The sequence below is a fragment of the Cherax quadricarinatus genome, chromosome 1 (assembly GCF_038502225.1).
Source record: "Cherax quadricarinatus isolate ZL_2023a chromosome 1, ASM3850222v1, whole genome shotgun sequence".
Taxonomy (NCBI): domain Eukaryota; kingdom Metazoa; phylum Arthropoda; class Malacostraca; order Decapoda; family Parastacidae; genus Cherax; species Cherax quadricarinatus.
The window spans coordinates 92776432-92848520 of NC_091292.1; the positions used below are offsets into that span (position 1 = coordinate 92776432).

Consider the following 72089-nt stretch of genomic DNA (forward strand, 5'->3'; position numbering starts at 1 on the left):
CTTGAACTGGTTCATGCTATGACTGGCTTTGACATGTGCGGGCAGTCTGTTCCATTCCTTTATTGCTGTACAATAAAAGGTGTTTGAAGCCTGTCCAATGACTGTGGGTACTACAAAGTTGTGCTCTCTCCCCCTAGTACTATGATTGCTTTGGTTCCCAACCTTGACAAAATTGACAGCAAGATATTCTGGACATTGTTTGTGAGCAATTTTATAAACATGATTTAGCTTCAGTTGTTTTACTCTGTCTTCAACATTCAACATATCCAGCTGCTGTAATTCATCCTGGCCTACATGTTCTCTTTGTCCCAGCCCCAGGATGAATCTTACGATTTTGTTCTGGGTGATTTGCAGTCTATCTTTCAGTTTTTTTGTCAAGGCAGAGTACCAAGAAGAGCAAGCGTAATCCATATGGCATTGTATAAGGGCTAGACATAGGGTCCTGCGAGCCTCAGTAGGTAGACACTGTGCTTGTCTATACAGGAACTTCAGTCTGGCATTCGCTTTCTTTACTACACTATTCCCTATCAATTCTCCTGACATGCATGGGTCAAAGGGGATTCCCAAATATTTTACTGATGAAACCAAAGTGATGGGCTCCCCATTACATTGAACATTAAAATTATTTACCCTTCTCAGTTTATGTTTCGTGCCAAAGAGAATGGCTTCAGTTTTCCCTAGGTGTAATGATAGTTTGTTGTCTACTAACCATTTGCTGCAGGACTCCAGTTCCAGTGTTAAAACATTAGCAATATCTTGTGGGTCTTTACCTGACACTAACAGAGCACTGTCATCTGCATACAGTAGGAGTTTGCACTTGACACTGATAGGCATATCATTGACATAACATAAGAATAATAAGGGACCCAGAATACTACCTTGGGGAACTCCACATGTTATCGGCAGGGGTTCTGATTCTGTTTTGTTGATTTTGACTATTTGTCTCCTGTTGCTAAGGTAGGACTTAAACCAGTCTACAGAACCTATACCGATAGCTTGAAGTTTCTTACATAATATATTGTGGTTGACAGTATCGAAGGCCTTTTGCAGGTCTAAGGTTACCATACCTATGAGGTTCCCCTTTGACATTTCAGTTCTCAGGTAATCCATCAGATTAATAAGGGAGGTGTCGGTTGAGTAGGATCTTCTAAAGCCCGATTGATAGCTATGGAGAATGTTGTTGTCATTAAGGTACTTAACTACTTGAGAATACACCGCCCTCTCTAGAATTTTAGATATTATACTGAGTATACTAACAGGCCTATAGTTGCTTACATTAGACCTACTATTTTTCTTGAAGATAGGAGTAACTGGCCTCCTTGAACCCCTCCGGTACGGTATTAGTGGTGATTGATAGATTTATTATGTGAGCAATAGGGATTGACAGTTCAGAAGCACCATCTTTTAGGAACTTAGACGGGATGTTATCGGGGCCTGTGCTCTTAGTTGGGTTTAACCTGCTTAGTTCCTTTTGAATAAAGTCATGAGATACACTTACTAGTTGACAACTGTTTGGGGTTACCCCTTTATTGGTATAGTATGTTTGAAACTTATCAGAGTCTGTGTTAAAGGTATTTGATGCAGCTGGTAGTTTACTTACTAGTGTTGATGCAACAGATGTGTAGGAGGAATTAAAGCAATTTGCCACCTTTGATGTTTCGTGGCATACCTCATTATCGATAGTGAGTACTATGTTAGACCTATCTACTGGCTTATGGCTATACCCCAACTGTTTTAGTTGTTGCCAGAGCTTTCTGGGGTTATGCTTATACTCTTCAATTTTTGAGCAGTAGTGCTTTGCCTTTGCTCCTTTTATAAGTCTCTGTACTCTGTTCCTCACCCTTTGGAATTCATTTAGTGCTGCAATATCCTGTCTGTTTGCTTTAAATTTTTTTAGCAGCTGGTCTCTGAATTTCATATTATCTAATATCTCAGTATTCATCCAGGGTTCAGTTCTTCGTTTAATCCTAACCTCTTTAACTGGTGCAATATTATTAAGAATGGTAGTGAACATTGTTTTGAATTTTTCCCAGGCATCGTTTACGTCCGTGCAACTTGTTATCTCTGTCCAGTCACAATTGTATAGCCTATTTACCAGTGTTTCTTTACTGTAGTTTCTAGTTGACCTCATTTTTATTGTCCTGTGTAGGCCTATCCTATCCCTAGTGATTTTCCTGGTGCAGTAAATGATGAAATGATCACTAAGACCTGTGGCAATGACGCCTGACTGACTAATGTTCTCAGCGCGGTTACAAAGTATGTGGTCAATTAGGGTGGCTGAGAACTGTGTGATCCGGGTTGGAGTATTAATTAGTTGAGTGTAACTATTTAATCCTAGAATTTGCTTATACCTTTTGCATAGCCCGTTATTTTGCTGCTGAAAACAGATATTGAAGTCGCCCAGTATTATTGTCTCGCAATTGTTTTCAACTCCGGACAAGACTCTGGAAAAGTCTTCTAAGAACTGGTCCTGGGTAGGAGGGCGGTAACTAGTTCCTACTAAGATGGGTTTGGTCTTAGGAAGCATCACTTCAAACCATAGAATCTCCAGTTTATTGCTATTTAAATCAGGTCTTGGGTTGTAAGCTAAGTCATTTCTAATGTAGGCACATACTCCACCACCCTTTCTGTTCCTATCTAAGCGTTTTATATTGTAACCATCTATTTTGACCTCGTGGCCTGGTGGCTGGGGCCCGGTGGCCTGGTGGCTGGGGCCCGGTGGCCTGGTGGCTAAAGCTCCCGCTTCACACACGGAGGGCCCGGGTTCGATTCCCGGCGGGTGGAAACATTTCGACACGTTTCCTTACACCTGTTGTCCTGTTCACCTAGCAGCAAATAGGTACCTGGGTGTTAGTCGACTGGTGTGGGTCGCATCCTGGGGGACAAGATTAAGGACCCCAATGGAAATAAGTTAGTCCTCGATGACGCACTGACTTTCTTGGGTTATCCTGGGTGGCTAACCCTCCGGGGTTAAAAATCCGAACGAAATCTTATCTTATCTTATCTGTCGTCAGTCACCGTATCATCCAACCAAGATTCAGAGATGGTTATAACTGCCGCCCAATGCGTGGTCCACTACACGCAGCTGTCCAGAGCTCTCGCTCTGGACAGCACCCCCATTCCCCATATGGCATAGACCACGTGTTACGACCTGATGCCAAGGTCTGACGCCATCAAGAACAACAGACCTCAGACTTAAGCCGAAAGGCGTGTCTGACATCCATTTGCTAAGGCAAGGTGTGACCATATAATTGGTTAAATTAGGTCTCCCTTAGCGGCCTACCAAGCATAGTTGAACTATATCACATCCCCCTTTCTCCCCCAGTTTAAAATATCTGAGAACTAGGACAATTTGTCCTAAGTTATTAGACTATTTTAATCCTAACCCCTTAATTCTATTACTATACAATAGTAAATAATATGAAATCACACAGATCAGTAGAGTTAATAAATTCTAGTACGGCAGCGGCAGCGGCAGCAGCGACTTCCAAGCTCCGTATTTTTCTCCAACTACCAGAGCTACAAATGCTCCTATGATGACCTAGTTACAAGCAAAACTGCACTACCCAACGTAGCACCCAGAATGACAAAAGATTACCAACAGTGAAACCTACAAATCGAAAAAAAGAGAGATCAAAGGAAGACTGCACACAAACCGAAAGCAACACCCCGCTGCCAGCCGAACAACGTAACCCTAAGCTTTGTATACTACAACTTCTTCTTAACAACAACAATTCCTGTAGTATTATGAGGCGCAATCTAAGAGGAAACAACACCAAGGCCAGCAAGAAAACACCGAAAAATCAACTATTCAACAAGTGTAGCCAGGAGGACGCCGGCCCAGCAACCACCCCACTCACCACCACTCAAGGCGACACCACAACAATAACAACAAACATGGCTGCCACCAGCCCATCCTCCCCTCTCTTCCCCGGATTCAACCTACCTAGTAGTCTCTCAGGTATGACCAACGATCCAGATACCCTAAAGTCATGCATCTCCAACTTAGTTATTGAAAATATGAATCTTCGAGAGACGCTAACAAAACAAGACACCAGGATGACACAACTCGAGAACAAAATCCTCAGTCTTGAACAAAAGTTATCAACACCTGGAATGACTAACTGTGACAAGACCATCCAAACAGTCATAGATAGCCATACCCAACAAATAATATCTCTTAATACAAAGGTTGAAGAAGCAGTAAAACAATGGAAGAACAACTTAGATAACCAGTTCAGTGACTACTTTGCTCTCCAAGAAGATAAAACTGAGCAAGAAAAACTATCGGACGCAGTAATAGTTAACAGTCCACTTTTTCCCAGTGATATGAACCAAACAAACAGTAAAGAAATTACTCTGCAGATCATAAAGGACCAAACAAGTGTTATTGTACCAGAGTCTGAAATAAAAGAAGCCAGATTACTAGGATCCCATGGTAGAAAAAGTGTTATGCTTAGATTCAACTCACATGATAGGAAAAAAGACTTAATTATTGCATCTATTAAAGTAAAGAAAGAGGTATACATAAACGAGTGTCTTACCAAAAAACGTCAGAACCTCCTGTATAGAGTCAGAAAACTTAAGCGGGAGAATAATGACACAATACACCAATGCTTCACACGGGATGGGAAAATTCTAGTTAGGAAAACAAATGTAGGTCAACTGTACACAATCACGAACGAGAATGATCTATCACGATTTCTCAGGGATACTAATCTTACAGAGAATAACTAAACAATGTCCAACTTAAAAGTCTACGTAGTGTAGTGTATGTTTTGCTCCATTATTGTTCAAATTTCATTGTACAATCTCTTAGTATTTAAATAATCAACTACCTCATTTTGTGATTTTACTAGTAAGCATAAATCACCTTATGTGATTTTCTTATTTACTATTGTTCGCTTGAACATTAGCTGAATTGATACTTTCTCTGTCCATATTACTACCTCATATTTTTTTAAATACTATCAATTGATATTACTTACTAAAATTAATAAATATCATTTTTACTAAAATTTCAATTTACTCTTAACATTTTTGACATTTAATAACCATTACTTGACTAATTACCTTTACCTGTTTTAATACCACATTTACTATCCTAGATTACTCTTAATTACCTTGTACTGCCATATAACCTCAAGTATAACTACCAGTGCAATATTGAATGAAATAAACATTACTATTTCACTTTTTTGTAATCATTATTACTTACTAAAATTTTATTAAACACCATATTTACTACCAGTCAATTTTACTTTTGTACATTAAACATTATTTTATACTTCCCATAACATTTTGTTGCCAAATTTTCAAGTTTTTATATTCAACCCCAACCTTGTATTATCCTTTGTACCTGTGTACCTGGGTACCTGTCTACCATCTTACTATCATATTATAACCAAGACATTACCATTGTGATTTTTTACTATTATTCTTTTGTACTTTAATTGTGAATTTTATTTTGTCAATTTAAATCTATAGTTATAACCTTGATCTTGTCAACAACCCATACCAGACTCTAGTGCAATTGCAAGTACCATTTCAAATTGTATTTTTATATTATAAGTTTATATTATAATTCCTACCATCTGTCCATTTAACTTTGCTTACCATTACTTAATTTTAGTCCCTTTTATATTTTCTCCTTTATTTTAGCTTTATATAACTATCCTAGTTTATATATCCACAACTGTTAAAATAATCAAGGTGCTATTCTCAGGTGCTAAAGTAGAATAAGCTCACAATCTTGCCATTATATTCCAAAGCTCATTTATTCACAACCTATATTAGTCCCTTTTTATTATAATTTTAAACTATAATTATAACTTTAAAAAATTACCTTTATAGTACTACCTACTATCATATTCCCAAGCACTATTATATGATCATCACTTTATTTGTATTAGTCCCTTAGCTCATTATTTTACATTTGTTAAATAATTCAGGTGCTATTTTTTAGCTTAAGACTATTTACTTTGTTTTATACTTAATTCTAACTATAGATTCACTACAAATCTTATGATTACAAGCATTGATCCTGATACCAACCTCTTATTTAATGACTTAAATGAATCAAACAGTTACTGTAATTACTACACTGCAGAACAATCAAAGGCACTTCTCAGTGCCAACAACAACATAACTATCTTTAACTACAATATCAGATCTTTAAGCAAGCATTACGATGACCTCATAGCATTACTAAATTCCTTACATGCCAATATGTCCATCATTACACTAACTGAAACCTGGCTAAAGCCTGATAGTACAGATGTCTATGCCATTCCTGGTTACACAGCCATACACAACTGTAGGCCAGACCAACAAGGGGGTGGCACAGCCATATACTACTCAGACCAACTAGAATGTATCACTAATACTTGCACAAGGGATGAACATGGGGAATATATAATAGCTAAATTCAAATCCAAATACCTACAAAAACCTCTCACATTGATAAACATCTACAGAGTTCCACAGTCAAACATTAGCCAATTTAGTCAAAATCTAGGAAGTATGATAACTGATGCACGCATGAACAAAGATCACTTACTACTCTCAGGTGACTTCAATATAAATCTCCTGCAAGACCAGGACCCACACGTTACTGAATTCACAAACACAATGAGTAACTGTATGTTACTACCAACAGTAACAAAACCTACAAGAGTTACAGAGACTAGTGTTTCCCTACTTGACCACATCTGGACCAACACCATATCCCCTTTAAAATCAGGCATAATTACAGATAATACCACAGACCACTACCCTACTTTCCTCATAACAACTCTTGGTAAACTACCCCAAGACACTACTAAAGTCACCTTCAGACTTCACAATGAGGCAGCCATTAATAACTTCGCAACAGCATTAGCAAACATTGATTGGCACACTGAGCTAGAAATCTATACAGATATTGACGAATGTATTAATAATTTTCTAAAAAAGACCCAATACCTCTATAACAAGCACTGCCCTAAAAAAACTAAACAGATGACAGCAAAGAGACTGAACAGTCCCTGGCTAACACCCAGCATTCTCAAATCCATAAATACAAAACACCAATATGAAAAACAGTACAGAATGGGTCACATAACCAGAGACCAAACAAAACGTTACTCGTCAATCCTAACCAGCCTGATAAGAAGGGCAAAAAAATTGTATTATGAGAACAGATTATCCAACTTACGAGGTGATATAAAAAAGACCTGGAAAACACTATCTGAAATTCTGGGAACAAAAAAGATATCACGAAATAGCGAAATAAAATTAGCAAAATCAGATGAACCCCAACTCCCACCAACAGAAACAGCAAACAGACTCAATGATTTCTTCTCCACTATAGGACAAAACCTTGCCCATAAAATCCCAAGCTCAGATACCCCACCAAATAACTACCTCACCGGCAACTACCCGAACACACTGTTCCTAGCTCCGACTAACCCATACGAAGTCTCCCTTATTATCAATGCACTAAAAAACAAGGCAGGAGATTTAAGTACCTTACCACCCTTTATATATAAAAAAGTGTCACAAGTGCTATCTCCAATCATTGCAACACTCTTTAACAAATCCATTGAATCCTCCACCTTCCCTACAGTACTCAAAATAGCAAGGGTCACCCCGATCCACAAAGGAGGAGACCAAACAGAGTTGAATAACTATAGGCCAATATCCAACTTACACCCTCTCTCAAAAATCTTTGAAAAACTAATTCATAAACGAATCTACTCCTACCTTATCTCCCAAAACATACTCAACCCCTGCCAATTTGGATTCAGGCCTAATAAAAATACTAATGATGCTATTATACACATGCTAGAACATATATACACTGCAATAGAGAAAAAAGAAGTCCCACTGGGGATCTTCATTGACTTACGTAAAGCTTTTGATACAGTTGACCATGACTTGCTCCACGTAAAATTGTCACACTATGGTATAAGAGGGCACTCCCTCAATTACCTCAAGTCATACCTCAGCAACAGAAGCCAATATGTGTACGCAAATGGGGCAAACTCTTCTGCGCAACCAATTACAGTTGGTGTCCCACAGGGAAGTGTCCTTGGCCCTCTTCTCTTTCTCCTATACATAAATGACCTTCCAAATGCTTCGCAATTACTCAAACCCACACTATTTGCAGATGACACTACATACGTCTTCTCTCACCCGAGCCCAGTCACACTAGCCAATACTGTAAATACCGAATTACAGAAAATATCTACCTGGATGAGGACTAACAAACTTACACTAAACATTGACAAAACCTACTTCATTCAGTTTGGTAACAGAGCTACAGATGTCCCTCTTAACATAATGATAAACGGATCACCTATCACAAAGCTAACAGAGGGAAAATTCTTAGGAATCCACCTTGATAATAGACTCAAATTTCATACACATATACAACAAATTTCTAAGAAAATTTCCAAGACTGTAGGCATACTATCGAAGATACGGTACTATGTTCCACAGTCAGCCCTCCTGGCCCTATATCACTCTCTTATTTACCCCTATCTCACCTATGGAATTTGTGCATGGGGCTCAACAACAGTTAACCATCTCAGACCACTAATTACCCAACAAAAGGCTGCAGTTAGAATGATAACAAATTCTCACTACAGGCAGCACACTCCACCAATATTCAATACACTAAACCTACTCACCATACAAAACATCCATACTTATTACTGCACCTATTACATACATAGAACACTTAACTCTGATATTAACCCTCCCCTCAAACATCTCCTTGCCAACCTCAACAGAACACATGACCATAACACAAGGCACAGATCACTCTTTGATGTTCCTCGTGTTCATCTCACACTATGCAAAAACTCAATGCACATAAAAGGCCCTAAAATCTGGAATTCATTACCTGTAAATATAAAAGAAACACTACCTGTTTATAAATTCAAGTCTCTACTCAAAGATCACTTACTCACCCAAAACCAAATAAATACTGAATAACTGAACCTTATAAATTGTATATCTTAAATGTTTCTCACAATTATATCACATAAATGTTAAACCTAAAACCCAATCTAACTTTATTATTTTTTAAATACACTACCTAACAGAATCCTTCATATGACCTGTCTTTGTAATACTCACTTGTGCTTTATAGTAATCTGTTTACATTAATGTTTTATCACTGACTTCATCATTGCTTAATTAATCTTAAGTTAATTTTAAGCCAGCCCGTAATGCTATGCATAGTATAAGTGGCTTTGGCATACTGCTCTTATCTGTATTTTTTTGTACCTCTGTATGTGTGCACAAATTTATAATAAATAAATAAATAAATAAATAAGAAATGCTCCACCTGAAAAGGAAATACATCCTATCTCTAGGTGATCCCTCCCGGCAAGGAGCTAGCTCACATAATAAACAACACATATATGTTCCAACAGTTGACATAACATAGATCATCAGCTAGCAGTAGAGATAAATACCATACTAATACCACTCTAAACATCATTTCCCAAGCTTCTACTTTAATATTTCTTTCAATGGGATGGTTTAGCGCTTCCTTTTGATAATAATAATAATTTCAATGGGATTCCTGGGAAAATTTTCCAAGTATGGCCCCCCTCAAGGAAGGCGCCTTGATGCTGGTGAGGGGCTCTTGATCTAGGGAACTGGATTTGTGCTCCAGTTCCCTGAATACCTTCCATCCCCCCCCCCACAGGCGCTGTATAATCCTACGGGTTTAGCGCTTCCCCCTTGATTATAATAATAATAATAATAATCCACGTATGGCCTATCGACACTTACTGTCCCACACAGAGGTTCCAACACTACTCTGGAGCTGATGCCCCAGATAAAATCTGTTGCTGAGTCATAGGGTTCCTTGGGACGCTGAGTGGCTGGGTTAGGGAAGGGTTGACCTGGGAAGGCTGGAGGCCTAGAAGTTGGGGTCGAGTCGGGAGTCCCGGTATATTAGGTAAGGACCCATTCGGGGAAATATTGAATGCTTCCCCAGCGGTAGTTACACGTGTGGTTGTTTGGTTAGTATTTACAAGAACAGCATTGGACAGGTCAACACCTGACAGAGCAGGGGAAGCTATGGTTACTGAGGGGTTAGGTATACTAGTAATTGTAGAACCAGACGCAGACGTGGGACACCCGAATCTGCATGACTGTCTTCCATTGCAGACACTGCAAGGCTCCAGGCGGACATCAACCAAATCTTTCAGTGGGCTGCAGAAAACAATATGAAGTTCAATGATGAGAAATTTCAATTACTCAGATATGGTAAACACGAGGAAATTAAATCTTCATCAGAGTACAAAACAAATTCTGGCCACAAAATAGAGCGAAACACCAACGTCAAAGACCTGGGAGTGATCATGTCGGAGGATCTCACCTTGAAGGACCATAACATTGTATCAATCGCATCTGCTAGAAAAATGACAGGATGGATAATGAGAACCTTCAAAACTAGGGAGGCCAAGCCCATGATGACACTCTTCAGGTCACTTGTTCTATCTAGGCTGGAATATTGCTGCACACTAACAGCACCTTTCAAGGCAGGTGAAATTGCTGACCTAGAAAATGTACAGAGAACCTTCACGGCGTGCATAACAGAGATAAAACACCTCAATTACTGGGAGCGCTTGAGGTTCCTAAACCTGTATTCCCTGGAACGCAGGCGGGAGAGATACATGATTATATACACCTGGAAAATCCTAGAGGGACTAGTACCGAACTTGCACACGAAAATCACTCACTACGAAAGCAAAAGACTTGGCAGACGATGCAACATCCCCCAATGAAAAGCAGGGGTGTCACTAGCACGTTAAGAGACCATACAATAAGTGTCAGGGGCCCGAGACTGTTCAACTGCCTCCCAGCATACATAAGGGGGATTACCAACAGACCCCTGGCAGTCTTCAAGCTGGCACTGGACAAGCACCTAAAGTCGGTTCCTGACCAGCCGGGCTGTGGCTCGTACGTTGGTTTGCGTTCAGCCAGCAGCAACAGCCTGGTTGATCAGGCTCTGATCCACCAGGAGGCCTGGTCACAGACCGGGCCGCGGGGGCGTTGACCCCCGGAACTCTCTCCAGGTAAACTCCAGGTAATAGAGGAAGCTACCCCAGGGACTTAGGGAGCAGGTACAACAATAGGAGATTGACGGTTACTCATAACTTGAGCAATAACACTATGAAGCACAGAATTAAGATAAGGATACATACTATAGTCAGTATTAACTGGGTTATTAAAATACGAAAGTATGGGGTTAGCAACATCCCGGGTTGGTAAAGTTGATACTCCCGGGCTAACAGCAGTGGTAGATGTATTAGATACCACTGGGGCCATAGTATTCGTGGTACTTCTGGGGGTCACCGTGGATCCTATATTTATTCCTGAGCCTTGGGCTTGGGGATGATTTGTCCCTGACATTTGTACTCCTGAGGTATTATTTATCCCTGAAATCTCTATTTCTGAGTCTGACCTATCTTTCCCTGAATTTTCTTTTTTTTGATTATGTATACCCAAGGCTTCTCTCTCACTAACATTAATCTCTGAATCCTGCTCTGGAACCATATTGCTAGACCCTTCACTTGATCCTGGTGCGAGACCACTAACATTGAAGTTAGCCTCTGTCATCCTGTTCACTAGGAACTTCACCTGTATCCTTAGCGATATAGGTGAGTACAAATAGGAAGCGCGTCTGTCAGGCACTCAGTAGATGGAGGATCAAGCCTTCACCACGTCTTGCGCTGAATGACCCACATGGGTTAAGCGCTTAAAATGAATTAACCATTCACCTGTATCCTACTTGATCGTCTGATTGCACTTGCTACAAAAGTTGCATTTTGTCATCACCTGCTGAGTAAAGCATCACTCAACCTGACAAACATAAGGGTAGGGTTGTCCTGGTCTATTCTCAAGGTTACGATCACAGTTTAACGGTAAAACAAATGATTAGGGCGACACCAAGAAATTAATATTTGGTAGTTTGGTTTTGATAGCCACGACCGACCAGTCGTAAAGCACGTGAGCCACGTTTAATGATAAACGCTAAATCGCTGCCCCCATGTGAGACCTTTACCCACTCTGCCGGAGGTATCCCAGCAAGTGAGCACGTCTCCTGTGTTATCCCAGTGCTTAACAAAATGTTCTCTACACATATGCTTCTATGTATGATAATTCTATGTAACTGTCCCCTCAAGGGAGGTTCCTTGATGCTGGTGAGGGGCTCTTGATCTAGGGAATTGGATCTGTGCTCCAGTTCCCTGAATTGAGCCTGAATACCTTCCATTCCCCCACATGCGCTGTATAATCCTATGGATTTAGCGCTCCTGTCATTATAATAATAATAATCTATGTAACTGTATTTATGTATACTTAAATAAACTTACTTACTTACTTATAACAGAATAGGGAACAGCATATGAAGGTACAAATAAAAATGGGAACTACGGCTATAGTTTACTTAATAACATAAAAGGGCTAGAATACGACATATCCTGATAGAAATTTACGTAAGATAACAATTGACCTATGAGACTTATTACCAGAGGGAAAGGTAGATGTTATCAGTAACATGGACTAGTACTCACTCTTAATTCACCAACCAGCTGACCCGAGATTCCCAATGCGTGGTCCATTACACACGGCTGTCCAGAGTTTCTCTCAATTTGGACCTGTCTCCAGCAAACTCTTTGCTGAGCTGTTCCCTGGCTTATATGGTCCTCTAAGCACCCCATTCCCCATAAGGCGTAGACCACGTGTTACGACCTGATGCCGAGGTCTGACGCCGTCAAGAACAAAAAACCTCAGACTTAAGCCGAAAGGCGTGTCTGACATCCATTTGTTAAGGCAAGGTGTGACCATATAATTGGTTAAATTAGGTCTCCCTTAGCGACCTACCAAGCATAGTTAAACTACATCACACTGTATCATCCTCTGGATTCACTGTGTCATCCTCTGGACTCACCGTGTCATCCTCTGGACTCACCGTGTCATCCTCTGGACTCACCATGTCATCCTCTGGACTCACTGTGTCATCCTCTGGATTCACTGTCATCCTCTGGATGCACTGTCATCCTCTGGACTCACCGTGTCATCCTCTGGACTCGCCGTGTCATCCTCTGGACTCACTGTGTTATCCTCTGGACTCACCGTGTCATCCTCTGGACTCACCGTGTCATCCTCTGGACTCACTGTGTTATCCTCTGGATTCACTGTCGTCCTCTGGACTCAGTGTGTCATCCTCTGGATTAACTGTGTCATCCTCTGGACTCACTGTCGTCCTCTGGACTCACTGTGTTATCCTCTGGATTAACTGTGTCATCCTCTGGACTCACTGTGTCATCCTCTGGACTCGTTATCAGCTGTTATGCCTGTAAAGACTTTTTACCTAAGGTTGCGCATCACGTGTACACATGAAGGTCAGCTGGTGTACACATACTCTATACACGCAGTAAACACTGTCCTCATGAAAGTGTACGTATAAACATAGTGTACACACAAGTGTATACAGTGTACACAAAAGCTATGTACACAGTGCAATCATAAGCACAATAGTACTAAGTTTCATCACCATCTGCATCACCATTTACCTCACCGTCTATATCACATCTACACCATCATCATGTAGGATACAGCAGACTTCTCGCCTGAGGCACACATCACTGTACATGGCGTACATCGGACCTGTACTTGAGTACTCTGCGCCACAATGCAACCTTCACCTCATCAAGCATGAAAGAATCAAGAAACTTCAGAGGTTTGATAAAAAGGTTGGTCCCAGAGCTTCGAGGCTGGGACACAGAGTGAAGAAGAAAAAGAGGGAGCTAGATCTACATAACTAGATGAACGGAGGAGACATAATCACAACTTTAGAGATACTCAGATAAAGTTGACAATGACACATTATTTGAGCTTGGAGGAAGAACGAGGGAAGCAACTGGTGGTAAGAGGTTCAAATGTGATAAAGGGGCATAAAGAATTCCTTCAGTGTGAGAGCAGCTAACAAATAGAATTTATTAAGAAGCATTTAGTGGAGACGAACCAAATAAAAAAAATAAGACAGTGACAGAGAGGATCAAGTGAGCCTCACCAGTCAGTCCAAGTGCAAAGGCAGGACCAAAACTTACATATTAACTCCCGCAGAAAAATTACAAAGAAATGAACGCGGGCGCGCGCGCGCACACACACACACACACACACACACACACACACACACACACACACACACACACACACACACACACACACACACACACACACTATGCGTGCCACTAACCATAATCTTCAATACATCCCTTGAAACTGGGCAACTACCTGAGGTATGGAAGACGGCAAATGTAGTCCCCATTTTTAAGGAGACAGAAACGAGGCACTAAACTACAGACCTGTGTCTCTGACGTGTATAGTATTCAAAGTCATGGAGAAGATTATCAGGAGGAGAGTGGTGGAGCACCTGGAATGAAACAAGATTACAAACAACAACCAGCACAGATTCATGGAAGGCAAATCCTGTGTCACGAACGTTCTGGAGTTTTATGACAAGGTAACAGAAGTAAGACACGAGAGAGAGGGGTGGGTAGATCGCATTTTCTTGGACTGCAGGAAGGCCTTCGACACAGTTCCTCACGAGAGATTAGTGCAAAAGCTGGAGGATCAGGCTCTTGATCTAGGGAATTGGATCTGTGCTCCAGTTCCCTCAATTGAGCCTGAATGCCTCCCATCCTCCCTACATGTACTGTTTAATCCTACGAGTTTAGCGCTCCCTCGTGTTAATAATAATAATGGAGGATCAGGCGCATATAACAGAAAGGGCACTGCAATGGATCAGAGAATACCTGACAGGGAGGCAACAACGAGTCATGGTACGTGATGAGGTATCACAGTGGGCACCTGTGACGAGCAGGGTCCCACAGGGGTCGGTCCTAGGACCAGTGCTATTTTTTATATATGTGAATGACATGAGGGAAGGGATAGACTCTGAAGTGTCCCTGTTCACAGATGATGTGAAGCTAAGGAAACGTGTCGGAATTTCGATTCCCGGCGGGTGGAAATTCCGACACGTTTCCTTACACCTATTGTCCTGTTCACCTAGCAGCAAATAGGTACCTGGGTGTTAGTCGACTGGTGTGGGTCGCATCCTGGGGGACAAGATTAAGGACCCCAATGGAAATAAGTTAGACAGTCCTCGATGACGCACTGACTTTCTTGGGTTATCCTGGGTGGCTAACCCTCCGGGGTTAAAAATCCGAACGAAATCTTATCTTATCTTAATGAGAAGGATTAAATCGGATGAGGATCAAGCAGGGCTACAAAGTGACCTGGACAGGCTATAAGCCTGGCCCAGCAACTGGCTCCTTGAATTCAACCCTGCCAAATGCAAAGTCATGAAGATTGGGGAAGGGCAAAGATGATCGCAGAGTATAGGCTAGGTGGACAAAGGCTGCAAACCTCGCTCAAGGAGAAAGATCTTGGGGTGACCATAACACCGAGCACGTCTCCGGAGGCACACATCAATCAGATAACTGCTGCAGCATATGGGCGCCTGGCAAACCTGAGAATAGCGTTCCGATACCTTAGTAAGGAATCGTTCAAGCCACTGTACACTGTGTACGTTAGGCCCATACTGGAGTATGCATCACCAGTTTGGAACCCACACCTGGTCAAGCAACAAGGCTAGTTACGTAGCTCAGGGGAATGTCCTACGAAGAAAGGATGAGGGAAATCGGACTGACGACAATGGAGAACAGGAGGGTCAGGGGGGACATGATAACAACAAACAAAATAATGTGTGGAATAGACAAGGTGGACAGAAACAGAATGTTCCAGAGAGTGGACACAGAAACAAGGGGTCACAATTGGAAGTTGAAGACTCAGACGAGTCTCAGACAGCCACAGAGTCGTCAGGTAGTGGAATAACCTAGCAAGTGATGTAGTGGAGGCAGGAACCATACATAGCTTTAAGATGAGGTATGACAAAGCTCAGGAAGCAGAGAGAGAGAAGACCTAGTAGCGATCAGGCGGGGCTAGGGGCTGAGTATCGACCCCTGCAACCACAATTAGGTGAGTACACACACACACACACACACACACACACACACACACACACACACACACACACACACACACACACACACACACACACACACACACACAACAACAACAACACGCAACAAGACTAGTCCCAGAGCTAAGAGATATGTCCTACGAGGAGAGGTTAAGGGAAATCAACCTGACGACACTGGAGGACAGGAGAGATAGGGGGGACATGATAACGACATACAAAATACTGAGAGGAATTGACAAGGTGGACAAAGACAGGATGTTCCAGAGATTGGACACAGTAACAAGGGGGCACATTTGGAAGCTGAAGACACAGATGAATCACAGGGATGTTAGGAAGTATTTCTTCAGCCACAGAGTAGTCAGTAAGTGGAATAGTTTGGGAAGCGATGTAGTGGAGGCAGGATCCATACATAGCTTTAAGCAGAGGTATGATAAAGCTCACGGCTCAGGGAGAGTGACCTAGTAGCGATCAGTGAAGAGGCGGGGCCAGGAGCTCGGACTCGACCCCCGCAACCTCAACTACTTGAGTACACACACACACACACACACACACACACACACACACACACACACACACACACACACACACACACACACACACACACACACGAAGAAAGGTTAAGGGAAACCGGCCTGACGACACTGGAGAACAGGAATGTGAGAGGAGACATGATAACGACATATAAATTAATGCGAGGGATTGACAAGGTGGACAAAGACAGGATGTTCCAGAGATGGGGCATAGACACAAGGGGTCACAAATGGAAGTTGAAGACTCAGATGAGTCAAAGGTATTTTCTGTATTTCTTCAGGAAGTGGAATAGCCTGGGAAGTGATGTATTGGAGGCAGGATCCATACATAGCTTTAAGAAGAGGTATGATAAAGCTCATGGGGGAGGAAGAGTGATCTAGTAGCGAACAGTGAAGAGGCGGGGCCAGGAGCTGTGGCCCTACCCCTGCAACCACAGCTAGGTGAGTACACCATGCAAGATCGCTCACTATCCTTTATTGAGCTATGACTCGACCCCTACAACCACAACTGGGTGAGTACGATTAGGTGAGTGCACACACACACACACACACACACACACACACACAGTGGAGGCAGGAGTATGATAAAGCTTACGGTTCAGGGAGAGTGACCTAGTAGCGACCAGTGAAGAGGCGGGGCCAGGAGCTTGGACTCGACCCCTGCAACCTCAACTAGGTGAGTACACACACACACACACACACACACACACACACACACACAGTATGCCACCAGGTCTCCCACCCTCACAGGCCCCCCAAACCACAGTGTTGGAAAGGAAACTGAAGGTATGGTACACAAACGCTGATGGAATAACAAATAAGTGGGAGGAGTGGCACGAAAGAGTCAAAGAAGCATCACCGGACATCATAGCTCTCACAGAAACCAAGCTTACAGGTATGATAACAGATGCCATCTTTCCAACGGGATACCAAATCCTGAGGAAAGACAGAGGGAACAGGGGGGGTGGAGGAGTGGCGTTGCTGATCAAAAATCGCTGGAATTTTGATGAGCTGGAGAGAGGAGATAGCGGAGAAGAAAGTGATTACATAGTGGGAACACTTCACTCTGGAGGTCCCAAGGTGGTAATAGCAGTGATGTATAACCCACCACAGAACAGCAGGAGGCCAAGGCAAGAGTACGACGAGAGCAATAGAGCGATGGTTGACACACTGGCTAGAGTGGCCAGAAGAGCTCATGCATGCAGGGCAAAGCTCCTGATCATGGGTGACTTTAACCACAAGGAGATCGATTGGGAGAACTTGGACCCACATGGGGGCCAAGATACATGGAGGGCTAAGATGATGGAGGTGGTACTGGAGAACTTCATGTACCAACACGTAAGGGACACTACAAGAGAGAGAGGAGAGGATGAACCAGCAAGGCTGGACTTAGTATTCACCTTCAGTAGTGCAGATATCGAGGACATCACATATGAAAGACCCCTTGGGGCCAGTGACCATGTGGTTTTAAGCTTCGAATACACAGTAGAGCTACAAGTGGAGGGAGAAGCAGGAAGGCCAGGACGAATGAAGCCAAACTACAAGAAAGGGGAATACACAGGAATGAGGAACTACCTGAATGGGGTTCAGTGGGACAGAGAACTGGCAGGGAAGCCAGTTAATGAGATGATGGAATATGTAGCAACAAAATGCAAGGAGGCTGAGGAGAGGTTTGTACCCAAGGGTAACAGGAGTAATGAAAAAGCCAGGATGAGCCCATGGTTTACCCAAAGGTGCAGGGAGGCAAAAACCAAGTGTGCTAGGGAATGGAAGAAATATAGAAGGCAAAGGACCCAGGAGAATAAGGAGAACAGTCGTAGAGCCAGAAACGAATATGCACAGATAAGAAGGGAGGCCCAAAGACAATATGAAAATGACATAGCAGCAAAAGCCAAATCTGACCCGAAACTGTTGTACAGCCACATCAGGAGGAAAACAACAGTCAAGGACCAGGTAATCAGGCTAAGGAAGGAAGGAGGAGAGACAACAGGAAATGACCGTGAAGTATGTGAAGAACTCAACAAGAGATTCAAAGAAGTGTTCACAGAGGAGACAGAAGGGACTCCAGAAAGACGGAGAGGTGGGGCACACCACCAAGTGCTGGACACAGTGCACACAACCGAGGAAGAAGTGAAGAGGCTTCTGAGTGAGCTAGATACCTCAAAGGCAATGGGGCCAGATAACATCTCCCCATGGGTATTGAGAGAGGGAGCAGAGGCACTATGTGTACCCCTAACAACAATATTCAATACATCTATCGAAACAGGGAGATTGCCTGAGGCATGGAAGACAGCAAATGTAGTCCCAGTCTTTAAAAAAGGAGACAGACATGAAGCATTAAACTACAGACCAGTGTCACTGACATGTATAGTATGCAAAATCATGGAGAAGATTATCAGGAGAAGAGTGGTGGAACACCTAGAAAGGAATGATCTCATCAACAGCAGCCAGCATGGTTTCAGGGATGGGAAATCCTGTGTCACAAACCTACTGGAGTTCTATGACATGGTGACAGCAGTAAGACAAGAGAGAGAGGGGTGGGTGGATTGCATTTTCTTGGACTGCAAGAAGGCGTTTGACACAGTTCCACACAAGAGATTGGTGCAAAAACTGGAGGACCAAGCAGGGATAACAGGGAAGGCACTACAATGGATCAGGGAATACTTGTCAGGAAGACAGCAGCGAGTCATGGTACGTGGCGAGGTGTCAGAGTGGGCACCTGTGACCAGCGGGGTCCCGCAGGGGTCAGTCCTAGGACCAGTGCTGTTTCTGGTATTTGTGAACGACATGACGGAAGGAATAGACTCTGAGGTGTCCCTGTTTGCAGATGACGTGAAGTTGATGAGAAGAATACACTCGATCGAAGACCAGGCAGAACTACAAAGGGATCTGGACAGGCTGCAGACCTGGTCCAGCAATTGGCTCCTGGAGTTCAATCCCACCAAGTGCAAAGTCATGAAGATTGGGGAAGGGCAAAGAAGGCCGCAGACGGAGTACAGTCTAGGGGGTCAGAGACTACAAACCTCACTCAAGGAAAAAGATCTTGGGGTGAGTATAACACCAGGCACATCTCCTGAAGCGCACATCAACCAAATAACTGCTGCAGCATATGGGCGCCTAGCAAACCTCAGAACAGCATTCCGACATCTTAATAAGGAATCGTTCAGGACCCTGTACACCGTATACGTTAGGCCCATATTGGAGTATGCGGCACCAGTTTGGAACCCACACCTAGCCAAGCACGTAAAGAAACTAGAGAAAGTGCAAAGGTTTGCAACAAGACTAGTCCCAGAGCTAAGAGGTATGTCCTACGAGGAGAGGTTAAGGGAAATCAACCTGACAACACTGGAGGACAGGAGAGATAGGGGGGACATGATAACGACATACAAAATACTGAGAGGAATTGACAAGGTGGACAAAGACAGGATGTTCCAGAGATTGGACACAGTAACAAGGGGACACAGTTGGAAGCTGAAGACACAGATGAATCACAGGGATGTTAGGAAGTATTTCTTCAGCCACAGAGTAGTTAGTAAGTGGAATAGTTTGGGAAGCGATGTAGTGGAGGCAGGATCCATACATAGCTTTAAGCAGAGGTATGATAAAGCTCACGGCTCAGGGAGAGTGACCTAGTAGCGATCAGTGAAGAGGCGGGGCCAGGAGCTCGGACTCGACCCCCGCAACCTCAACTAGGTGAGTACAACTAGGTGAGTACACACACACACACACACACACACACACACACACACACACACACACACACACACACACACACACACACACACACACACACACACACACACACACGGAGTACAGTCTAGGGGGTCAGAGACTACAAACCTCACTCAAGGAAAAAGATCTTGGGGTGAGTATAACACCAGGCACATCTCCTGAAGCGCACATCAACCAAATAACTGCTGCAGCATATGGGCGCCTAGCAAACCTCAGAACAGCATTCCGACATCTTAATAAGGAATCATTCAGGACCCTGTACACCGTGTACGTTAGGCCCATATTGGAGTATGCGGCACCAGTTTGGAACCCACACCTAGCCAAGCACGTGAAGAAACTAGAGAAAGTGCAAAGGTTTGCAACAAGACTAGTCCCAGAGCTAAGAGGTATGTCCTACGAGGAGAGGTTAAGGGAAATCAACCTGACGACACTGGAGGACAGGAGAGATAGGGGGGACATGATAACGACATACAAAATACTGAGAGGAATTGACAAGGTGGACAAAGACAGGATGTTCCAGAGATTGGACACAGTAATAAGGGGACACAGTTGGAAGCTGAAGACAGATGAATCACAGGGATGTTAGGAAGTATTTCTTCAGCCACAGAGTAGTCAGTAAGTGGAATAGTTTGGGAAGCGATGTAGTGGAGGCAGGATCCATACATAGCTTTAAGCAGAGGTATGATAAAGCTCACGGCTCAGGGAGTGACCTAGTAGCGATCAGTGAAGAGGCGGGGCCAGGAGCTCGGACTCGACCCCCGCAACCTCAACTAGGTGAGTACACACACACACACACACACAAACAAACACAAATCATCAACCGCACCACACAAAATAGGCCAAGTGTCTATCGACAAGTGCCTTCGACAATTAGTAACTGCTACTACGTACGTTCATGTACACAGACCATCACTGAGGTAAGATTCACTCTGGCACACACTGGCCAGCGCACCAGTTACAGACTTACAACAATGAATGATGGATTCTCATTACTCCTTCCGCCACGTGTGAACACAACAACGTTACAAGGAGTGCACAGCAGTGCACACACTATGTAGGAGTTATCCACGACAATCCAGTCTGGTGAGACAACCTGGGACAAGATAAGGATGGGAGAGGAGAGAATGTTTTGTGTGGGAGTGAGGAGGAAGATAGGAAGAGCGGAGAGCGACAAATAAAAATAATAATAATATTATTATAATAATAATAATAATAATAATAATAATAATAATAATAATAATAATAATAATAATAATAATAATATCTTTATTTCTACAAGTACATGTACAAGGTATACAGGTCTAGCTGACATCAACGACATACTACTATATAGAAAGTCCCTTGTTATGCAGAGCATTTCGGGCAAATTAGGTCAGTTTTGTCCCAGGATGCGACCCACACCAGTCCACTAACACCCAGGTACCCATTATACTGATGGGTGAACATGGACAACCGGTGTACGGAAACACGTCCGATGTTTCCACCCCTTCGCCAGGAATCGAACCCGGACACTCACCGTGTGAAGCGAGAGCTTTTCCCACCAGGCAAGAAGATAATAAGATAACAGGAAAGAAGATAACAAGAGGAAATGACAAACTGGGTTGTGCTTATTAAGTTTAGGTACAGGTACACGTAAGTACACTTATCATCCATAGTGAAAACAGAAGTCATAAAGTGAGAATACTGTGATGTGGGAAGAGAGGAAGCGGGTGTTCTATGACCATAATTTTTGACGGAGTGGACCGGTAAGCCAGCGGAAGGCCTCGGTCACATGACCAGAAACTCCAACGGCTAGTCATCTATCTAAGACCCGCATCAGGAAACACTTGTCCTGTTTCCTGACGAACCTTACTTAACCTGTGGTGTTAGGGGAGTGGGAAGACTAAGGAGGGGAGGGATGGTGGCTGGTGGGGTGGAAAAGGGGGGGGGTCGTGAGGTGGGAGTGGAGATGCGACATAAGGTACCATTATCAGCAACACCATCATCTGGTTCACTCACACTTCATTCTCAGAGAGCGCCATGTTTACACTCTGGTAAGTTCACTCTCAGAGAGCGCCATGTTTACACTCTGGTAAGTTCACTCTCAGAGAGCGCCATGTTTACACTCTGGTAAGTTCACTCTCAGAGAGCGCCATGTTTACACTCTGGTAAGTTCACTCTCAGAGAGCGCCATGTTTACACTCTGGTAAGTTCACTCTCAGAGAGCGCCATGTTTACACTCTGGTAAGTTCACTCTCAGAGAGCGCCATGTTTACACTGGTAAGTTCACTCTCAGAGAGCGCCATGTTTACACTCTGGTAAGTTCACTCTCAGAGAGCGCCATGTTTACACTCTGGTAAGTTCACTCTCAAAGTTACCACTAACATACAATGTTGCTGTTTTGCATTTCTTTTTCTTGTTGTTTTGTCAGATAAGTCGAGCGCTTGTTTCTGTATGCAATACTTCCTTGAAAATCAGTCAGGGAAAGTAATATATTTCACGGATTTTTATCATATTAATGATGGCTTAAAATGCCGACACATGTGCAACACTTAGATATTTTTATAGAACACATGTGCAACACCTGGATATCTCTATAAAACACATGTGCAACACCTGGATATCTTGTCGAAAAGTTTCGGCTTTACAACAGAATTATTCAGTGGAACACACGTCCCGTAGCTCACTTGGTAGCGCACTCACCTCGCACATTGAGGTCAGTGGTTCGATTCCTGGTATAGGTGAAAATTTTGAGCATGTTTCCTTGAGACATCGGCTGTCCCTGTGCAGCAAGTAAGGTACCTGGGTGTTAGCCGACCGGTGTGGGTCGCATACCAGGGGCAAAATTAACCTTAATTGCCAGAATTTTTCTGCATAACCTAGGGTTTTCTATATAGTATGTCACAGATGTCAGCTATGGTCTGTATAAGTTGTATCGTCTAGAAATAAAGATTATTATTGTAATACTTTTTGTGAGGTGATTAGTCCCTCAGTCTTGGTAGGAGGAGGTCAGTCCTTCAGGCCTAAGGCATAGCCATGCAGCCAGGCCTTACGCACTAGAATAGAAGTGAGGTGAAGCAGCTGGAGGTGTTATCACAAGTGAGCGTGTCCCACTAAAGGAAGCAGGTTATGTTAAACGACTGTACCCAGACACCATGGTGTTGCTGTGTCACGCAACAGCCATATTAATGACGGTATACAATACCAGGCGAAATGTATCGCCAGTTAAGATACCAGATGTTGCACATGTGTCTTATAAACATAACAAAGTGTTGCACATGTGTCTTATAAAGATAATCAGATGTTACACATGTGTCATAAAGATACCCAGGTGTTGCACATGTGTCATAAAGATACCCAGGTGTTGCACATGTGTCATAAAGATACCCAGGTGTTGCACATGTGTCATAAAGATACCCAGGTGTTGCACATGTGTCTTATAAAGATACCCAGGTGTTGCACATGTGTCTTATAAGTTACCCAGGTGTTGCACATGTGTCTTATAAAGATACCCAGGTGTTGCACATGTGTCATAAAGATACCCAGGTGTTGCACATGTGTCATAAAGATACCCAGGTGTTGCACATGTGTCATAAAGATACCCAGGTGTTGCACATGTGTCATAAAGATACCCAGGTGTTGCACATGTGTCTTATGAAGATACCCAGGTGTTGCACATGTGTCTTATAAAGATACCCAGGTGTTGCACATGTGTCATAAAGATACCCAGGTGTTGCACATGTGTCATAAAGATACCCAGGTGTTGCACATGTGTCATAAAGATACCCAGGTGTTGCACATGTGTCATAAAGATACCCAAGTGTTGCACATGTGTCTTATAAAGATTCCCAGGTGTTGCACATGTGTCTTATAAGTTACCCAGGTGTTGCACATGTGTCTTATAAAGATTCCCAGGTGTTGCACATGTGTCTTACGAAGATACCCAGGTGTTGCACATGTGTCTTATAAAGATTCCCAGGTGTTGCACATGTGTCTTATAAAGATACCCAGGTGTTGCACATGTGTCTTATAAAGATACCCAGGTGTTGCACATGTGTCTTATAAAGATACCCAGGTGTTGCACATGTGTCTTATAAAGATACCCAGGTGTTGCACATGTGTCTTATAAAGATACCCAGGTGTTGCACATGTGTCTTACAAAGATACCCAGGTGTTGCACATGTGTCTTATAAAGATACCCAGGTGTTGCACATGTGTCTTATAAAGATACCCAGGTGTTGCACATGTGTCTTACAAAGATACCCAGGTGTTGCACATGTGTCTTACAAAGTTACCCAGGTGTTGCACATGTGTCTTATAAAGATACCCAGGTGTTGCACATGTGTCTTACAAAGATACCCAGGTGTTGCACATGTGTCATAAAGATACCCAGGTGTTGCACATGTGTCTTATAAAGATACCCAGGTGTTGCACATGTGTCTTATAAAGATACACAGGTGTTGCACATGTGTCTTATAAAGATACCCAGGTGTTGCACATGTGTCTTATAAGTTACCCAGGTGATGCACATGTGTCTTATAAGTTACCCAGGCGTTGCACATGTGTCTTATAAGTTACCCAGGTGTTGCACATGTGTCTTATAAGTTACCCAGGTGTTGCACATGTGTCTTATAAGTTACCCAGGTGATGCACATGTGTCTTATAAGTTACCCAGGTGTTGCACATGTGTCTTACAAAGTTACCCAGGTGTTGCACATGTGTCTTACAAAGTTACCCAGGTGTTGCACATGTGTCTTATAAAGATACCCAGGTGTTGCACATGTGTCTTATAAAGAAACCCAGGTGTTGCACATGTGTCTTATAAGTTACCCAGGTGTTGCACATGTGTCTTATAAAGAAACCCAGGTGTTGCACATGTGTCTTACAAAGTTACCCAGGTGTTGCACATGTGTCTTACAAAGTTACCCAGGTGTTGCACATGTGTCTTATAAAGATACCCAGGTGTTGCACATGTGTCTTATAAAGAAACCCAGGTGTTGCACATGTGTCTTATAAGTTACCCAGGTGTTGCACATGTGTCTTACAAAGATACCCAGGTGTTGCACATGTGTCTTATAAAGAAACCCAGGTGTTGCACATGTGTCTTATAAGTTACCCAGGTGTTGCACATGTGTCTTATAAGTTACCCAGGTGTTGCACATGTGTCTTATAAGTTACCCAGGTGTTGCACATGTGTCTTATAAGTTACCCAGGTGTTGCACATGTGTCTTATAAAGAAACCCAGGTGTTGCACATGTGTCTTACAAAGTTACCCAGGTGTTGCACATGTGTCTTACAAAGTTACCCAGGTGTTGCACATGTGTCTTATAAAGATACCCAGGTGTTGCACATGTGTCTTATAAAGAAACCCAGGTGTTGCACATGTGTCTTATAAGTTACCCAGGTGTTGCACATGTGTCTTACAAAGATACCCAGGTGTTGCACATGTGTCTTATAAAGATACCCAGGTGTTGCACATGTGTCTTATAAGTTACCCAGGTGTTGCACATGTGTCTTATAAGTTACCCAGGTGATGCACATGTGTCTTATAAGTTACCCAGGTGTTGCACACGCGTCTTATAAGTTACCCAGGTGTTGCACATGTGTCTTATAAGTTACCCAGGTGTTGCAGATGTGTTTTATAAGTTACCCAGGTGTTGCACATGTGTCTTATAAGTTACCCAGGTGTTGCACATGTGTCTTATAAGTTACCCAGGTGTTGCACATGTGTCTTATAAGTTACCCAGGTGTTGCACATGTGTCTTATAAGTTACCCAGGTGTTGCACATGTGTCTTATAAGTTACCCAGGTGTTGCACATGTGTCTTATAAGTTACCCAGGTGTTGCACATGTGTCTTATAAGTTACCCAGGTGTTGCACATGTGTCTTATAAGTTACCCAGGTGTTGCACATGTGTCTTATAAGTTACCCAAGTGTTGCACATGTGTCTTGTAAGTTACCCAGGTGTTGCACACGTGTCTTATAAGTTACCCAGGTGTTGCACATGTGTCTTATAAGTTACCCAGGTGTTGCACATGTGTCTTATAAGTTACCCAGGTGTTGCACATGTGTCTTATAAGTTACCCAGGTGTTGCACATGTGTCTTATAAGTTACCCAGGTGTTGCACATGTGTCTTATAAGTTACCCAGGTGTTGCACATGTGTCTTATAAGTTACCCAGGTGTTGCACATGTGTCTTATAAGTTACCCAGGTGTTGCACATGTGTCTTATAAGTTACCCAAGTGTTGCACATGTGTCTTATAAGTTACCCAGGTGTTGCACATGTGTCTTATAAGTTACCCAAGTGTTGCACATGTGTCTTGTAAGTTACCCAGGTGTTGCACACGTGTCTTATAAGTTACCCAGGTGTTGCACATGTGTCTTATAAGTTACCCAGGTGTTGCACATGTGTCTTATAAGTTACCCAGGTGTTGCACATGTGTCTTATAAGTTACCCAGGTGTTGCACATGTGTCTTATAAGTTACCCAGGTGTTGCACATGTGTCTTATAAGTTACCCAGGTGTTGCACATGTGTCTTATAAGTTACCCAGGTGTTGCACATGTGTCTTATAAGTTACCCAGGTGTTGCACATGTGTCTTATAAGTTACCCAGGTGTTGCACATGTGTCTTATAAGTTACCCAGGTGTTGCACATGTGTCTTATAAGTTACCCAAGTGTTGCACATGTGTCTTATAAGTTACCCAGGTGTTGCACATGTGTCTTATAAGTTACCCAAGTGTTGCACATGTGTCTTATAAGTTACCCAGGTGTTGCACATGTGTCTTATAAGTTACCCAAGTGTTGCACATGTGTCTTATAAGTTACCCAGGTGTTGCACATGTGTCTTATAAGTTACCCAAGTGTTGCACATTATTATTCATCTAGCAAGCCAGAAAAATTAATGTAGAAATGCTTTATTCTTTTAAGGAAATGCAGTTTGTTCAGCCTACCTATGGCAGTTTGTTCAGCCTACCTATGGCAGTTTGTTCAGCCTACCTATGGCAGTTTGTTCAGCCTACCTATGGCAGTTTGTTCAGCCTACCTATGGCAGTTTGTTCAGCCTACCTATGGCAGTTTGTTCAGCCTACCTATGGCAGTTTGTTCAGCCTACCTATGGCAGTTTGTTCAGCCTACCTATGGCAGTTTGTTCAGCCTACCTATGGCAGTTTGTTCAGCCTACCTATGGCAGTTTGTTCAGCCTACCTATGGCAGTTTGTTCAGCCTACCTATGGCAGTTTGTTCAGCCTACCTATGGCAGTTTGTTCAGCCTACCTATGGCAGTTTGTTCAGCCTACCTATGGCAGTTTGTTCAGCCTACCTATGGCAGTTTGTTCAGCCTACCTATGGCAGTTTGTTCAGCCTACCTATGGCAGTTTGTTCAGCCTACCTATGGCAGTTTGTTCAGCCTACCTATGGCAGTTTGTTCAGCCTACCTATGGCAGTTTGTTCAGCCTACCTATGGCAGTTTGTTCAGCCTACCTATGGCAGTTTGTTCAGCCTACCTATGGCAGTTTGTTCAGCCTACCTATGGCAGTTTGTTCAGCCTACCTATGGCAGTTTGTTCAGCCTACCTATGGCAGTTTGTTCAACCTACCTTTGGCAGTTTGTTCAACCTACCTTTGGCAGTTTGTTCAACCTACCTTTGGCAGTTTGTTCAACCTACCTTTGGCAGTTTGTTCAGCCTACCTTTGGCAGTTTGTTTAACTTACTTTTGGCAGTTTGTTCAACCTACCTTTGGCAGTTTGTTCAATCTACCTTTGGCAGTTTGTTCAACCTACCTTTGGCAGTTTGTTCAGCCTACCTTTGGCAGTTTGTTCAACCTACCTTTGGTAGTTTGTTCAACATACCTTTGGCAGTTTGTTCAACCTACCTTTGGCAGTTTGTTCAACCTACCTTTGGCAGTTTGTTCAACCTACCTTTGGCAGTTTGTTCAACCTACCTTTGGCAGTTTGTTCAACCTACCTTTGGCAGTTTGTTCAACCTACCTTTGGCAGTTTGTTCAACCTACCTTTGGCAGTTTGTTCAACCTACCTTTGGCAGTTGTTCAACCTGCCTTTGGCAGTTTGTTCAACCTACCTTTGGCAGTTTGTTCAACCTACCTTTGGCAGTTTGTTCAACCTACATTTGGCAGTTTGTTCAACCTACCTTTGGCAGTTTGTTCAACCTACCTTTGGCAGTTTGTTCAACCTACCTTTGGCAGTTTGTTCAACCTACCTTTGGCAGTTTGTTCAACCTACCTTTGGCAGTTTGTTCAACCTACCTATGGAAGTTTGAGTTATCTATGGAAGTTTGTTTGACCTGTCTATAGCATTGAGACACAGTACCCAGGAAAAAGTAGTCACAGACGAGATACAGCAGAGTGCCTGGCTTGAGGTGGGTGTAGGTGGCAGTGGGAACTTTCACAGGTGATGACAGAATCTGCTGCTGATACAAAACGAAGATACCTCACATTCTATATATATAGAAACATTGTCTCTACGTCCACATATATATATAGCATATTTGAAGGTCATGTACATAATCTGTTACGCAAGTCTACCTGGAGGGTATTCTGGGGGGTCAACGCCCCCCGCAGCTCGGTCCACGACCAGGCCTCCCAAATAGTTACTAAAATGAGAGACTAGAAAAGGGTATAGCTTAAACCAGGGGTTCTTAATCTTTTTACGATTACAGAACCCCAGTGGACTGCCCAATGTGTCGCCATACCCCTTTCACCAGACTGTGGAAATCAACACCACCATCCTCAGTCATATTAGGTACCAGTGTGACTTCAAAAGATTACAGTAAGATGGTTTTATTTTACATGTGAATAGCTACTAACAGAACATCTGAAAGAAAAGCATAAGAGTTTTATTATTTAGTCCCGAGATCGCGTCTCATGCCTCCATTATTTGGTTCCCATACCCACAAGGGGTATGGATATCCACGGTTAAGAATCCCTGCTTTAAACCATATATGATTAAAAAAACAAACCACGGTATGGGTGGGGTTAGGACCCATGGAGAGTGAGTCGTACAATTCTAGGCCAGTTCGTAAGCCAGTTGGCCAACTGGCTTACGAACTGGCCTGGAGTTTTATGACTCACTCTTCATGGATTCAGACCCAACCCGTACCATGGTTTGTTTACAGTCGTGTTACTACGATATCGTGAGTTATATATGATTGTTCAATTTGCTTATGTGTAAGTTTTGCTCTGCATGGCGAGTGATTGTATGGTAGGTTAATGAATAACACTTTGGTCAAAGCCAGACCATACGATGAACCAGACTTTATCCTGACTACGTTTCGCCATCAACACTGAGAGAAACGCTGTCATAACAAATAATTGGTCTGTATCTCATCTCACTTTACCATACTTGCCAGCACTGTCTGCCAACCAGACCGATGACTGACAGTGTTGGGGACTAATTACTGACTGACACTTGCAGGTTGGTGGTGGTGGTGGTGGTGGTGGTGGTGAGTGGTGCTCGGGGCTACGACACACCCTCGTGCGACGGTCGACAAACGATCGTTGAGCTTTTCGAATGGAAATGGACAGACGTGGCCGAGGAGTGCGAGAGGTTCCTGGGGGACGCCGGGTACTGCGCCGTCCAGGTCAGTCGGGGTCATTCAGAGCCTCCATGCGGTCATTCCAGGTCAGTTGGGATGAATGTAGATGTTGCCATATGTACAATTGTCGCATCTTGCGTCATTGTGTTATGGAATGCGATAAAATTAATGAATTCGGAGACAACTTACTCAGAAAATTTCAAGAAATGTCAGTGTTTCATCCACAGTGATATATTACCAACTATTTTGGAAAAATACCTTGACTTTGCCGATTGTAAATAACACATAACCACTCAAATTTTATTTTTACAAGTATACCTTGCTAAAATATAACGTAAAATTTTTGTGATATATTTATGACCTAATTCACGTCTGCATAAATAACTTATTACGATTGTAACCAGATATAAACATGCGACTAGTTCATTACCACAGAGGTACATAATGGGTCCAATCCCTGGATCCATTATGTACCTCTGTAATCTTCTGACTGCCACCCACACCATGGGTATAGTGTGCTTAATAAAGATATTAAAGTGACTAACTTTCAGCGGTTCTCTGGTTCTGTCAGGGTTTGAGATTCTTTATATGTATATTTTAACCTGAGTTGATTACACGAGCTGAGGGAATTGTAATTTCTGCAATTATTACTTGGGAATTTATTGAATAAATTTGCACATGGTGGAAGGATTGGTAAAAGACAGGCAGGAAGGAAGGAGAGAAGGAAATCAGGAAAGAAGGTGGTAAATAAGGAAGAAATTAATGGAAGCAAAGCAGGAGGGAACGAACGCGCTGAGGGTTAGAACAAAAGGAACTGCTGAAGAAAGATGTCTTTATTTCGAGTACTTTAATAAAACAAACAACAGATACATTGATGACTAAGGTGTGTCCACTAACACAGGTCTCACCAGCAGCGGAACATACAGTGATCGCAGAGAACGGGTACCCATGGTGGCAGCGATACCAACCAGTTTCATACACACTGGAGTCCCGCTCAGGCACAGCCATGGAGTTCATCGACATGGTGCAGCGCTGTAATGCTGTGGGAGTGAGGTGAGGCAGAGGAAGACAAGAAGGGATTCCTGACTGCGTCAGAGAGGGTGTGACAGGGGGGGTTATTTTAAAACAGATAGGGAGACAAGGAGGGCATTACAGGAAGAGTGTGACAGGGAGACATAAAGGACTACGATATGGGGAAAACTGTGAGATGAAGCCACAGAAAACTGTGATAGAATATTAGGGAGAACCGTGGTAAAGATAAACTCTCATAGCAGCACTATCTTTATATCTTTATTTATTTACTACAAGTACATGTACAAGGTATACAGTCCTAGCTGACATAAGTGACATACTACTATATACAAAGCCGCTTGATATGCTGAGTATTTCGGGCAATTTAGGTCAGTGTCCCAGGATGCGACCCACACCAGTCGACTAACACCCAGGTACCCATTTTACTGATGGGGAGCATAGACAACCGGTGTATAGAAACACGCCCAATGTTTCTACTCTGGCTGGGAATCGAACCCAGGCCCTCGCCGTGTGAAGCGAGAGCGTTAGCCACCAGAGTTTTAAGTTGGAAAAATTCTGATTCAGGAAGGATATAGGAAAGCACTGGTTTAGTAACAGAGTTGTAGATGAGTGGAACAAACTCCCGAGTAAGACATTGTGTAGTTTTAAAAATAGGTTAGATAAATACATGAGTGGGTGTGAGCTGGACCTAACTAGTTTTTACTAATAGGTCTGATGCCGTGCCCCTTCCTTAAGTATATGTGACCTGACCTGATTAGGTGGGTCATTAGTCTAAGCCGGGAGGTTACTTGGACCTGCCTCGCATGGGCCAGTAGGCCTTCTGCAGTATTCCTTCTTTCTTATGTTCTTATAGAGTATGTGCTAATACTCACCACAGAAAACCACCCATAAGATCATTATGTTTTCTGCCTCACAGTTCATGGAGATAATAATTATAAGTAGAAAGTTTTAAATGATTCTCTAGGTAACTGTTTCTTGAAAATACAGGTTTTTTGGTTTATGTGAGTCTGGGAGTGTATTTTATGATGAGTGTTGACCTGGCAGGGTCATCGTGGACGTGGTGGTCAACCACATGGCGGAGTTGGGAAGGTCAGGTTACGGTTCCGGCGGCACGACCTTCAATGCTGACCAACTTGACTTCCCTGGTGTACCTTACACCAGCGTCGACTTCACCCCTCAAGACCTGTGTCCCTCTGCTGATGGTAGGTTCCCTTCACCATCACTTCTACCCTTCATCATCACTTCTACCCTTCACCATCACCCCTACCCTTCACCATCACTTCTACCCTTCACCATCTCTTCTACCTTTCACCATCATATGTATGTATGGCTGTTTTGCATAATCTGATATCACCTGTTTACTGTGATCTCATTGCATATATATATATATATATATATATATATATATATATATATATATATATATATATATATATATATATATATAATATGGTGGGTCCACCTCTGGTGTAAATTGTGGGACCCACAGCCTCGGAGAAGTGAATAAAAAGGCTTCAAGGAAGAATATTTGGATTTCTTCCTGAAGCCGTTTGAATATTCCACTTCCCCTACCACCCCAACATGTACCGTATATGCCACCTTTATATCAACAATGTATCTCTTAAATCTTCTGTACCATATTATGTAATAAAATATTCCTATTGATAAAAAAAAAATATATGAAATATTTTTTTTTTATCAATAGGAATATTTTATTACATAATATGGTACAGAAGATTTAAGAGATACATTGTTGATATAAAGGTGGCATATACGGTACATGTTGTTACGTGTGTATCACCGATTACAAGGCGAAAATCTCATCCAGCTCCTCAGAGCTGGGGCGTGTTCCCAAAATACAGCAGGCATTACCACTTTGAACAGCCGCACTGAGCCGCTGGAACAGAAAACTAGCTGCCCTGGGATCCCTAGTTACCCTGATGAGTCTTTTTCCCAGCTCCTTAAGGAATTTAGATGCACTCTTTCCCCATAATTTTAAAACATAGGAGTTACGCTGTTTCAATAAGTTGGCGCTGGTTTTGCAGGTATTGTAGGCAACAACAGTGATGTGTATGAGGTGAGGAACTGCTACCTGTTGGGCCTCACTGACCTCTACACCTCCAGTTACCACGTCAGGGAACAGCTGGCTCACTACCTCAACCTCCTCCTAGACATCGGAGTCATGGGCTTCAGGGTGGAGGCCGCTAAGTATGTCTGGCCTGAGGTGAGTTGACTGATGGAGGCAGCCGGTGCCTGGTTTATAGTAGACCTGGACACTCATGTTAGGACGCAGCAGGAACCTGGAGTGAGATAGGCATCAGAAACAATATAATATTAACCATCTTCAACACGACAATAATGTCTGAATCAGGTCAAGCAAGTTGATCCATATAAATGGTTCGGTCAAAATCTGTTGTAAAAAGCAGTCCAAGACTGCCTAGAAAGTTGCACTCTATCCCTTGCACCATACACAGCTATATTTCTAACTTCTAGCGCTGCCACCCCAGCCATTGAAAGAGTAGAAACATGGATTCGTCTCCTGCAATACATGTTATCCATATAATTTATCTCTGTTCTCAATAAATTAATTAACTGTTATTTCACTATGTGTCCAGTAATTGTCCGAGGTATTCATTCAGTGTCTGTTATTCTTGACTAACTGCTACAAAAGACAGGGATCCCTGCCTTTTATATGATTAAATCTATAGTTGTTCTGTGCTTGACAAGTGAGGCTTTTTCCTTACACTTCCCAGAAGGCACCAAGAATTGACAATTTATCAAAGCCAAAACTCTCACCGCTTGCCACAGTATGTAAACAGAGATGTGTGTGTGTGTGTGTGTGTGTGTGTGTGTGTGTGTGTGTGTGTGTGTGTGTGTGTCTGGTGTGTGTGTGTGTGTACTCACCTATTTGTGGTTACAGGGGTCGATTCATAGCTCCTGGCCCCGCCTCTTCACTGATTGCTACTGGGTCCTCTCTCTCCCTGCTCCATGAGCTTTATCATACCTCGCCTTAAAACTATGTATGGTTCCCGCCTCCACTACGTCACTTTCTAGGCTATTCCACTGCCTGACTACTCTATGACTGAAGAAATACTTCCTAACATCCCTTTGACTCCTCTGAATCTTCAACTTCCAATTGTGACCCCTTGTTTCTGTGTCCCATATCTGGAATATCCTGTCTTTGTCCACCTTGTCTATTCCACGCAGTATTTTTATATGTCGTCCTCCAGTGTCGTCAGGCCAATTTCCCTTAACCTTTCCTCGTAGGACAGTTCCCTTAGCTCTTGTTGCAAACCTTTGCACTTTCTCTAATTTCTTGACGTGCTTGACCAGGTGTGGATTCCAAACTGGTGCTACACACTCCAATATGATCCTGACGTATATGGTGTACAGAGTCTTGAACGATTCCTTACTGATTTATCGGAACGCTATCCTTAGGTTTGCCAGACGCCCGTGCGCTGCAGCAGTTATCTGATTGATGTGCGCCTCAGGAGATGTGCTCGTAAATTCTTGGGTAGCTTTGGGTAGGGGTCGTTTTGATGAGGACCTGCCTTGTATGGGCCAGTAGGCCTTCTGCAGTGTTCCTCCATTCTTATGTTCTTATGTATTATACTCACCCCAAGATCTTTTTCCTTGAGTGAGGTTTGCGGTTTTTGCCCACCTAGACTACTCTGTGTCTGCGGTCTTCTTTGCCCTTCCCCAATCTTCATGACTTTGCATTTGGCAGGGTTAAACTCAAGGAGCCAGTTGCTGAACCAGGCTTGTAGCCTGTCCAGGTCTTTTTGTAGTCCTGCCTGATCCTTGGCCGATTTGATTCTCCTCATTAACTTCACATCATCTGCAAACAAGGACACTTCTGAGTCTATCCCTTCCGTTATGTCATTCACGTATACCAAAAACAGCACAGGACGTAGGACTGACCCCTGTGGAACCCCGCTTGTCACAGGCGCCCACTCTGACACTTCGTCACGTACCATGACTCGTTGTTGCCTCCCTGTCAGGTATTCTCTGATCCATTGCAGTGCCTTTCCTGTTATGTGTGCCTGATCCTCCAGCTTTTGCATTAACCTCTTGTGAGGAACTGTGCCAAAGGCCTTCTTGCAGTCCAAGGAAATGCAGTCTATCCACCCCTCTCTCTCTTGTCTTACTTCTGTCTTACTTCTGTCATAAAACTCCTGAAGGTTTGTGACAGGATTTTCCTTCCCTGAAACCATGCTGGTTGTCGATTATACGCTTGTTTCTTTCCAGGTGTTCCACCACTCTCCTCCTGATGATCTTCTCCATGGCTTTGCATATTATACACGTTAGTGACACAGGTCTGTAGTTTAATGCCTCGTGTCTGTCTCATTTTTTAAAAAACTGGGACTACATTTGCCATCTTTCATACCTCAGGTAGTTCCACAGTTTCAATGAATGTGTTGAAGATCTTTGTTAGTGGCACACACAGCATCTCTGCTCCCTCTCTAGGGACCCACGGAGAGATGTTGTTTGGTCCCACCGCCATTTGCCATCTTTCATACCTCAGGTAGTTCCCCAGTTTCAATGAATGTGTTGAAGATCTTTGTTAGTGGCACACACAGCATCTCTGCTCCCTCTCTAGGGACCCACGGAGAGATGTTGTTTGGTCCCACCGCCTTTGAGGTATCAAGTTCACATAGCAGCTTCTTCACCTCCTCTTCGGTTATGTGTACTTCATCCAGCACTTGTTGGTGTACCTCCCTGTTCTGATTTCTTGGAGTCCTACCTGCTTCCACTGTAAATACTTCTTTAAATCTCATGTTGAGCTCCTCACATAACTCTTGGTTGTTTCTTGTGAACTCCCCATCATCCTTCCTCAGTCTGATTACCTGGTCCTTGACTATTGTTTTCCTCCTGATGTTGCTATACAACAGCTTCGGGTCAGACTTGACTTTTGATGCTATGTCATTTTCGTATTGTCGCTGAGCCTCAGTTCTTATCTGTGCATATATGCTTCTGGCTCTTCAGCTGATCTATTTTCCTGAGTTCTTTGTCTTCTGTACCTTTTCCATTCTCTAGAACACCTAGTTTTTGCCTCCCTGCACCTTTGGGTGAACCAAGGGCTCGTTCTGGTCTTCCCATTATTTCTGTTTCCCTTGGGAACAAATCTCTCCTCTGCCTCCTTGCATTTTGTTGTCACATAGTCCATCATTTCTTGTACTGGTTTTCCTGTCAGTTCCCTCTCCCACTGAACGTCTTGCAGAAAGTTCCTCATTGTGTGTGTATGTGTGTGTGTGTGTGTGTGTGTGTGTGTGTGTGTGTGTGTGTGTGTGTGTGTGTGTGTGTGTGTGTGTGTGTGTGTGTGTTTGTGTGCATGTGTGTGTGCGTGTGTTTAATTAATTTAGTTTATATGCACCGACTATTTTAATTCACATATTAGGCAATTCAAATAGATGTCAGTGTACATACATAAGAATGTAGCTTTAACTGCCCGTCTTGCAGTCTTCATGATGTTAATAAAACGAATAACTGCTTCTCATGATCTTAATATCCACTCAATTAAACGGTCCTAATTTGACCTAAGGTGACCTGGTCTTCCCCGACAGGACCTGGAGGCCATCCTGAGTCTGACCAATAACCTGAATACTGCAGAAGGATTCCCCAGCGCAACACGACCATTCATCTATCATCAAATAAACGACCAGGGCGGAGAACCAATTTCTGTGAACGACTACTTCGGTATAGGTGAGAAGCAATGCTAGCACCTTTGGTGCATGTGAGAAACCACATTAACACATTTGGTATATTTGAGAATCAACATATCAAATGTATTTAGAATAGGGATTATATTCTCATCGCACTACTGTCTTCCAGCCCAGGTTGACACATGTAAACAACCCATCTTATGTGATGGAATACGACTGGGAAATAGCTTTCTTTTCTTCCCTCACTGTAAATATCGAATAAAATAGGACTGCAACACACTGCTGTTGTTCTTATAGTGCAATTTAACTATTAGATATAATAGGGTAGAAGAACACTGCAGTTATTCTGACGATGTAACTGTGATATAGACTAGGTAACAACGCCCTACATATGCAGACCTGTCGAATTAAATTTAACCCATACGCGGGTGGCTCAGGTCTCACCACGGAGTACCGCTACAGCGAGAAGATTGCTGCGGGCGTGGACGACTTCGCTCTCTTGAACTATGTTTACGACTCCGAGGAGGGGATGGCGCCCCCTTACAAGGCTCTCGTCTTTGTTGACGACCACGACAATCAGCGAGGCTACGGAAGTACAGGAGACGTTCTGACTTACAAGCAGGTCAGATAATGGGGTTCAAGGAGGGTTAGAAGGAATGGTAGTCAGGAAGAAGGGCAGAGAGGAAAAGAAGTGAGTCAGAAAGGTGACAGGAAAGAGGTGGAAGTCAGGGAGATGCGGGGGAGGATGAAACAAGTGGGAGGCAGAGAGGCGGAGTGAGGAAAGAGTGAGAGAGGAAAACCCATATATTTTGAGTAATTTTGTTATGCCTGAATGTTGCTGACATTTTAAGTTTCCGTATAAATTTGTTTTAATTTGCGAGATACAGGTCATGTCACCCTTCATGTCAACAAGAACGCACATAATGTTCTCATTTTTTTTTTTTTTCAATTTCTGACAATTTCCTAAATTTTGAAACCAGCCCTAGAACGAGCAAGATTAACTCAATGTGAAAGTAATCTGACATGACGCTTACCCAACAGATTCGGGAATACCAGATGGGTGTAAGTTTTTCTCTGGCGTACGACTACGGCGTCGTGCGTCTCATGAGCAGCTACGATTTTGATGACAATGACCAGGGACCCCCAGACAGCAGCAGCAGCGGCGCCACCGACACCGTCCCCATCAACGCTGATGGCTCCTGCGGTGGTGGCTGGATCTGTGAACACCGCTGGAACTCCATCGTCCAGATGGTCAGTGATGGGAACCGGTGATATACATACATTTGCAGCACAGAAAGGTTTCATTGGACAACGTTTCGCTTAAAGGTTAAGTTTTTTTTAAGTCATGACTTAAAAAATTTGCCTCTGGCCAAAACTTTGTCTAATAAAATCTTTCACTGCTGTAAGTATCTGCGAATTACTCTGCTTGTTCACATTTGTGTCAAGAAACCATCTTAACATTTGGTCTTCCAGTGACGTGGGGACTCGGGAAGAGACACTCGGGTGAGAGCGTCCATCTGTGAAAGAAGTAATAAGACTAAGGGTTGTTGTGCACTTGTCTAGTAAGTGGCAGTGTGGGGGAAAGAGGAACAATATAATAATGGCATACAATACCAACAAAACTAGCATATCTTCGCAAAAGGCAAACAAAATTAAGTTCAAGCTATGTATTTATAAACTTTAAGACGCACTTCCCCGCTTGCAGCTAAGATCGTCAATTTCTCTCTGTGTTCGCGGATCCACAGGTCATGTTCAGGAACGTTGTGGCTGGAACTCAAGTGGAGCTCTGGTACCAGGAGGACGATAACGTAGCCTTCTCACGCGGACATCTGGGATTCTTTGCCATGTCGAAGTCGGGGTCACTTGACACGGTCCTCCAGACAGGTGAGCGCCTCAACACTCGTCCCACTTTACGTTTTCCATTTTTTGCGCATTATCCTATTTTAAAATAAAATGGCGGATTAAGGTTCCAAGTATTCAACGTTTTCCGTTTTTATAACTTTTTGTCATTTATTTTGACAAATAATAAATGAAGCAAACAATAATTTTGAAAAACAATGACTATTTCAAATACTTTCCCTTCCATTGAAATTTTGGAAAGAAATTACATTCTTTGGTTCCCAGCGTTCCACAGTGTCAAGTCTGTAGTCTCCTATGTGGTCTCTCAATCTTGCTAACACGTGTGTACAATGTTTTCTCCTATTCTTGTTGGCAATTGCTTCAGTTTCATCCTTGTTGATCATCGCTTGTAATCTATGTGTAGTGTCCTCTCCCACCACTCAGGGTTGCCGGCTGGGCTCTATTGTGAGCTCATCAGTAGCTGCACTAGGAATGTCACGGTGGACACTGATGGAACGGCTCGCATCACCATCAACGACTACCAGCTGCCTTTCATCGCCTTTTGCGTCGGCTGTGGCACTGTTACCACCCCCAGCCCCGGTAAGTCCCACCACAGCCCCGGTAAGACCCACCAACAGCTCCAGTAAAGTCCACCCCCTAGTTTCAGTGAAGCTTACCCTCCCCCGGTAATATATATAGTGTAGCAGCACCCAGCCCAGGCACTAGAGGCCTGAAGGAAGCACATGGTTATAAGTATGAACTCTTCTCGCTTCGTATTTATGCACTTTAATTATCAGGCTTTGACCTCTGACCTTGTCTCACCTGATGTTGTCATTCAGATCAAACCACAACGGTGATACCCACAACGCCCATGACGACACTGCCCACGACTATGACCACGACAACTATACCCACGACGACTACACCCTTAACAACGGAATCCACCACTCCTCCATTCGGCGGAAAGGTGAAGACGGTGATCTTCCTTTACAAGCAAACAAACCCAGGTCAAGATATCTTCATCATCGGAGGCATCGACATCGCTCACCGCCCAGGTCAGCTCCAGGTCACATATACACACTACAGTGTACCACTAGTTAGAAACTGAGACATAATACTCTCAGACTCAACTCCTGCGTTCACATTAAGGTGAGATAAATCACACACACACACACACACACACACACACACACACACACACACACACACACACACACACACACAAACACAAACACAAACACACACACACACACACACACACACACACACACACATACACATACAGAGGGGACAGAGAAACAAGGGGTCACAATTGGAAGCTGAAGACTCAGACGAGTCACAGGGATGTTAGGAAGTATTTCTTCAGTCCTAGAGTCGTCAAGAAATAGAATAGCCTAGCAAGTGATGTAGTGAAAACAGGAACCATACATAGCTGTAAGACGAGGTATGACAAAGCTCAGGAAGCAGAAAGAGAGAGAGAGAGGACCTAGTAGTGATTAGTGAAGAGGCGGGGCCAGGCACTGAGTATCGACCCCTGCAACCACAATTAGGTGAGTATACACACAAACTAGTTATGATCTGAATTATTAATATGAGAAACACAAACAAGAATGATTAGATTATATCAACTAAAGGAAGGTTGCTGACCTTAAGATATTTCATATATAACATGGAATAATGTATTACAGGGGATCAGTGTAAACAAAATGTATGAAAGTTTTCCATCTGGGTTTCTCTTTCAATTGAGACCTCTGCTTTCAGTGACATTTAGGTTAGCCTCCATCACGCCTAGGCCTAGGTACCAAGGGGGCACAATGATAACTTCCTTTCACTTTCATTAAGATAATACAGATCAGCTTCAAAACTATTTGTTTCAATTTCCAGAACTTCCAGTACAACTCCATAAGCACGTCTCCCAGACACACGGGCATAAATGGTGGCAGCTGTGGCATGTGTTGATCTAACTGGTGTCTGGTATGCCAGTCATATTGTCAACACATCTCACTGCTGCCGGGAAATTGCAAAAATACCCACTCGAACACCTTCATTACAACCACCTACCAACACTACTTGGTAACCACAACCTATATCTTCTCCGTGCCTTCCACCACCACTCCACCATCACCACACCACCAGCCACCACAATCTCACCCTCGTCTGATATAAGCGAAATGTTTATATAAAGTCTCCTGGCTCGATCCATAATGTTCACACCTTCCTGTAGATATATACTGTAGTGAGCATATCTATTCATTTACGTGTGTGCATTCAGTATTGATAAATAATGAACAACTTTACCATCACAGGATGCACGTCCGATGCTGAGAGTGACGTATGCGCTCTTGACATCACCGTCAACAGCCTGGGGACGAACGTACACTACGACAGATACAACGCCTGGAGGGCCGGGGATACAAAGCTGGACTGGTATGGTGCCCAGGCTGGTCAGGGTACATACAATGGACAGGTTGCCAGTGGTACCCCTCTTGTATGGACCACGAGCAACTCTGGAGCCCCTGAATACCAAGAGCTCAATACGTGAGTTATCACGAGGGATAATGAGTTATCTGCGTGTGACAGGAATTACTTTTATATACTTTAAATGACGTGATTTACACAGGGTTGAACAACAGGCGAACCTACACTCAGTGGTGAGGTGTGTTTAGTAGTAAACTTGCAATTGCAAGGATGCTGGTTTGATCCCAGTATTCCTTAAATAACTTGTTGCCTTCATGACGTGGTGAGCTTCACATTTGCTTCATCACACACTTGTGTTCCATCACAGGTACGGGGATAGCTACTGGATGGTCGACATGATCATGGACTGTGCCCAGACAGATGAGGGTTGGTTCCACTTCAAGGCTTACCTCACCAACGCTGGCTCGGGCTGGGAAGATGACATCAACCAGGTATTTACGCAAATTATATTTGTGGATGTAGAGCAGCTTAACCACTAATCAATCAACGACTCCCTAATCTCACGAGTTACATTTACATCTGAGTGTCTGGTCATTTATTGTATTCTTTTTATATATATATTATAGTTTTTACCTCCAGCTTCTTAACTTAATATGACTCAGCAACTTGATTTCAAGGAAAAAAGTCATATTATATAATATTCACTTTTTTCTATAATTTAAAATTCCCCACTTGTTCGCCCTATTGTTATTTAAAAATATGTTGACCTGATAATATAAGTATACTAAAAGACTGACTATGCTGCACTAACTTTACATAGTTTATTTCACTCACAGAATACATGCACTTAGAGGTTTACGTCTCTTAGTGTGAACACTGAGAATTTACTTTAATCCCTATTTTAGGGAGTAAAGTTTTCTTGACTGGTGGTGAATAAGTGACATGCAGCTTAATAGTAGACTGGCTTTAAACCCTTTATATCAACCAACCGATGCTTCATTGATTTTTTCCCATTCCTCTTGCGTTTATTTTGACGTCTCTTTCTTTGTTGAATGTTGAGCCAGATGACACTAGATGGTGCTTTCCCTGTGAGTGACCACCTGGTGTGACCCTCTGGCAGTGACCACCTGGTGTGACCCTCTGGCAGTGACCACCTGGTGTGATCTCTGATAGTGAACACCTAGTTTGACCTATGACCTATCTTAGTGAAGGCTTTGCAACATCAGTGACCCCAAGAGCCCCTCACTGACGTCAAGAATCCACCTTTGAGGGGATTCATAACGACCTCTGATCTGACCTTCTGAGCACTTGTTAGAGGTTTAGGATTAGTGTATGACTGTAACTTACCGACAGAGTTCCTTGACTCAGACTAATGTTTACCAGTACTCACCTGATTGTACTCACCTAATTGTGGTTGCAGGGATCGAGACACAGCTCCTGGCCCCGCCTCTTCACTGATCGCTACTAGGTCCTCTCTCTCTCTGCTTCTAGAGCTTTGTCATACCTCGTCTTAAAGCTATGTATGGTTCCTGCCTCCACTACATCACTTGTTAGGCTATTCCACTTCCTGACGACTCTATGACTGAAGAAATACTTTCTAAAATCCCTATGACTCGTCTGAGTCTTCGGCTTCCAATTGTGACCCCTTGTTTCTGTGCCCCCTCTCTGGAACAACCTGTCTCTGTCTACCTTATCTATTCCACGCAGTATTTTGTATGTCGTTATCATGTCTCCCCTGACCCGCCTGTCCTTCAATGTCGTCAGTCCGATTTCCCTCAACCTTTCTTCGTAGTACATTACCCTGAGCTCCTGAACTAGCCTTGTTGCAAACCTTTGCAAACCTTTGGCCCGGTGGTCTGGTGGCTAAAGCTCCCGCTTCACACACGGAGGGCCCGGGTTCGATTCCCGGCGGGTGGAAATTCCGACACGTTTCCTTACACCTATTGTCCTGTTCACCTAGCAGCAAATAGGTACCTGGGTGTTAGTCGACTGGTGTGGGTCGCATCCTGGGGGACAAGATTAAGGACCCCAATGGAAATAAGGTTAGACAGTCCTCGATGACGAACTGACTTTCTTGGGTTATCCTGGGTGGCTAACCCTCCGGGGTTAAAAATCCGAACGAAATCTTATCTTATCTTATCTCTAATTTCTTTACGTGTTTGACCAGATCTGGGTTCCAAACTGGTGCTGCATACTCCAGTATGGGCCTGACGTACACAGTGTATAAAGTCTTGAACGATTCCTTACTAAGGTATCGGAACGCTATTCTCAGGTTTGCCAAGTGCCCGTATGCTGCAGCAGTTATCTGGTTGATGTGTGCCTCCGGAGACATGCTCGTGTTATGGTCACCCCAAGATCTTTCTCCTTGAGCGAGGTTTGCAGTCCTTGGCCACCTAGTCTATACTCTGTCTGCGGTCTTCTTTGCTCTTCTCCGATATTCATGACTTTGCATTTGGCAGTTTTGAATTCAAGAAGCCAGTTGCTGGACCAGGTGTCCAGTCTGTCCAGGTCTCTTTGAAGTCCTGCCCGGTCCTCATCTGATTTAATTCTCCTCATTAACTTCACATCATCTGCGAACAGGGACACTTCTGAGTCTATCCCTTCCGTCATGTCGTTCACATATACCAGAAACAGCACTGGTCCTAGGACCGACCCCTGTGGGACCCCACTCGTCACAGGTGCCCACTGTGATACCTTATATGACATGTTGTGTAAATGATTATTGTGGTGGTGGTGGTGCTGTGTTACAAAAAACGCGATTCTAAAAGCTTAGAGATCTCCAGTGAATACTAGAAAGGACTGCCCTTCTAGCATCCAGCCTGTTACTGGGTTTTCGTAACAAGTAGTTATTATCCTTGTCCAATTATCCATTATAAAATTCAGTATGGTTCAATAGTGCTTTAGGATTACAACTGGTAGGCTACTAACTAGAGAAATTAAAATTTAATAAATTTATTAAGTAGTAAATTGTCTAGAGGTATATTATCAAATTAAATTAAATCACAACAATCAAAATAAAATCAATCTCTCGAGTTCAATATTATTGTGCTGAAAGCACATATCACATTTATAATTCTTAAGTACCGTCAGGTACATTAACATTTAATAAGATATTACAAATATGTACAAGTGTGTGTATGCGTGTAAGTGCTCTTAAGTAGTTAGCTATGTCTCAAGACTCGAATAAGACTTAAACAAGTGACTGACAAAGTCCTCAAATAAACTAACTTCTTGACTGACTGGCAACCCGAACAGTCTGCTTGAACAACAAAGAATGCTAAGCCCAATAGCAATGCAATATCAAGCGACTGCGACACAGAATCAGGAACTGGGAAATAATATAACGACACTAAGTAGGGACCATCTGCAGATCCTCCACTAAAGTTACAAAACTCCCAAAATACTGAATCTACGTTCAGCATAGGTAAAACTGTGACTGTGACAATACACAGGAACCAGTACAAAATTAGGTCAGAAGCTATAGCTAAGGACCTGAGATACTCAGAGTGTCTATGTGACACACTACCTCAGTACAACGTCGAAAATCACTAAGTCTTTACAATGTTCTGTGAACAAAGTTCTACAGAACTAACAAGAATAATGAGACAGACAATCTGTCCAACCAGCAAGCGAGTCTCCAGCAGACTGACTACTTTACGAGAGGTGAGGACACCCCCCCTCGATCACGTGATAGCTACGTGGACAACTGCAGCTCAGAAGCCGGCAGTATAACGAGCGACAAGCGATAATTACAGTAGTTTGACAATCAAGACTAACTGAGCACATTTTATATACATCCTAACAACATAAGTCAAATAAGAATATAACAGTCAAATAATAATATAAAGTCATACATTTACGATTTAGCTATTATCGCAAATATAAGCAATATAAAATTATATGAAAAGATAATATACATTACATATATACATAATAATCATTGTAACCCATTCAGGGGTTGCAACACCCCCCCCCCCCCAACACGACAGAGGGTCGCACTAGGAGTTGCATTAATGTCTTTCACATTATTTCTGATTACTCATATCAATATTATTATCAATATAAAAATTAAACATTAATCAGAGTCTCTCTTGTGCCAAGCACCTCTACAATTTCACAGCGTCCGTCACTAGGATATGCCCCTAGGTACTAGGGCAGTACACAGTATCGTATATCTTCATACTCTTGGTTATGTACATCAGTGTAGAGACAGGATAGCGCTGACAAGGAGGGCACGTTGAGGCTCGATCATAGTAGAAGAGACTGCATTCCACTCTTAAGTAGTGGTTGTGGAATGCTAGGCAGTATGAACATCTGAGTATGAAACAGCTTAAGGTGTGTAGTGAGGGGGGGGTCTGCGGCAGGACAGTGTTGCGTCACGCAGTACAGTACATCACCCGCACCACACTACTCACTCAACACTCAGCTTGTCCCCTCCTCACACAACATTACTGTGAATACATAAATATAATAATTAGACATGACATGAGTATATATAGTTAATATGGGCTGGAGGGATTAAGTTACTTTACTGAATTTGACATAGCAAGTAACAAAAGGTATTTGGGCATAAAATTACGTTAATTTAATGTAACTGATAATTAAGGACGAGACAGAGCGTCGGCAATTACATTACAATGACCACTTATGTTTTATACTAATAGAATAATGTTGGATCCTGAGAGCCCACCTCATGATCCTAGCATTTTTACTCTTCATCGTATTAATATAAGTGAGTGGATTGTGGTCAGAAAAAACGTTAATTTTAAATGGGGAAGTGCCCAAATACACGTCAAAATGTTCCAAGGACACCACAAGAGCTAGAGCCTCTTTCTCAATAGTGGCATAATTTTTCTGGTGTCGTTTAAGCTTAGATGAATAGTAACATATAGGATGGAGAATGTCAGTGGATGTTGACTGTTGGAGCAGCACAGCACCCACTGCATAACAACTCGCATCTATATGTAAAAAGAAGGGAAGATTGAAATTAGGACTTTTCAACACAGGAGCAGAGGATAGCAAGCGCTTCAACCTTTTGAACGAGTCTGAACAATCTCTAGTCCAGGTGAACTGAACTTTGCTACTAGTAAGCTCAGTGAGAGGAGCTGCAATCTGAGAAAAGTTTGGACAGAACCTGCGATAATATCCTGCCATACCCAGGAATCTCTGTACTCCCTTCCTATCCTGTGGCACTGGAAATTCAGAAATTGCACGAACCTTAGCCTCAATAGGAGCAACCTCACCTTGGCCGATACAAAAGCCTAGATAGGTAATCTTGGCTTGACCAAAACTACATTTAGCTAAGTTGACAGTGAAGTTGTAGTGCGCGAGTCTCAAACAATGCTCTGAGACGCGTCAAGTGCTGTTCCCACTCGTCAATGTACACCACTAAGTCGTCAAGGTAGGCTTCTACTCCTTCCAAGTTGTGGGTCAACTCGTTCATTATACGTTGGAATGAAGAAGCCGCGTTACATAGGCCGAAGGGGGTGACGAGGTAGTTAAACAATCCATCTTGAACAGTAAAAGCAGATATTTCTTGAGCACGTTCAGTAAGCGGGACTTGATAATAGCCTCGTAAGAGATCTAAACGGCTGACAAACTGGGCTCCTGACACACGGTCAATAAGGTCGTCAATGCGAGGTAGAGGATAACCATCAGGCAAGGTGACAGAGTTCACTTTCCTGTAATCAGTGCACATCCTGAAACTACCGTCAGATTTAGGCACTAAAATACAGGGAGAATCCCATGGACTTTTACTGCGTTCAATAAGTCCGTGAGATAACAGAAAATCAACCTCTTCTCTCAATGCTTTATGCTTTGTTGGACTCATCCTATATGGTGATTGCTTAATGGGTGATGCTCCCTGTACATCAACGTCATGTACACCCAGAGTACAACGTTTAGGAACATCACCGAACAATTCAGGGAAATGCAAAATCATGTTTTTAATATTACCAGCTTTATCAATCCCAAGATTACTAAGAAAATCGTCTAGTGATTGTAGAGTCACTGAATTTTCTAAACGAACCTCTATACCTCTAGAGATGTCAGGTAGACTAACGTTTTCTTCCTCTGTCCTAGGAAGAATAGAAGTAGTAGGTAGAGGACTAGCGTAGTATGCCTTAAGCTGGTTAACATGGTACACATGATTAGATTTCTTTTTCTCAGGCGTACGAAACCAAATAATTTACGTCGCTAAGCTTTTTCACTACTTCCAGGGGACCATCATACCTGGCTTGTAGAGCATGACCTGGTACTAATTTCCGAGCCATCACCTTATCTCCTGCTTTAAAAGAACGAGAGACAGCACGCTTGTCATAATGTTGCTTCATTCTAGCTTGGGCTGAAACTAGGTTTTTCGAAGCTAGCTCTCTAGCGGCTGTCAAATGTTGCTGCATTAATGAAGGTGAAGTACTCAATGATGGATTTGATTTTCCTGTCCACACGTCTTTCAACACTGCGAGAGGACCACGCACTTGGTGTCCGAATATTAGTTCAAACGGACTAAATCCGAGACTTTCTTGCTCACTTTCTCTCATAGAGAACAGAAGAAAAGGTATACCCTCATCCCAGTCTCTAGAAAAATGTTCACAATAAGCTCTCATCATGGACTTCAGTGTCTGATGAAATCTCTCTAGAGCCCCTTGTGACTGTGGATGATAACTGGTTGAAAGTACAGACTTTATTCCTAGGTGGGATAATGCTTCTCGAAAGATCTTAGAAGTGAAGTTAGATCCCTGGTCTGATTGTATCTCTCGTGGCAATCCAACCTGGGAGAAAAATTTCATCAGCGCTCTCACAATAGCACGAGCATTAATTTTTCTCATAGGAATAGCTTCGGGATAGCGTGTTGCAGCGTCCATAATAGTAAATAAGTATTGGTTTCCTAGTTTGGTTCTAGGCAAAGGACCAACACAATCAATAATAAGACGTGAGAATGGTTCACCATGCACGATGATAGGAATGAGAGGCGCAGGTGGAGGTGTGTGCGCTGGCTTGCCTGTCACTTGACAGACGTGGCAACGTCGCACATGATAAGCTACTGTTTCCTTCATCTTTGGCCAAGTAAAATGTTTTGCCAGTTTACCGAGTGTCTTCTTGACACCCAAATGTCCTCCTATGGGACTATTGTGAGCAAAATCAATGGCTTGTTCACGAAATGTATCTGGTAACACTACGAAATGCTTGACTGTGGTAGAAACACTATCAGCTGACAACTTGCATGTATTTTTCTCCATCAGTACACCATTACTATAATAGTAACAATTATCGAGATCCTTTGCTTCACTCTCAGTAACTGCTATGTCTCTCAGTCTTTCCAGTGACTGATCAACAAACTGATCCTTGATTAAATCATCATGAGTTAGAAATTTAACATCAGTTGTGTCCTGACTAGGTTGATGACCAGGGGGAGTTAGTGTTAATGACCCTGGGCGCAGAGCGTCACTAAACAACATATTCAACCCCAAATCATTGTCCTCCACCAACTCAACAGGAGACAAGGATGGTTGTTGAATCTTTGACATAGCTCTAGTAATTGCGCTGAGAGGAAATAAAATAGGTTTTTCTCTACAAGCTTCAATGGCATAATTATCATCAGTGTTATTATCAATCACAAGTGGTTCTTTACATATACCAGCATGAAGGATATCGTTCCCTATCAACAAGTCCACTGACCTGATGGGAAATACACCACTGGATATACCCACTGAAATATAACCAGTATAATAGCTTGTCTCAATATAAACTTTGTGCAGAGGCACTTTTATAACAGCCCCTCCATAGGCTTCTAACAATACATCTATCTTGCAATAGGTATCGTCAGTTATGGGCAGTACATCTTCTCATAATAACGTGAGATAACTGCCAGTGTCTCTGAAAGAAATTATCTCAGTTAGATGTGATTCGTCAAATCCTACTTTATCTCTCGAAAAGTAAGGACTCATCGCTGAACGAATCTTTTCGTCAGATACACTTTCTGACGCTAGTCATCTATCCTGAGTAACATTATCTAAAACAGTAGGTTCAGAGGTATTGCTAGGATTTTGGTGCCTTTTTTGCTCGGAAGAGGATACGACTTGAGTGGGGGCGCCAGCCGCACGACTGTTTCTCGTATCTCTTTCTAACTTATAGCAATACTCTCTAGTATGTCCTTTTCTGTTACAATAGGTACATTTAACTTTCTTCTTCTCGATACCAGATTTCTGTCTAGCCACAGAGACAGATTCAGGATTGTGAGTTTTCCTGGTAAAGGTACAAGAAGTTACAGTAACAGGTACATTAGGCCGGCAATGAGCAGCTGATTTAGGTTGCCAACTTCTAGGACAATTTTTAGTTACCTTGTTTCTGAGTGTTTTAGTACGTACAAGTTTGTGAGAAATCTCGTAATTGTCTGCTAATGCTGCAGTTTCCAGAATATCCGAGGTAGTATGATCGATCAGATATTCTTGTATGTCAGCAGGCATACAGTTGTTAAACTCTTCACGTAGTAACAACTGAACAAGACTGTCGTAGTTGTTACATTTAGCAGCTCTACACCACCTCTCAAATGCAACTTTTTTCTCACGAGCAAACTCTACACAAGTTTGATCTTGTCGTCGTTGTAACGTACAAAATGCTCTTTGATAACTTACAGGTAACAAGTTATATGTCTCTAGAATAGTTTGTTTGACAGCGTCATAACTAATGTACTTGGCAAATGGTAAAGCAGCCGTACAAGTTTGAGCTCTTCCTGTCAACGCAGTATGAAGCAATGTTGCCCAGTGCTTACGTGGCCAGTTCATAGCACGAGCCTGGTTCTCAAACACATCAAAATATGTGTCTAAGTCACTTTCAAAAAACTTAGGAACCATGGATGCAGCTTTCTGCACATTAAATGTGTCCTGTGATCTATCAGTCTGTTGTCTTCCCAGACGAACATTTTCTCTTTGGAAATCTTCTTCGTTCAATTTCCTCTGTGCCTCTATTTGTGCAGTCTGCAACATAATGAGGCGTTCCAACCTCTCAAACTGTTCCTGAGAGATAGGACCAGTGGGTAATGGAGGAGTAGGGAAATTAACATGGTCTGGACGGTCCTTAGGTCGGACACTTGGTCCAGCCGTCTCTAGAGAGTCTAGATCTGGTCTAGGATAAGTAAATACAGGTGTAGTATACACAGTACTAGTTTTAGGCTGAGTCAAGCTAACAGCTATACTCTGTACTAATGTGTCAGTGAGGGAAGGCGTGAGCGAGAACTGAGCTACACTAGGCTCAGACACTAGGCTCACTTCTGCTCTAGTTGCTCTTTCATCTTCATCAAATAGAGTCATACTTCCTAATTGTGACACTAGGCTTTCTGAATCTGAATCATAATCAGACATCTCTGTATGAGCAGGAAACAATATATCTTTAATTAATGCTCTGACAGTTTCAGCTGTGTAATTCCTGTTATACGTCACACCGAGATACTTGGCTACTTGCCAACAGGTCTGAAGTTTTAATGTACTTAACTCAGACAAAGTCAGAGTATCAATTAACTGTTTCACTTTGGCATACATCACGAAAATAATTGTACTACGAGAGAGTGATTATGGGAAACTATAATCCTGATAGGAATTTTAGTGTTGGTTGTCTTAGAGTTAGAACTCAAACAGTATTTCCATCTCCTTGGATCAAGAGACTCAGTCAGGTACATACATCCACCTGGTATGTTGTACAAGACTAAACTCAAAGTCTTCAGATTAGGATTATTATTATTATTATTACAATCAAGGGGGAAGCGCTAAACCCGGAGGATTATACAGCGCCTGGGGGGGTTTGTGGAAGGCATTTTTTTTTTTTTTTTATTTTATTTAAAACAACACAATACATTAAATAGATAAAAGAACACAGTATCAGTTCTTACACAAAATTACAAATTTCATTGTCTAAATGAACACAGACGATTAACGTTGTGTTGCCACAAACTGTCCCTCATCCCCTATACATTATATCCCATGTTACTATGTTAAGTTAAGATTACACAAGATGACATAATATTCATCATTATTATTATTATAGCCAAAGATGACCCCAAAACTACAATCTGCATTATTTTTTCCACTTTGTTATTTATATATCCTTCATACAGAATCCTTACAAATGACATAACTGATTCTGTAACACTGTTAATTTTATATTTCCATACACTTGTCACGATTACCGTTAATTTTGATAGATCTGATCCTGACAGAAAAATTTTACTAATCTTCCCCCTTCACCCCGAAGCAAAGAAACTAATATCACCAACAGATTGGGATATATATAAACTTTTACTAGAGTTCATCAAATGTTACATTGCTATTTTGACAATGGAGTGTATCACCACCCCTAAAGAATGTACATTATTATATTTCCCTAATAAAAAATAACAGAAATTTACTATACATGAGAGTTGTTTAATAACCACTAACTTGTTTATCTGATATATTATGAACTCAGCCATAAAGATAATTTAACCCTAGTCACCAGTTTACTGTACATTGTATCATGTTTTCCTCATAATAACTCCAAACACAGGGAGCTTTCATATCGTTGAGAAAATTACATTCATACACCACACACTACATTTACACACATGCACCTCCATACCCAGAGCCATTCACACTTGAACACCCAGGTGTTCTTGTGCCATCCCTGCACCAACTAAACGTTGAACCATAACACAAAAGTTAAAAAACAAGCTAAGTGAATACAAATTTAAATATTATCTATAAAACTGTGTACACAGAAACAACACAACACTTGTTATTCGTAATTGTTTGTGGCATATATACAAACTTTTACCATCATCCATCAGATGATACATTACTAATTTGACACAGGAGTGTCTCACCACTCCAAAAAAAAAAAACAAATTACTGTACATGAAAATTTAAGAACCACGAAATCGTTCATCTGATATATTATGATCTAAGCCAGAAAGTTAAATTAACCCTGAACATCATTTTACCTAACATATCTTGAGTTTCTCATAATAACGCCACACACCGGGAGTTTTCCTATCTTATAATACATTACTTTTAACACAAACACTACATTCACACACATTCACCTCCATACCCAAAGCAATTCACACGTGCACACAGTTTTACGTGTTCCATTCCTACAACAGCAACCGGAATCAGACTAGTTACCACCCAACCATAATCCATTACACTACATACCATCCACCCTTGTCATTCGCTAAAACCATTCCCATATACGCCACCACCACTGAAAACCCCTGAAAACCCGACTACCAAAGAATACCAGTCCCCTACATGGTTATTACTGTACCAATTGCTGGAGACGACTGACTGTAATCTCTCTGTAGTTCTCTGGAAAACAAGCTCCCCACTGACTCCCATAAATAAGTTTGTTCCTACGAGCAGTCCTGTATATACGCGCTGCAATTGCCTTAATTCGAATCCTACCCCCAGCATCTCTCATTCCCCAGGAAATATACAGAAAATCCACTACCACATACATAATCGCCCTTTTTACCTCCCGTGATACCCCTTTTACCTCTAATGTTAAAGCTCGCAGGGTCTCTACATTACCCCCACCTAACAGACGAAAAACCCTCGCCAACCACATCCGTACCTCCCTCAATTCTTCACAAAAATAAACCGCATGAAATGCCGTTTCCAGCTCACCACACTGACTGCAGGACGGTTCCCTCACCAAACCCATTAAACTCAAAACTGCTTTTGAAGCTAGGATCCCCATCATGAATCTGTATACCAACTCACGTACCCTAGGCATTAACCTGAGCCTCCTGAAGTCTTCCCATATTGTCCCCCAATCATACAATGGATAGACCGATATGCCCTGCAGGATTTCCTTCCTCCCACTCAATGATACCAAACTCCCCACTTTAAGTCGCTCAACATCTTTAACCAATAACAAAACCCTCAGCATATCCTCACATTCAATTAACTCTTTACCTCCCCACCATCTCCGCACATCCCCCATCACCTTCCCCACTCTTACCCCTCTTTCCCCTCCAGCCCTAACGAATGACTGTTTTACATATATCGCTTTCACCCTCGGCCCCAGTGCTAAAAGACCCACACCCCCTCTGCGTACATTCGACATCACCACTTCCTTGCTCAGCCATGCTCTCCCAAAACCCCAAACATAACGTAGAGCACGTCTCTGTATTTCTTGTACGTCCTGTGTTCTCAAAGGATACACTTCCGCTATACCCCAAACCTTACTGTAAACCAGCGAATTAACTATTACCGCCCTCTGCTGTAATGTGACATCTCCCGCCCGTAAACCCCTTAATCTACTCACTACTTTCTCCACTACCCTCTCTGAATTTACCTGCCTAGCCTCCTGCGCATTCGCCATGTATAAAACTCCACAAATCTTCAAATTATCCACCACTGCCCACCCAAACTCCAACCCCAAGCCCCCCCCCACCCAAGCACCCACCTCCAGTAAACACGATTTCGCCCTATTTACTCTCATTCCCGACACCTCCCCAAAAATCCCCAACACCCTCCCCACCATACGCAATTCCTCCACCCCTTCTATCAGGATAGTGGTATCATCCACATACCCCACAATGCCTGAGCGCCCTTCCCTCTCCCCATTTAAAGCTCCCACCCCCTCAATGAGCCCATAGAACGGATGTTGCATGCACGCAAACAGAATTTGTGAAAGAGGGCACCCCTGCCATAATCCCCTCTCCATTTTAACCAGCCTTCCCAATCTGCCATTAACTTGGACCCGTACCATAGCCGCTGAGTATAGCGTATCAACCCACCTCGCCACTCCCAGTCCAAACCCCAGACGCAACAAACAAGCCCTCAAAAATTTTCTATTCACACAGTCATATGCATTCTCCCAATCAATACCCAAAAGTCCTCCCCCCTCGCAACCCTCCAAAAAGTCCCTTATGCGCCCATGCCCAACTCTCATACTTCGTCCCGGTATACCCATCTGTCCCCTATGTACAACTGCACCAATTACCTTTTTCATCCTATTACCTAATATCTTTGCAAAAATCTTGTAGTCAGAACACATTAGTGAGATAGCTCTATACGCACTTAAAACATTTCCCACTTGCTTTTTCTGAACCAACACCACCACTCCGATACTTTGTGTCTGACTTAGCTTGCCCTCCCGCAGCATACAATTCATGACCTCCACCAGACAAGTCTTAATATGCTCCCAATGAACTCTGTAAAAATCATTTGAAATCCCATCGATGCCCGGCGCTTTTCCAGTACTCATGTTAAACACTGCCTCCTCAACTTCCCCCACACTAATCGCTCCTCCCATCTCCATCCCCTCCACTTCTTTCTGCCCTAACCCACACCCCCCCTCCAACACTTCCTCAAAAGCATCGCCCTCCCTGCCCTTTCTCCATTTCTCTCGAAACCAGAAATCAGTATAATTACTCATGCCTTCTGTAGTAGTAAGCACCTGTCCCTTATGATATCCACCCATATCCTCACTAACCTCTAATTGCAAAATGGTTGACTCCTTCTGCCTTACCCTAAAACGTCTTAAAACATTTCCCGAAGGTTTGTCCCCCCACAATACAGCCTCCAATCCTGCCCTCACACGCACAGCATCAAATCTGTCATTGTGTATCTCCGCCAGTCTACCTCTAAGTTGCTCCACGGTCCCATACTGCTTCCCCACTTCCTCCTCATAACACTCGTTCAGCTGACATTCCAAATAATTCTGTAACCCATACCTCCACCTGGCCTCTTCCCGTCCCCTATTTTTAAAGAATCCAGCAATACCCGGCTTAGCTCGCTTCTCCCACCATTCCAAGACACACGACCCCACATCCCTTGATCCCAAAAAAGAGTGCCACCAATCCCCAAAAGCCTCATTCACCCCCTCCCCCTTCACAAGTCTCGCATTTAATTTCCAATAACCAGTGTGTATCCTAACCATACCCTCCCAATCAAGATCCGCAATAACCGCCCTGTGGTCCGAAAACCCCACATCGAAGGTCCTAACTCCCAGAACTCTTATTGCCTCCGTAGCATAGAGCCTATCCAGACGTGCAGCATAACCCCTTCGTACAAATGTATACTCACTCCTCCAACCACCCCTCCCCACTACATCTAAAACTCCCACATCCCCCAACACATTGCGTAAAAACCCCAACACACACCCCGCCCCCCTCGGTTCCACATCCCCCTGTCGTATGACACAATTCCAATCTCCTCCTATCACAGTAACTAAAGGCAATCCCCTCAAATAAAAAAGCAAAACATCCCTCACGAAAGTTACCTTAACTGCTGCATTTCCATCCGCCGGCATGTATACTCCTATAAAACAAACCCTTGTCTCACCCCACTCTCCCTCTACCCGCACCACCCTTCCACCCCCACCCTCCTCCCACCCCAACACACGCAAGGGACTGGTTTCCTTCACAGCCACAGCAACCCCCCCTTTTAACCTCACCGATCCACTCACATATAACTTATAACCCTTCAAGCGCAACTCACATCCAAACTTGTAATTATGCTCCTGTATGAAACATATATCCACATCAAATCTCCTTAAAAACCATTCCATCCACACTCTCTTAATCTCAGCTCTCAGGCCGTTAACATTAATGGTGACCACCTTGAATTATTACAATAAAGGCGGCTTTCCCCGCCGCTTTTGAAGGTTGCTTGAAAGACGTGGTTGTTGACTATAGCCACGTTTGTCACTTGGTCTATCCAGACCTCCGTTTCCCCCCTTTTCCTTCGACCCTTGCAGCACCACAGAACCGGTGCCACCATTCCCCGGTAGCTCTAGCCCAGTCTTCCAAGGTTTCTTTCCAGATCTCTGCCCTGGCGTTAAGACATCTTCCATATCAGACGTCCCAGCTGCTCGCTTACGTGTGCCACCTCCACACGTTGCCTCAGCATCCATGTCCTCCTGGTGCACCTCAACCTCCACCGTGTGCTGCTTACTCTCGTTGCACAAGGTGTTCTCACACTTTTGTGCAGCTGCTACCCCCTCCAATACCCTCCCGTCCTTCTCCCTTTCCTGACTGTCTTCCACCTCCCCCAAGAAGTCTTTCAAGACCTCGTCCAACAGACCATCCTGTTGTAAGGCACTTCTGTCAACAGTCTCATCCGTAGATGGTCGCTCAGACACAGTTCCCACAGGTAACGTGTCGCACGCTCCCATCTCCGACTCCGCTCTGTCTACTTCTTCACTCCAACTTCCAGACGCCTGTCTTGCAGCTTCACCTGTCGCAGGTGCCAAGGAGAGCAGCTGTCGTTCCACAGTTGTTGGCACCTGTTCCCTTCGTCCCTGCCTTTGATGACATTGGGCCGCCATATGGTCATAAGACCCGCACAGCCTACATGTCCGACGCTGTCCTGCATAATAAACATAAACCTGTGTTCTGAACTCTTCCATCAGAACGTACGATGGTATAGGTTGTCTCAATGTCATCTTCAATGTGAAAGACCCCTCTGGCAGCCCCATATAAGGCCCATCCTTCCACACTCCCAACTGTGCCGAATGGATCTTGCCATACCTACGGAATACCTCCACAACATCATATTCCAAGGCCTCAAAGGGGACATTTCTCACCTTTACCCACGTTACATAGCTTGATACGTCATGTAGGCAAACCTCCACTGCAGAATTAACGGTCATCCTCTTTTCTTGAAACGCGTCGACTATGCTGGCGTAAAACCCAGCACTCTTGAACTTGATGAAGATCCTGTACACTCCATTCACTGCTACACCATACAACTCTTCGTTCGGTATGCCATATACATCGCGGATAATACTTGGCAGCAGCACCTGCATTGTAGAACTACTCAGGGCACCACGTACCAGCACCACACAGACAGTATTCACCCTGCGTCCATGTCTGTCCGCCATTTTGATTGCTCAAAACAGGTAAACTGCGCAGAAAATCAACTGAATCGGGAGCGCCTGCGCAGCACGTCCACTCGGCCCGGAAGCGAAGAGGACAATGGAAGGCATTCAGGCTTAATTTGGGGAACTTCAGATTAGGAAAGTACTCAAAGTGTTTGATCATAGATTCACTAGTATGTCAAACTGGACAATTTCTCCAACACCTTGGATCAAGAGCCTCCCGGACAGGCCCCCATTTGTTACAAAAAAAGCGATTCTAAAAGCTTAGAGATCTCCAGTGAATACTAGAAAGGACTGCCCTTCTAGCATCCAGCCTGTTACTGGGTTTTCGTAACAAGTAGTCAGTATCCTTGTCCAATTATCCATTATAAAATTCAGTATGGTTCAATAGTGCTTTAGGATTACAACTGGTAGGCTACTAACTAGAGAAATTAAAATTTAATAAATTTATTAAGTAGTAAATTGTCTAGAGGTATATTATCAAATTAAATTAAATCACAACAATCAAAATAAAATCAATCTCTCGAGTTCAATATTATTGTGCTGAAAGCACATATCACATTTATAATTCTTAAGTACCGTCAGGTACATTAACATTTAATAAGATATTACAAATATGTACAAGTGTGTGTATGCGTGTAAGTGCTCTTAAGTAGTTAGCTATGTCTCAAGACTCGAATAAGACTTAAACAAGTGACTGACAAAGTCCTCAAATAAACTAACTTCTTGACCGACTGGCAACCCGAACAGTCTGCTTGAACAACAAAGAATGCTAAGCCCAATAGCAATGCAATATCAAGCGACTGCGACACAGAATCAGGAACTGGGAAATAATATAACGACACTAAGTAGGGACCATCTGCAGATCCTCCACTAAAGTTACAAAACTCCCAAAATACTGAATCTACGTTCAGCATAGGTAAAACTGTGACTGTGACAATACACAGGAACCAGTACAAAATTAGGTCAGAAGCTATAGCTAAGGACCTGAGATACTCAGAGTGTCTATGTGACACACTACCTCAGTACAACGTCGAAAATCACCAAGTCTTTACAATGTTCTGTGAACAAAGTTCTACAGAACTAACAAGAATAATGAGACAGACAATCTGTCCAACCAGCAAGCGAGTCTCCAGCAGACTGACTACTTTACGAGAGGTGAGGACACCCCCCCTCGATCACGTGATAGCTACGTGGACAACTGCAGCTCAGAAGCCGACAGTATAACGAGCGACAAGCGATAATTACAGTAGTTTGACAATCAAGACTGAGCACATTTTATATACATCCTAACAACATAAGTCAAATAAGAATATAACAGTCAAATAATAATATAAAGTCATACATTTACGATTTAGCTATTATCGCAAATATAAGCAATATAAAATTATATGAAAAGATAATATACATTACATATATACATAATAATCATTGTAACCCATTCAGGGGTTGCAACATGCTGGTAGTGGCGGTGGTAGTAGTAGTAGTGGTAGTAGTGGCTGTAGTAGTGGTAGAATAGTAGTAGTAGTAGTAGTAGAATATGAGTAGTAGTAATAGTAGTATTGTAACACTTACAAAACACTGACCCTCATGTGTGTCATCAAGAATGACCTCTCTTCAACTAGTTCACTTTTTTCCTGGTGTCCTGGACAGGTGTCACCGTGCTCAGGTGATGTGGGTGGCTCCGAGCCCTACGCTACCGTCTACCACACTGCTCGATGTGGCTACCTCAACGTCTTCGAGTTCTCTGGCTCATCGTGCATGGTCAGCGACCTGCCCTGAGGCGTTCAAGGCTCCGGAAGTGGCGACCTGGCCCAAGCCAGGTCGTCACATTGGATGCTTTAAGGACCATTCATGGGTAGAACCTGGCCTCCTTTGTGGTCATCGCTTCCAAGCTCTACACGAACCTGCAGCTGCGTAGTGATTAAACATTAATGTGATGTACCACTGGCCGCTAATAAATATAAATGAATCGACATCATTGCTTATCTTCAAAAAAATCAATATCCATCTGGTTTCCGCACAGTGTATGTGGCTCCCTCTGCATGAGTGTATTGCTACAGAGAGGCTCTAAACCTGTATGTCACTCAGCACTGTAATGTTGTCAGTGTATACTACCGTGTGGGTGGAGTGTACGACTGTGTAGGTGGAGTGTAATACTGTGTGGATGGAGTGTACTATTGTGTGGGTCGAGTGTACTACAGCTTAAGTGAAGAGTACTACAGCTTAAGTGAAGTGTACTACAGCTTAAGTGGAGTGTACTACAGCTTAGGTGCAGTGTACTACAGCTTAAGTGGAGTGTACTACAGCTTAAGTGGAGTGTACTACAGCTTAAGTGGAGTGTACTACAGCTTATGTGCAGTGTACTACAGCTTAAGTGAAGAGTACTACAGCTTAAGTGGAGTGTACTAGAGCTTAGGTGCAGTGTATTACAGCTTAAGTGGAGTGTACTACAGCTTAAGTGGAGTGTACTACAGCTTAGGTGCAGTGTACTACAGCTTAAGTAGAGTGTACTACAGCTTAAGTGAAGAGTACTACAGCTTAAGTGGAGTGTACTACAGCTTAAGTGGAATGTACTACAGCTTAAGTGGAGTGTACTACAGCGTAGGTGGAGTGTACTACTGTGTGGGAAAAGTGTACTACTGTGTGGGTAAAGTGTACTACTGTGTGGGTAAAGTGTACTACTGTGTGGGTAAAGTGTACTACTGTGTGGGTAAAGTGTACTACTGTGTGGGTGAAGTGTACTACTGTGTGGGTGGAGAGTACTACTGTGTGGGTGGAGTGTACTACAGTGTAGGTGGAGTGTACTACAGTGTAGGTGGAGTGTACTACAGTGTAGGTGGAGTGTACTACAGTGTAGGTGGAGTGTACTACAGTGTAGGTAGAGTGTACTACAGTGTAGGTGGAGTGTACTACAGTGTAGGTGGAGTGTACTACAGTGTAGGTGGAGTGTGCTACAATGTAGGTGGAGTGTACTACAGTATAGGTGGAGTGTGCTACAGTGTACGTGGAGTGTGCTACAGTGTAGGTGGAGTGTACTACAGTGTAGGTGGAGTGTACTACAGTGTAGGTGGAGTGTACTACAGTGTAGGTGGAGTGTACTACAGTGTAGGTGGAGCGTACTACAGTGTAGGTGGAGTGTACGTGGAGTGTACTACAGTGTAGGTGGAGTGTACTACAGTGTAGGTGGAGTGTGCTACAGTGTAGGTGGAGTGTACTACAGTATAGGTGGAGTGTGCTACAGTGTACGTGGAGTGTGCTACAGTGTAGGTGGAGTGTACTACAGTGTAGGTGGAGTGTACTACAGTGTAGGTGGAGTGTACTACAGTGTAGGTGGAGTGTACTACAGTGTAGGTGGAGCGTACTACAGAGTAGGTGGAGTGTACTACAGTGTAGGTGGAGTGTACTACAGTGTAGGTGGAGTGTACTACAGTGTAGGTGGAGTGTACTACAGTGTAGGTGGAGTGTACTACAGTGTAGGTGGAGCGTACTACAGTGTAGGTGGAGTGTACTACAGTGTAGGAGGAGTGTACTACAGTGTATGTGGAGTGTACTACAGTGTAGGTGGAGTGTACTACAGTGTAGGTGGAGTGTACTACAGTGTAGGTGGAGTGTACTACAGTGTAGGTGGAGTGTGCTACAGTGTAGGTGGAGTGTACTACAGTATAGGTGGAGTGTGCTACAGTGTACGTGGAGTGTGCTACACTGTAGGTGGAGTGTACTACAGTGTAGGTGGAGTGTACTACAGTGAAGGTGGAGTGTACTACAGTGTAGGTGGAGTGTACTACAGTGTACGTAGAGTGAACTACAGTGTAGGTGGAGTGTACTACAGTGTAGTTGGAGTGTACTACATTGCAGATGGAGTGTACTACAGGGTAGGTGGAGTGTACTACAGTGTAGGTGGAGTGTACTACAGTGAAGGTGGAGTGTACTACAGTGTAGGTGGAGTGTACTACAGTGTAGGTGGAGTGTACTACAGTGTAGGTGGAGTGTACTACAGTGAAGGTGGAGTGTACTACAGTGTAGGTGGAGTGTACTACAGTGTAGGTGGAGTGTACTACTGTGTAGGTGGAGTGTACTACAGTGTAGGTGGAGTGTACTACAGTGTAGGTGGAGTGTACTACAGTGTAGGTGGAGTGTACTACAGTGTAGGTGGAGTGTACTACAGTGTACATAGAGTGAACTACAGTGTAGGTGGAGTGTACTACAGTGTAGGTGGAGTGCACTACAGTGTAGGTGGAGTGTACTACAGTGTAGGTGGAGTGTACTACAGTGTAGGTGGAGTGTACTACAGTGTAGGTGGAGTGTACTACAGTGTAGGTGGAGTGTACTACAGTGTAGGTGGAGTGTACTACAGTGTAGGTGGAGTGCACTACAGTGTAGGTGGAGTGTACTACAGTGTAGGTGGAGTGTACTACAGTGTAGGTGGAGTGTACTACAGTGTAGGTGGAGTGCACTACAGTGTAGGTGGTGTACTACAGTGTAGGTGGAGTGTACTACAGGTGGAATGTAGGTGGAGTGTACTACAGTGTAGGTGGAGTGTACTACAGTGTGGAGGTACTGGTAGTGTACTACAGTGAAGGTGGAGTGTACTACAGTGCAGGTGGAGTGTATTACAGTGTAGGTGGAGTGTACTAGTGTAGGTGGAGTGTACTACAGTGTAGGTGGAGTGTACTACAGTGTAGGTGGAGTGTACTACAGTGTAGGTGGAGTGTACTACAGTGTAGGTGGAGTGTACTACAGTGTAGGTGGAGTGTACTACAGTGTAGGTGGAGTGTACTACAGTGTAGGTGGAGTGTACTACAGTGAAGGTTGAGTGTACTACAGTGCAGGTGGAGTGTATTACAGTGTAGGTGGAGTGTACTACAGTGTAGGTGGAGTGTACTACAGTGTAGGTGGAGTGAACTACAGTGTAGGAGGAGTGTACTACAGTGTAGGTGGAGTGTAATACAGTGTAGGTGAAGTGTACTACAGTGTAGGTGGAGTGTACTACAGTGTAGGTGGAGTGTACTACAGTGTAGGTGGAGTGTACTACAGTGTAGGTGGAGTGTACTACAGTGTAGGTGGAGTGTACTACTGTGTAGGTGGAGTGTACTACAGTGTAGGTGGAGTGTACTACAGTGTAGGTGGAGTGTACTACAGTGTAGGTGGAGTGTACTACAGTGTAGGTGGAGTGTACTACAGTGTAGGTGGAGTGTACTACAGTGTAGGTGGAGTGTACTACAGTGTAGGTGGAGTGCACTACAGTGAAGGTGGAGTGTACTACAGTGTAGGTGGAGTGTACTACAGTGTAGGTGGAGTGTATTACATTGTAGGTGGAGTGTACTACAGTGTAGGTGGAGTGTACTACAGTGAAGGTGGAGTGTACTACAGTGCAGGTGGAGTGTATTACAGTGTAGGTGGGGTGTACTACAGTGTAGGTGGAGTGCACTACAGTGTAGGTGGAGTGTATTACAGTGTAGGTGGAGTGTACTACAGTGTAGATGGAGTGTACTACTGTGTAGGTGGAGTGTACTACAGTGTAGGTGAAGTGTACTACAGTGTAGGTGGAGTGTACTACAGTGTAGGTGGAGTGTACTACAGTGTAGGTGGAGTGTACTAATATGTAAGTGGAGTGTACTACTGTGTAGGTGGAGTGTACTACAGTGTAGGTGAAGTGTACTACTGTGTAGGTGGAGTGTACTACTGTGTAGGAGTGTACTACAGTGTAGGTGGAGTGTACTACAGTGTAGGTGGAGTGTACTACAGTGTAGGTGGAGTGTACTACAGTGTAGGTGGAGTGTACTACAGTGTAGGTGGAGTGTACTACAGTGTAGGTGGAGTGTACTACAGTGTAGGTGGAGTGTACTACAGTGTAGGTGGAGTGTACTACAGTGTAGGTGGAGTGTACTACAGTGTAGGTGGAGTGTACTACTGTGTAGGTGGAGTGTACTACAGTAGGTGGAGTGTACTACAGTGTAGGTGGAGTGTACTACAGTGTAGGTGGAGTGTACTACAGTGTAGGTGGAGTGTACTACAGTGTAGGTGGAGTGTACTACAGTGTAGGTGGAGTGTACTACAGTGTAGGTGGAGTGTACTACAGTGTAGGTGGAGTGTACTACAGTGTAGGTGGAGTGTACTACAGTGTAGGTGGAGTGTACTACAGTGTAGGTGGAGTGTACTACAGTGTAGGTGGAGTGTACTACAGTGTAGGTGGAGTGTACTACAGTGTAGGTGGAGAGTACAACAGTGTAGTGTACTACAGTGGAGTGTACTACACAGGTGGAGTGTATTATAGTGTAGGTGGAGTGTACTACAGTGTAGGTGGAGTGTACTACAGTGTAGGTGGAGTGTACTGTGTAGTGCACTACAGTGTAGGTGGAGTGTTCTACAGTTTAGGTGGAGTGTACTACAGTGAAGGTGGAGTGCACTACAGTGCAGGTGGAGTGTATTACAGTGTAGGTGGAGTGTACTACAGTGTAGGTGGAGTGTACTACAGTGTAGGTGGAGTGTACTACAGTGTAGGTGGAGTGAACTACAGTGTAGGTGGAGTGTACTACAGTGTAGGTGGAGTGTACTACAGTGTAGGTGGAGTGTACTACAGTGTAGGTGGAGTGTACTACAGTGTAGGTGGAGTGTACTACAGTGTAGGTGGAGTGTACTACAGTGTAGGTGGAGTGTACTACAGTGTAGGTGGAGTGTACTACAGTGTAGGTGGAGTGTACTACAGTGTAGGTGGAGTGTACTACAGTGTAGGTGGAGTGTACTACAGTGTAGGTGGAGTGTACTACAGTGTAGGTGGAGTGTACTACAGTGTAGGTGGAGTGTACTACAGTGTAGGTGGAGTGTACTACAGTGTAGGTGGAGTGTACTACAGTGTAGGTGGAGTGTACTACAGTGTAGGTGGAGTGTACTACAGTGTAGGTGGAGTGTACTACAGTGTAGGTGGAGTGTACTACAGTGTAGGTGGAGTGTACTACAGTGTAGGTGGAGTGTACTACAGTGTAGGTGGAGTGTACTACAGTGTAGGTGGAGTGTACTACAGTGTAGGTGGAGTGTACTACAGTGTAGGTGGAGTGTACTACAGTGTAGGTGGAGTGTACTACAGTGTAGGTGGAGTGTACTACAGTGTAGGTGGAGTGTACTACAGTGTAGGTGGAGTGTACTACAGCGTAGGTGGAGTGTACTACAGTGTAGGTGGAGTGTACTACAGTGTAGGTGGAGTGTACTACAGTGTAGGTGGAGTGTACTACAGTGTAGGTGGAGTGTACTACAGTGTAGGTGGAGTGTACTACAACTAAAACATCAACAAAGAAAAACAACATTAATACAAACAAAATTGAGCAAGAAATCCTGGAATATTCTCGCCATTTTGATGTTAATAAACTGTTGTAGCTTGTTGGAGTCTGTCGTGGGCAGACAGTAGTGTACAAGCGCACTGTCGTGGGCAGACAGTAGTGTACACGCACACTGTCGTGGGCAGACAGTAGTGTACACGCACACTGTCGTGGGCAGACAGTAGTGTACACGCACACTGTCGTGGGCAGACAGTAGTGTACACGCACACTGTCGTGGGCAGACAGTAGTGTACACGCACACTGTCGTGGGCAGACAGTAGTGTACATGCACACTGTCGTGGGCAGACAGTAGTGTACACGCACACTGTCGTGGGCAGACAGTAGTGTACACGCACACTGTCGTGGGCAGACAGTAGTGTACATGCACACTGTCGTGGGCAGACAGTAGTGTACATGCACACTGTCGTGGGCAGACAGTAGTGTACACGCACACTGTCGTGGGCAGACAGTAGTGTACATGCACACTGTCGTGGGCAGACAGTAGTGTACACACGCACTGTCGTGGGCAGACAGTAGTGTACACGCACACTGTCGTGGGCAGACAGTAGTGTACATGCACACTGTCGTGGGCAGACAGTAGTGTACACGCACACTGTCGTGGGCAGACAGTAGTGTACATGCACACTGTCGTGGGCAGACAGTAGTGTACATGCACACTGTCGTGGGCAGACAGTAGTGTACACACGCACTGTCGTGGGCAGACAGTAGTGTACATGCACACTGTCGTGGGCAGACAGTAGTGTACACACGCACTGTCGTGGGCAGACAGTAGTGTACATGCACACTGTCGTGGGCAGACAGTAGTGTACATGCACACTGTCGTGGGCAGACAGTAGTGAACACACGCACTGTCGTGGGCAGACAGTAGTGTACATGCACACTGTCGTGGGCAGACAGTAGTGTACACACGCACTGTCGTGGGCAGACAGTAGTGTACATGCACACTGTCGTGGGCAGACAGTAGTGTACATGCACACTGTCGTGGGCAGACAGTAGTGTACACACGCACTGTCGTGGGCAGACAGTAGTGTACATGCACACTGTCGTGGGCAGACAGTAGTGTACACACGCACTGTCGTGGGCAGACAGTAGTGTACATGCACACTGTCGTGGGCAGACAGTAGTGTACATGCACACTGTCGTGGGCAGACAGTAGTGTACAGACGCACTGTCGTGGGCAGACAGTAGTGTACATGCACACTGTCGTGGGCAGACAGTAGTGTACACACGCACTGTCGTGGGCAGACAGTAGTGTACATGCACACTGTCGTGGGCAGACAGTAGTGTACATGCACACTGTCGTGGGCAGACAGTAGTGTACACACGCACTGTCGTGGGCAGACAGTAGTGTACATGCACACTGTCGTGGGCAGACAGTAGTGTACACACGCACTGTCGTGGGCAGACAGTAGTGTACATGCACACTGTCGTGGGCAGACAGTAGTGTACATGCACACTGTCGTGGGCAGACAGTAGTGTACATGCACACTGTCGTGGGCAGACAGTAGTGTACACACGCACTGTCGTGGGCAGACAGTAGTGTACATGCACACTGTCGTGGGCAGACAGTAGTGTACACACGCACTGTCGTGGGCAGACAGTAGTGTACATGCACACTGTCGTGGGCAGACAGTAGTGTACATGCACACTGTCGTGGGCAGACAGTAGTGTACACGCGCACTGTCGTGGGCAGACAGTAGTGTACACGCGCCCTGTCGTGGGCAGACAGTAGTGTACACGCGCACTGTCGTGGGCAGACAGTAGTGTACATGCACACTGTCGTGGGCAGACAGTAGTGTACATGCACACTGTCGTGGGCAGACAGTAGTGTACATGCACATTGTCGTGGGCAGACAGTAGTGTACATGCACACTGTCGTGGGCAGACAGTAGTGTACATGCACACTGTCGTGGGCAGACAGTAGTGTACACGCGCACTGTCGTGGGCAGACAGTAGTGTACATGCACACTGTCGTGGGCAGACAGTAGTGTACATGCACACTGTCGTGGGCAGACAGTAGTGTACATGCACACTGTCGTGGGCAGACAGTAGTGTACATGCACACTGTCGTGGGCAGACAGTAGTGTACATGCACACTGTCGTGGGCAGACAGTAGTGTACATGCACACTGTCGTGGGCAGACAGTAGTGTACATGCACACTGTCGTGGGCAGACAGTAGTGTACACGCGCACTGTCGTGGGCAGACGGTAGTGTACACGCACACTGTCGTGGGCAGACAGTAGTGTACACGCGCACTGTCGTGGGCAGACGGTAGTGTACACGCACACTGTCGTGGGCCGACAGTAGTGTACACGCGCACTGTCGTGGGCAGACGGTAGTGTACACGCACACTGTCGTGGGCAGACAGTAGTGTACACACGCACTGTCGTGGGCAGACGGTAGTGTACACGCACACTGTCGTGGGCAGACAGTAGTGTACACACGCACTGTCGTGGGCAGACAGTAGTGTACACGCGCACTGTCGTGGACAGGCAGTAGTGTACACACGCACTGTCGTGGGCAGACGGTAGTGTACACGCGCACTGTCGTGGGCAGACAGTAGTGTACACGCGCACTGTCGTGGGCAGACAGTAGTGTACACGCGCACTGTCGTGGGCAGACAGTAGTGTACACGCGCACTGTCGTGGGCAGACAGTAGTGTACACGCACACTGTCGTGGGCAGACAGTAGTGTACACGCACACTGTCGTGGGCAGACAGTAGTGTACACACGCACTGTCGTGGGCAGACAGTAGTGTACACGCGCACTGTCGTGGACAGGCAGTAGTGTACACACGCACTGTCGTGGGCAGACAGTAGTGTACACGCGCACTGTCTTGGGCAGACAGTAGTGTACACGCGCACTGTCGTGGGCAGACAGTAGTGTACACGCGCACTGTCGTGGGCAGACAGTAGTGTACACGCGCACTGTCGTGGGCAGACAGTAGTGTACACGCGCACTGTCGTGAGCAGATAGTAGTGTACACGCGCACTGTCGTGGGCAGAGGGTAGTGTACACGCGCACTGTCGTGGGCAGACAGTATACACGCGCACTGTCGTGGGCAGAAGGTAGTGTACACGCGCACTGTCGTGGGAAGACGGTAGTGTACACGCACACTGTCGTGGGCAGACAGTAGTGTACACACGCACTGTCGTGGGCAGACGGTAGGGTACACGCGCACTGTCGTGTGCAGACAGTGTACACTCGCACTGTCGTGGGCAGACGGTAGGGTACACGCGCACTGTCGTGGGCAGACAGTACTGTACAAGCGCACTGTCGTGGGCAGACAGTAGTGTACACCCGCACTGTCGTGAGCAGACAGTAGTGTACACGCGCACTGTCGTGGGCAAACGGCAGTGTACACGCGCACTGTCGTGGGCAGACGGTAGTGTACACGCGCACTGTCGTGGGTAGACGGTAGAGTACACGCGCACTGTCGTGGGCAGACAGTAGTGTACACGCACACTGTCGTGGGCAGACAGTAGTGTACATGTGCACTGTCGTGGGCAGACAGTAGTGTACACGCGCACTGTCGTGGGCAGACAGTAGTGTACACGCGCACTGTCGTGTGCAGACAGTGTACACTCGCACTGTCGTGGGCAGACGGTAGGGTACACGCGCACTGTCGTGGGCAGAAAGTACTGTACAAGCGCACTGTCGTGGGCAGACAGTAGTGTACACGCGCACTGTCGTGGGCAGACGGTAGTGTACACGCGCACTGTCGTGGGTAGACGGTAGTGTACACGCGCACTGTCGTGGGCAGACAGTAGTGTACACGTGCACTGTCGTGGGCAGACAGTAGTGTACACGCGCACTGTCGTGGGCAGACAGTAGTGTACACGCGCACTGTCGTGGGCAGACAGTAGTGTACACGCGCACTGTCGTGGGCAGACAGTAGTGTACACGCGCACTGTCGTGGGCAGACGGTAGTGTACACGCGCACTGTCGTGGGCAGACAGTAGTGTACACGCGCACTGTCGTGGGCAGACGGTAGTGTACACGCGCACTGTCGTGGGTAGACGGTAGTGTACACGCGCACTGTCGTGGGCAGACAGTAGTGTACACGCACACTGTCGTGGGCAGACAGTAGTTCACATGCGCACTGTCGTGGGCAGACAGTAGTGTACACGCGCACTGTCGTGGGCAGACAGTAGTGTACACGCGCACTGTCGTGTGCAGACAGTGTACACGCGCACTGTCGTGGGCAGACGGTAGGGTACACGCGCACTGTCGTGGGCAGACAGTAGTGTACACACGCACTGTCGTGGGTAGACGGTAGTGTACACGCGCACTGTCGTGGGCAAACGGCAGTGTACACGCGCACAGTCGTGGGCAAACAGTAGTGTACACGTGCACTGTCGTGGGCAGACAGTAGTGTACACGCGCACTGTCGTGGGCAGACAGTAGCGTACACGCGCACTGTCGTGGGCAGACAGTAATATACACGCGCACTGTCGTGGGCAGACAGTAGTGTACACGCACACTGTCGTGGGCAGACAGTAGTGTACACGCACACTGTTGTGGGCAGACAGTAGTGTACATGCGCACTGTCGTGGGCAGACAGTAGTGTACACGCGCACTGTCGTGGGCAGACAGTAGTGTACACGCGCACTGTCGTGGGCAGACAGTTGTGTACACACGCACTGTCGTGGGCAGACGGTAGTGTACACGCGCACTGTCATGGGTAGACAGTACTGTACAAGCGCACTGTCGTGGGCACACAGTAGTGTACACGCGCACTGTCGTGGGCAGACAGTAGTGTACACGTGCACTGTCGTGGGCAGACAGTAGTGTACACGCGCACTGTCGTGGGCAGACAGTAGTGTACACGCGCACTGTCGTGGGCAGACAGTAGTGTACACGCGCACTGTCGTGGGCAGACAGTAGTGTACACGCGCACTCTCATGGGTAGACAGTACTGTACAAGCGCACTGTCGTGGGCAGACAGTAGTGTACACGCGCACTGTCGTGGGCAGACAGTAGTGTACACGTGCACTGTCGTGGGCAGACAGAAGTGTACACGTGCACTGTCGTGGGCAGACAGTAGTGTACACTCGCACTGTCGTGGGCAGACAGTAGTGTACACGCGCACTGTCGTGAGCAGACAGTAGTGTACACGCGCACTGTCGTGGGCAGACAGTAGTGTACACGCGCACTGTCGTGGGCAGACAGTAGTGTACACGCGCACTGTCGTGGGCAGACAGTAGTGTACATGCACACTGTCGTGGGCAGACAGTAGTGTACACACGCACTGTCGTGGGCAGACAGTAGTGTACACGTGCACTGTCGTGGGCAGACAGTAGTGTACACACGCACTGTCGTGGGCAGACAGTAGTGTACACGCGCACTGTCGTGGACAGGCAGTAGTGTACACACGCACTGTCTTGGGCAGACAGTAGTGTACACGCGCACTGTCGTGGGCAGACAGTAGTGTACATGCGCACTGTCGTGGGCAGACAGTAGTGTACACACGCACTGTCGTGGGCAGACAGTAGTGTACACGTGCACTGTCGTGGGCAGATAGTGTACACGCGCACTGTCGTGTGCAGAGGGTAGTGTACACGCGCACTGTCGTGGGCAGAGGGTAGTGTACACGCGCACTGTCGTGGGCAGACAGTATACACGCACACTGTCGTGGACAGACGGTAGTGTACACGCGCACTGTCGTGGGAAGACGGTAGTGTACACGCACACTGTCGTGGGCAGACAGTACTGTACACACGCACTGTCGTGGGCAGACAGTAGTGTACACGCGCACTGTCGTGGGCAGACAGTAGTGTACACACGCACTGTCGTGGGCAGACTGTAGTGTACACGCGCACTGTCTTGGGCAGACGGTAGTGTACACGCGCACTGTCGTGGGCAGACGGTAGTGTACACGCGCACTGTCGTGGGCAGACAGTAGTGTACACGCGCACTGTCGTGGGCAGACAGTAGTGTACACGCGCACTGTCGTGGGCAGACAGTAGTGTACACACGCACTGTCGTGGGCAGACAGTAGTGTACACGCGCACTGTCGTGGGCAGACAGTAGTGTACACGCGCACTGTCGTGGGCAGACAGTAGTGTACATGCGCACTGTCGTGGGCAGACAGTAGTGTACACGCGCACTGTCGTGGGCAGACAGTAGTGTATACGAGCACTGTCGTGGGCAGACTGTAGTGTACACGCGCACTGTCTTGGGCAGACGGTAGTGTACACGCGCACTGTCGTGGGCAGACGGTAGTGTACACGCGCACTGTCGTGGGCAGAGGGTAGTGTACATGCGCATTGTCGTGGGAAGACGGTAGTGTACACGCACACTGTCGTGGGCAGACAGTAGTGTACACACGCACTGTCGTGGGCAGACAGTAGTGTACACGTGCACTGTCGTGGGCAGACAGTAGTGTACACACGCACTGTCGTGGGCAGACAGTAGTGTACACGCGCACTGTCGTGGACAGGCAGTAGTGTACACGCGCACTGTCGTGGGCAGACAGTAGTGTACACGCGCACTGTCGTGGGCAGACAGTAGTGTACACGCGCACTGTCGTGGGCAGACAGTAGTGTACACGCGCACTGTCGTGGGCAGACAGTAGTGTACATGCGCACTGTCGTGGGCAGACAGTAGTGTACACGCGCACTGTCGTGGGCAGACAGTAGTGTACACGCGCACTGTCGTGGGCAGACAGTAGTGTACACACGCACTGTCGTGGGCAGACAGTAGTGTACACGCGCACTGTCGTGGGCAGACAGTAGTGTACACGCGCACTGTCGTGGGCAGACAGTAGTGTACACGCGCACTGTCGTGGGCAGACAGTAGTGTACACGCACACTGTCGTGGGCAGACTGTAGTGTACACGTGCACTGTCGTGGGCAGACAGTAGTGTACACGCGCACTGTCGTTGGCAGACGGTAGTGTACACGCACACTGTCGTGGGCAGACAGTAGTGTACACGCGCACTGTCGTGGGCAGACAGTAGTGTACACGCGCACTGTCGTGGGCACATAGTAGTGTACACGCGCACTGTCGTGGGCAGACAGTAGTGTACACGCGCACTGTCGTGGGCGGACAGTAGTGTACACGCGCACTGTCGTGGGCAGACAGTAGTGTACATGCGCACTGTCGTGGGCAGACAGTAGTGTACACGCGCACTGTCGTGGGCAGACAGTAGTGTACACGCGCACTGTCGTGGGCAGACGGTAGTGTACACGCCCACTGTCGTGGGGAGACGGTAGTGTACACGCACACTGTCGTGGGCAGACAGTAGTGTACACGCGCACTGTCTTGGGCAGACTGTAGTGTACATGCGCACTGTCTTGGGCAGACAGTAGTGTACACACGCACTGTCGTGGGCAGACGGTAGTGTACACGCGCACTGCCGTGGGCAGACAGTAGTGTACACGCGTACTGTCGTGGGCAGACAGTAGTATACACGTGCACTGTCGTGGGCAGACAGTAGTGTACACGTGCACTGTCGTGGGCAGACAGTAGTGTACACGCACACTGTCGTGGGCAGACAGAAGTGTACACGCGCACTGTCGTGGGCAGACAGTAGTGTACACGCGCACTGTCATGGGCAGACAGTAGTGTACACACGCACTGTCGTGGGCAGACAGTAGTGTACACAAGCACTGTCGTGGGCAGACAGTAGTGTACATGCGCACTGTCGTGGGCAGACAGTAGTGTACACGCACACTGTCGTGGGCAGACAGTAATGTACACACGCACTGTCGTGGGCAGACAGTAGTGTACACACGCACTGTCATGGGCAGACAGTAGTGTACACGCGCACTTTCGTGGGCACAACTTGTCAGACACTGCAACATCATGGAATCTTGATTCTGAGGACATGTACATAACCTTCACGACTACGACAACTACTACTACAACTAACCCATCTCTTCGGGAAGGACCTACTTCCACTGGGGAATCCCGCCTACCAGTGACTATGCCCTCGTCTGCTACACCTGACGTTACTATGTAAGCGCCAGGCTCATTGCTTCTGCTTCAGAATCTCCACGACTACGGTGCTCTTCGCTCCTACTCCAAGGTTGAGGGACTGATTACCTCATCTTCTGTACATAGTTCTACTGTCTTCAAGTTATGTCCTAG

At 44.9% G+C, this 72089-nt stretch overlaps 1 protein-coding gene across 6 annotated transcripts; it reads left to right on the plus strand.

Annotated features, from left to right (window-relative positions):
* The first annotated feature begins 22289 nt into the window (after nt 1–22289).
* On the plus strand, nt 22290–58633 carry LOC128689992 (alpha-amylase A-like). 6 transcript variants are annotated; one of them, XM_070084171.1, is made up of 14 exons: nt 22290–22351; nt 29735–29892; nt 30749–30900; nt 31924–32081; nt 32925–33103; nt 36444–36582; nt 36980–37164; nt 37584–37793; nt 38288–38426; nt 38826–38981; nt 39221–39436; nt 40688–40919; nt 41167–41290; nt 58311–58633. In XM_070084171.1, the coding sequence occupies exons 1-14, from the start codon at nt 22336–22338 to the stop codon at nt 58437–58439; spliced, it is 2193 nt and encodes a 730-aa protein (XP_069940272.1). In that variant the 5' UTR covers nt 22290–22335; the 3' UTR covers nt 58440–58633. The 6 variants fall into 6 exon arrangements, with proteins under 6 accessions (XP_069940272.1, XP_069940247.1, XP_069940255.1 ...); XM_070084146.1 differs by having other exon boundaries at nt 22317–22349; nt 29727–29892; XM_070084154.1 differs by having other exon boundaries at nt 22321–22351; nt 29732–29892.
* Nucleotides 58634–72089: the final 13456 nt, after the last annotated feature.

What these genes read in the sequence shown, in the direction of transcription:
- LOC128689992 (XM_070084146.1), top strand. An exon ending in ACGTTCTGACTTACAAGCAG is followed by an intron (nt 37,165 to 37,583) that starts GTCAGATAATGG and finishes CTTACCCAACAG; the next exon opens with ATTCGGGAATACCAGATGGG. An exon ending in GGGAAGATGACATCAACCAG is followed by an intron (nt 41,291 to 58,310) that starts GTATTTACGCAA and finishes TGTCCTGGACAG; the next exon opens with GTGTCACCGTGCTCAGGTGA.